This window comes from Cupressus sempervirens, chromosome 4 (assembly GCF_028749045.1).
Source record: "Cupressus sempervirens isolate cs-2001-9-10 chromosome 4, ASM2874904v1, whole genome shotgun sequence".
Lineage (NCBI taxonomy): Eukaryota > Viridiplantae > Streptophyta > Pinopsida > Cupressales > Cupressaceae > Cupressus > Cupressus sempervirens.
In genome coordinates this window covers 855804255-855876343 of record NC_143121.1, presented here as the reverse complement: position 1 = coordinate 855876343, position 72089 = coordinate 855804255, and the positions used below count along the sequence as shown (strand labels likewise).

The following is a 72089-nucleotide window of genomic DNA, read 5'->3' as shown; positions in this document are numbered from 1 at the left end:
ACATCATAGATGTTTACCCAGAGTTATTTTATAATCAATCAAGCATGTGAAAGTATCAAGGCCGACTAATCAAGAGTTTTATTATTTGTAGGGTATAAGTAAAGATCATATCTTGCACAACTAAGATGTGAAGTGATGTAATGTGAAGCAAACAAGTGAATGTGATATGTATGTGATGTGAACTATTATGAAGGATATATATGCAAGCTTTCTATGATTAGAGTAAGTATGAAATACAATAGTGACACAATATTTAATGTATATCTATTCTTGTGAAGAAACTTAATTGTATATTGCATGTTAGGGCAGTCAGATATTCTTGCATTCATTGTAATTGGCCTAACAACTCCTAATAGGGTTGAAGAAACTCCTTGTTGAGCTAATGGGTGTTGTACACATTGCATAATATTGTTATATTGTATTATTTTATTTTATTATGTAACATTGCACCTAGATGGATGTACAACATGTAAAGATTCCCATGGGATATACTTGATGAGTTGTATTGTAACATTGTGATAATATTTCATGTAATTATTTAATATTGGGGAAAAGAATTAAATGTCTAATATTAAATGTGGGGTCAATGGGTTAGGTAGCACATGGTTTATGTAATACCACTTTGTGGTTTTGTGGGACTTACTACTATATAAGTAGCCATAAGGGTAGCTGTTGTATGACAAGATAGAAGGAAAAAAGGGAAAGAGTCAAGCGAGACAAGGCTTGACAAGTTAGCCAAGGGAGCATTTGTGAATATTGGAATCATGACATGGGATGTGTGGATTCATGCTTGTTCACATGGATTGTTTGGTTGTAGTTATGGCTTTGAAGCCTTCCGTGATTGTATTACAATGGTGTTTTTGCTGAATAATACATGGTGATGGATGCTTTTAGAGGCTAGATTTTTTCCTGAATGAGGGTTTCCTAGGGTATATCTCATGTCACAATTTTTGTGGGTATGTTGTCTATTCTCTTGCATGTGGATTTTAGTTGCATAGTTATTTCAGATCTATGGGTTATGTGGAAACAATTTTATTCCTTATTGCAAGTTTCCTTATAAGTGGTATCAGGGTTTTGGTTGTATTATTGTAACCCTAGATTGAATTCATGAGAATACATGAGAGGATAAAAGAAAAGGCAAGATATATGAGTTTTTTATTGTAGATCTGAGGGTTTTGAGTTTAGTGTTATGATGGGATGTTGGTAGATTTTGGGTATGTGAAATTGTTGGATGAAAGGGTTTTTTGGGATGTTTCATTTAAATGAGGGTTTTAGGGGGGAGATTGTAGAAATGACCTCTTGGGTAAAAACATACCTCACCATTGAATATTGGTCAATGTTTCCATAAATTTTGATATATAATATACCCTAGTTTGGCCATGTTTAGAGGAAATAAAAGAGTTTTTTAGTTTCAACTTATGATGGTTGTCAAATTCAATCCCATCATAATTTTTATCACAAAAAAAATTGTAGCCAAAATGGTAAAATGATTGTCTTAGTAAAAGAGCCATAACATTGTAATTTTATGACATTGTATATTTTGGAGATTAGAGTTTGATGTCATTGTATACTCAATTCATATTTCAGATTGGTCTCATGAAGATATGGTTATTAGTGTTTGGTTTGGATATGTATGATGACTTGTTGGGTCTACAAGTTGTGCAATGTTGTAAGTGGTCTATACTTATAGGTTGCATTTATAGCTTGGTTATGGGTTGTCTTTTCCCATTAATCTTTCATTATTGATGCATATTTAGAGTGGTGACTTGTATTTAGGTTGTCTATGCCCTAAGTTACATGATTTATTGATTTTTCTTCATGTAGAAGGGATGAGATATTGTTACTAGGTACAATCATGGTGGAGGATTGTGGTTGACTATTTTATACTGATAGGTTGGACATTTTGAGAGTTAGTTGCTTGGTTTATGGATGTGGTCATGGTGCATAGATTTTGGCATGACATGATTAGATACACAGGTGCATCCTTTATGTTCATTGGTTTGGATTCTTGATTTGGTTATGATGGTATATCTTCTTGCTTGAGAATCATGATTATTTGGTTTCTTTTGAGGAGCTCATGATGTGCACTTTGAATTATTTGATGGTTTAATGCCTTGGTTGATTCTCATGGTTAGAGGATGGTTTTTTTTCACCATGATGGCATGGATAGCTTGGATACATAATTTAGTGGGAGCTTGTGACAGTGGTGAGGTGATAGTGTAGGACTAGTTCCTGGTTTGGTTTGGAGATCTTGGTTTCACTTGGCATTGAAACTTTGGTTGTGTGAGTGTAGACCTGGAGGATCTTCATGTAGGAGATGGATTTTATGATGCCATAGGTGACTTGGTACCTCATTTGAGTGGGAGTTTTCTGGCTTTGTTATTTATTAAGTGTTTGTAGATGTTGGAGATTTGCCTTAGATCATGATGCTACAGAAGCATCTTTAACATTTGCATGGTGCACTTGTTATCTTCATGGTGTGTGAAGATGGTTAGATCTTGAGGACTCATGGGGTTCTTGGTTATCTTAATGTTGTGTGGAGATGGTTGCATCTTGAGGACTAATGGGGTTCTTGGTAAAGGTGTGGTTTATCCTTTCATTTGACATGTTATCTTTGGTGTTAGGATGGTTTCATTTTTATGTCATGGTATACTCTTGATACATGTTTAGAGTTTTGACATGTTATAGTATGTTATAGTATGTTCATATGGAACATGTTATCTCTTTGGTTGAGATGGTTAGATCATGTTGTCATGTTTATGTTCTTGAGGCCATGGTTGAAACTTTGACATTAGTCTTGGTTTAGTTTCTTGGTATTGAGTACATTGATCATAAGCTGGATACTTCATGATATTGCTATGTTGCATTTGGAGTTGGCATGGATTGATTGGTTACAAGTGCTCATGGATACTTAGAGACCACGGTGATCCTGATTTCTCTTAGATTAGAGAAGTATTTGTTGGGACAATTGATGGTTTTAGCAAGAAGTCCGATGAGAATTCACCTGATATGGACTTGAGAGGAGATTGTTCTTATGTGAGTCTTGGTTGGAGACTTGGATATCTTGATGAGCATTCTCATTCCCCACTCTTGGTCTACTCAGCGATTTGCTACTTGAGAGGTATAGCCCATTATTCCTCTCAGGTGCATTATGTTTATGCTTATCTTTCATGGATATGGATCTTGAGCTACGATACATGAGTTAGTTCTAGAGGGTTTATTTGAGAGATAGTTTAGAATTGATCATCTCCATTTGCATATGTTGTTATGCTAGTTAAGTTTGGGAGATGGTTTTATAAGGGCATATTCCTTGGATTATGAATGGTTTATGAGTTTGATCTTCTTGTGAGAGGCTTACATCCATGATTAGTTATATGGTATGGTTTGGTTGTTGTTGAGGCTTCTTGCTTGGGGTTTTATGGAGGAGATCATACTTGCATAGTTTACATCTAAAGGTGTGTGTAGAAGGATATGATTTGCATGGTTTCTCTTTGGTTTTGATTATCTTACTAGATGTTTGGTTTTTCTTACATTGGATTTGAGATTGGTTAGAGATTGTGTTTAGTAGTTTGTGCTAATGTATGTCATGTGAGAGATGTCTAGTTATTTCTTCATCTCTTTCCTCTGTTGGTTGTGGAGATCTTGGGAGACTGTTGGAGATTTTTTATGAGATTTGTTCTTGTAGATTATTGGTTTATGTATTGTGGATGTCCTTGAGACTACATGGATTCACTTTTTTGAGATGTTGTGATTGAATTGGTTATAGATTTGACATTGTCTTTTGCAGTGGAAGCTTCTTGGTAGATATGTGGTAGGTATTTCTCTTGAGGCTTGTTATTGCAGGTTGCAGATTGGATATGTTGATGATGTGAGATTCAAGTGTTTGACACTTTTTGTGGGTGCTATTTCAGCTATAGATATTTTGACAACTATAGATACATGTGATTACCTTTGGATCAAGTTTTTGTGCTTGGCATTTTAGTTGGTACAAGATTTTATGATCTTCTAAGGCAAGAGGTTGGGTGGCTTTCTCTTTAGATGGCTTCTACATATGTTTGGTGGTAGTGGCATAATCGAAAGTGGCTTTATTCATGTTTGAGATGCTGGATATTTTAATTTTGTTGCAGGTATCAAGATGGAGCACTTTGTGTACTTTAATCCATGATGGTGGATGTGCTGGAAGGGATTGTTCCCATGTTCATTTATGTGGCTACAAATTGACCCTATGCAATGTATACAAGTGGGAGATTGTTGAGATAATGGGTGTTGCACACATTGCATGGTACTATTATATTGTACTATTTTATTTTATTATGTAATATTACACCTAGATGGGCATGCAACATGTAAAGATTCCCATGGGATATACTTGATGAATTGTATTGTAACATTGTGATAATATTTCATGTGATTTTTTAATATTAGGGAAAAGAATTAAATTCTAATATTAAATGTGTGGTCAATGGATTAGTTAACAAATGGTTTATGTAATACCACTTGGTGGTTTCGTGGGATTTGCTACTATATAAGAAGCCACAAGGGTAGTTGTTGTATGACAAGACAAAGGAAAAAAGGGAAAGAGCCAAGTGGGACAAGGCTTGACAGGTTAGCCAAGGGAGAATTTGTGAAGATTGCAATCATGGCATGAGATGTGTGGATTCATGCTTGTTCACATGGATTGCTTGGTTGTGGCTATGGCTTTGAAGGCTTCCATGATTGTATTGTAATGGTGTTTTTTTTAATAATACATGGTGATGGATGCTTTTGGAGGCTAGATTTTCCCCTTAATGAGGGTTTCCCAAGGTATATCTTGTGTCACAATTTTTGTGGGTATGTTCTCTATTCTCTTGCATGTAGATTTTAGTTGCATATTTATTTCAGATCTATTATGGGTTATGTGGAAATAGTTATATTATTTATTACAAGTTTCCTTACCCTCCTAACAGGGTTGAAGCAAAAATTTACAAGGTTAAAGAAACTCCTAACAAGGTTGAGGCTTTTAACAAGGCTTGGTCCTCTAACAAGGACTCAACAGACTATATGTAATTCATAGACTCGTAACAGGGTCAATATCCTTAACACGATTCTTTTGTTTAGTAGATCATCTTGTGGGTATCATCCCCATCGGGGTTTTCCCTTGGCTAGGGTTTCCCTAGTTAACAAATAATGGTGTTATGAGTACTCTCTATGTACAGTTATATTTAATGTTCAATATTATTGGTTTACTTTCATATTCTTGAGTTATAAAGTAATTAGCAATATCTAGTTGTGGCAAAAAGTTTGTAGAATGTTGATTCACCCCTACCCCCCTCTTAGTATTATCTATTTATAAAAATTGGTATCAGAGAACTATTACTTAGAAGAGGCTTAACAACTTGAGTAAGATCCCTATAGATATGAAACAGTTGAAGAGAAACCTTGAAGAAGCTCTTGAGCAAATTGATTTTCTTTTTGAAGAAAGAGATAACCTAAAAGATAGATATGACTATACAAAAGTTTAGACTGGAAAACTGAAAGACAAGATTGATGATTTGAGATCTAGAAAGGAATTGAAAGAGCATACTAGTGACAATGATGAAGTAGGAAACCTCAAGAAAGGAAATGAGATTTTGAAGCATGATTTGAAAATTGTTGAACTTAAGTAAAGTCTTAAGAAAGATGATAGAAGAAATGAACCAGATCTAAAATATGAGAATGCAGACCTTATATCCCAGTTAAGCCAAGTAACACCTAAACTAGATTTGATTAAGATAGAACATGCATAATTATAAAAGTACAACATTATTGTGAAAGGGGAATTGACAAAAGATAAATAGGAGTTAGAGAAACTTTATACTAGTAGTGAGAAAATTGATGAACAAATATTTCACTAGAGACCATCTTATGATAAGACAAGCCTTGGATGTCTTATTGGAGAAAAATCAGCCAAGAAAGTTGAAATTAGAAAAGAACAAGATCCAACTGTTGAGTTCGCTAAAGAATCTGATCTGAGTAAGATTGAATCAAGCATATCTATAGAAGTATTTAAAGAAGTTGAACTAGTTGGTTTGTCTACGAAACATGATGAACCAAAGAATGTTGTGATGTGGATCCTAATCAGACTTAGAGATTTATTCGATGTGATTTCCCTCTAGATTATTTCTACAGGGGTTTGGGGGTAGTGCCCCCAAGATAGGATCAAGGGGTAACACCTCAGGTGTGCTCCCTATTGTAGTATAGGGTGGGGTTGAGGGGCAATGCCCCTGCGGGGGTTTTTGGGGGCAACACCCCCAAAGCCAAAAATGCCCTTATATTGTAAAAGGCATCTACTACTATTTTTCTATTACTCTAGCCCTAATTTTGTAAGCGGAAAAAACTTGTATAAAAAGGCTTAAGGTTAGGGATTTCATTATGAATGGTGATATTGTAGCTTCTTGCGGTGATATTGAGTTGTAAGGGATTACAGATTGTAATTAGGTTGTAATCACTAGAGAATAATAATATTGGACTTGTTGTTGGTGGACGCAACCCAAGGATTGGGTGAACCACATTAAATCTTGGTGTCTTGTGTTCTCTTTTATGTGATCTACTATTATTTGGTATTGGTTATATTTGCATGCAACTGTTATTTCTATCTAAGGTTAATCGTAACAAAGAAAACAGAGCAATTTGATGAACATAAGCAAGTTGAATCATCTAAGGAAGCTAGACATGAATTTAGAGGTAGATGTTTAATATGCAATGAAGTTGGTTATATAAAGAGAGATTGCATAGTAAGTCTTTTAAACCTATTACTAATTTCTATTGTTATAATTGTCATGGTTATCGACATAAAGCAATAGATTGTAAGAAACCTAAGTTTGATAACAATAATGCAAATAGTAGAATATTTAGGAATTCTAACCCTGCACGTAATGAGAGAGGAAGATCACAAAGAAGATCTAATGATGGAGAGAAATCTAATGGTGAAAGGAAAAAAGTTGTATGTTACAAATGTAACAATCTTGGACACATTGCAAGGAATTGTAGAGCACCTGAAAGTCAAAATGGAACCAATTAGAGAAGGAATGAACTTGCATGTTAGTTATGCAATAATTTTGGACACACATCAAGATTTTGAAGAATGGATAGAAGGAACTTCATTAGGAATCCTAATTACAAAAGGAACAATAGCAAAAATGATAGAAGAAATGATAATGGGAGCAAGAATAGTCAAAAGGAAGCAATCAAAGAACATGTTGATGAATTCAAGGAAACATTTGTGAAAACTATTAACCTAGAAAGTTCTCATACAGTTTTGGAAGAGTAGTATGTTGATGCACCTAATGGAAGATTGGAATGAATAATTGTTTGTGACTCATCTTATTTAAATTAAGAATTTCAGTAGAGGTAAAGCATTAGTTAATCAGGATTGGTGTTAGAGAGAGAATTAGAAGTTGTATAGTCAACAAAAGGTAGATGACATAGAGAGGAAGCTATGATTGAGTGCGCATGCATTTTTATGGTCACAGTAACTCCTATGAAAGAAAATGAGTTTATTGGTAATCAGTGACAACTTTTGAAGATGAACAAGATGCACATTTAATGCAAAGTTAAATCTGAAATGATTTAAGGATTGTGAGAAAAGTTGTCAATACCATTTGATCATGTGAAGAATCTGGAGCAATTTATGAGCGATTTGACAACAAATTCAAGTGCGAAGTGAAGCATTCGAAGTGAAAAAGTGCATAAGCCCTAATACATGATATTAAAGGTATTTTATGAAGCTTGAATTGAATTTATAGTATAAATAGTTAAGCATTATGGAAAGCCAGTCAATTTGTGATATAAGTGAGAGACCTAGGTACAAATTCAAGAAGAGCTCATTTGTTTTTCTCATTAATGATTTGTTAGGAGCATTTTCTCAAATCCTACCAAATGTACTTGATGTAGAAGATGTTAGAAGCTACATTCATTGTAAATTTGAGAGTGTTGGAGATGAAGCTATTCACAAGGGTTTAGGAGTTATGTGTAATTAAGACCTAACCCTAAAATCTAAGTATGCATACCAGAATGAATTGAACCTGATTAACTATATGTTTTACACAAAATTCGATAATCATGAGCGAAGAAGAATTATTCTGGGTAGAGTCCATGAAGAAATGTTTTGGATAGGTGATGTATCTATTGTAATTGACAATGACCTAATCCTAAGGTCACAGGTTTAAGCAATGAAAGTTGTAGTCTAGTAAATGATATGAATGTAAGGAAGACTATCAATATAAACTTGAAGACTAATTTTGATGGAAGAAACATTAGAGTAGAACTGATTCAGGATATTGGAGTTAGAGAATTGAGCAATATTTTAGGATATAAGCTAAATCATACCTCTAGAGTAAACTCAGTTCCAAAAGGGATTTTACATGCAACCCATGTTATGTCAATTAAAAGGAAGAAAGTAAACACGTGCAAGATTATCAGAGTGCAATTGTTGGACAACATTGCAAAGTGAAAGAAAATTAGGAATGCAATTTTTAGATTCAAATCTCTTTTAACACATTTGTTTTTCCATGCAACAAAGCAATTTCCTGGAATGACAAATTGGAACAGTAATGAATGTTCTATGAAGATGATCACCCAATGTTATAGGGAAAGACTTGAAGATGTCAGAGACAAAGACATTGACAGGATGATAAAAAGCTTCCAATCAGAAATGAAGCAAAGATATAGAATCCCTCCCTCTATGGTGAAGAAATATAAAGATGAAATATGTTTTATGGTAGAAACTGACACTACTTGTATGGAAGTAGTGGAACCTAGAGTAAATTTTTCTTAACCCATGGGATATGAAATGAGTGAAGAACTCATTGAAGGATACATAAAGATTATATTGCAGTCTGAAAGGGACACTAAATTTCCAAGATGGGGTACTTATGAAGAGAAGATAAGGAAAGTTCATTCTGAACTTCATAGTAAAGAGATAAAAAAGAATGTGGAAAAGAAGATAGAATCTATTCTTAAGGAGTCAGGCATGACTAGAGAAGAATTCAATGAAATCAAATGCATAACAATGGAGATGAAGGCCAACAGGAAAACTGAGGTGTTGGTAGCCACACCTATTGCTATTAGAACACCATTTGTGGATGTGATAGTAGCAAGGCCTACTTCACAAATACATACTGCACCTTATGCAATAGTTGCACAAATACAACCAGTTAGGGGACAACTTATTCAACAAAAGAGGAAATCTGATGATGTTGTGGTAACAACAACATCTGGGTAGAGCAAATCAAAGATATTGGTGAAGGTTAAGCAAGAACCAACACCAACCCTCAAGAAAAGGGTCAAACAAACCTCTAGTAGACCCAAAAAGAGAAGGAAGACATTGCAAATTAGTGAATATGAGGAGTCAGATGAAAAGATTGAAGAAAAAGCAGTGTAACAGGTAGTTGGAGAAGGAAGGACACCAATTGATAAGAAAGATTGGAAACCCAAGATTGAAAATATGAATATGCGGATTATAAATAATTATAGTTTTGTTTAGTTGAATAAGTATTATAGCTTATAGGAGACAATTAGATAATGCTATAGTAAGAAACATGATTTTGAGGGAAAAAAGGTTTGACAATATTCAAAACAAGATACCAGAAGATTTGTACAATAGATTAATAAACGAAAAGAAAAGAGTAGTAGAGGAAGATACATAATTGAGAGATAATATGTTTTAGAAACTGTGTGAAGTCAGCAATAAGGAAGACATTAAAAGTATTTTGAAAGGCATTGAGTCTTTATTGAGGAATAAAAGAAGAACAATTCTTCTTATGGGAAGCAACTCTAAAGAAGTAAAGAAGGAGACTCAAGAAGTTATAGTGAAGTACATGACTTACATGCCAAAAACCACCAAATAAAGTGCATAGTCAGAGACAACAAGTCTAGTATATTTTGATCATAGTGGTAATAGAGCGAGAAGATATGAGATATAAATCCACATAATTCAGAAGAGAAGAATCATTCAATCTCTTTTAAAAAAAAACTATGAGCATCAAGAATTACCTTGCACCCCTCCATACCCTAAAGTGCATTGGGTGAACTTTTAATGTGATTAATAAGTAGTGCTACTGTGACCTGCACCTTTAGATTGGGTTTTGCGACCTAACCTCTACCACAAGATACTCAACAAATCTCATAAAAAATTACTAAATAAAAAAGTTTGGAATAAACTTTATAGTATTATTTTATATACTAAAAGAAATATAATTATTCCGCTTAGATACCCATTATAATGATGTCATTCTTTAGTTTGAGTTTGAGCGTGTTTAGTAGGATTATGCAACGAAATTCCTTAGGTACGGCCACACCATGCATTACAAAAATGAGCGAATCAGGTCAACAATCTGGAATCACCATTGTCTAAACAGATACCCATTAGATGTCCGTCTATAAAATTCCCGTCCGCCCTAGTGTTCTACAACAACCACTGCCAAATTTATCAACGAAAAAGATTTCACCCCACAATCTGTCGGGATGGGTTCCATTCATCAAATCAACGGAGACATTCAACTCATCAACGGAGCCAAACCCAAAAGGCCATTTTGTGAGAGGTGCTTCAAACCCGCAGTGGTGTGTATCTGCAATCGCATTCAGAAACAGGTAGAAAATGTAACAGCGATCACCATTCTACAGCACACAGATGAAAGAAAACACCCATGTGGCTCTGCCAGAGTGGCCTCGCTGGGCCTTAGAAACATCGAGATAATCTCCGTCCGAGACCTCGATCTCGAGACCTCCCACAGGGTGAAGCCAGAGGTTCCCGGCTCGAAACGCAGCATTGTTCGCAGGGTGGGTAGAAAGGGTTTAATCGCAATAAGCAATAGAAATTCACAACGTGGACAAAACCCAGCTGATAAGATGTGCAGCAGCGGCCCGGGTTCGAATCTTGATGGCCAGAAACTTTGTATTCCAGATTGGGTTTGCCTTCCATCGGGCTCGGCGCTTCTTTTCCCGAGTGAGAACGCGATAGATCTTCTGCCCGGTTTTGTGGACTTTGAGGTCAAGAATTTGGTGGTTTTGGATGGCACATGGGGTAAGGCGAGGCGGATTTATTATGAAAACCCGTGGTTGAGGTTGTTGCCTCATTTCAGGCTGCCGCTGAAATGGCCGAGCATTTATTCTGAGGTTCGCCGTGAACCTAAGCCTGGGTGCTTGTCCACCATCGAGAGCATTGTCTATGCCCTAAAGATACTTGAACCTGGGACTGAGGGTTTGGATTCTCTTCTTCAAGTTTTTGATTCCATGGTGAAAGATCAGAGGCGTTGCAAGGAGGAGAGGTTGCAGAAATTGGGGGAAGAAGAAGCGTGAAGCTTTTGCCTTCTTAATGCACTTCTAAAGCTCATATTATTGGTATTATTCATTACAATCTATGGACCAATCCAAATATCTTCATAATGGTGCGTCTCCAGCCTTGAATTTTTAGGTTTTTGCCATTGCTGATTGACAGGTTTAAGAAATCAATTTTGGGTTAGGTTATATTTCAAAAATGGCTTTTCAAAATTTTCAATGTCTGGATTGGCATGCATTTATTAAAGTTTCTATAAGGCGTGCCCTTGGCAGATATTGCTGGTGCGTAAGGATTTGGGATTTTAGTAAAAATCAGGGGGTTAGGGTTTATTAGCATAATGGCATTCGTAGCGCTGGGTTTCCTCATTGTTGAGGGTTTAATCGTGAAAAAAGAAGATATTTGTGGAGTAAATGAATGTATCCCATGTACCATATTAATGTTATTATTGCTGTGAAATTTTTGCCCATGGCAGATATTCCCGCCTCAGAGTTTGATGACATCAGATTTCCTCGAGGGGTTGGGGCTTTAATTATATTGGTTTTTGCCGAATGCAGTTTTCTCCCTTTGAATTAGGCGATTCATACGGATGCATTGTTTCTCACGTTTTTGATCGAACATTGTGGCCCATCTGATGTGAAGAACCTGACGGTGAAATGCGATATGGTTTTGGGTGGCTCAAGGGATTGAAGTTTAAGCAGATTGTGCTTGAGCAGTGTTCCAATTATTTTAAGTAATGTTGTACCAGAGATTATTATATAGGCTTTGTCCCTTTAATGAAAGCAGTATTCCTACTTTGGGCCATTGCTGGCAAGAAGCTTAATTTGGGAGAAGAATAGATTTGTGGCATATTTCATTATAATTTATCGATTTAACCAGATTGTTTTGATAGTGACCTAAAAGATGTTAGGATTTAGCCTCTTACTGAACAGGATTTTAACTGGTAATATTGGTTTGGTCCATATCTGTCATGGGCATTTTACCTGAAGATAACAGATTCGTCAAAATATCCATATAGCCTTTGCCGCGACGAGTAAGCTTTACTTCTTGATAATGCTGCTTTATGGTATAACATAGTAGGGTTTTGTCAAACAAAAAGCGAAAAAAACACCGTAGGGTTTTGTCAAATTTGGTGAAATTCTTATAAATTTTCTGTGTATACTTTTTTGAGCGTTACAGTTTTGTGATTGTTATTGATGTAATACTACGGATAAATTTTCTTGGAGAGCTGGTAAGAAGGTTCCCATATGTGTGGATTTATAATGCGAGGAACAAAACCTGTAATGTGGCTGCATTAGTATTATTAGCTGGTTGTACTGGTGCAGTAGAGCAAATCAATTTGGTTTCATTAGAGCCTGAACAAAGCAGATCTTTATCATTTGGGTCCCTAGTGTGAATTTGGATGGTTTAGGGCAAAATATTAAAATTTGTATTATATTCGAATGATTCTGTTTTTTTTTGATGGAGGGTTCAGACTTTTGAGGCAACGTAGCAAGGCACGAGCCTGCGAGCTACCAACCAGCAAAGGCCACCACATAGACTTTTTAGGGACCCGATATGGGCCCACTAGTGCCTGAAATCTCTTCGGCTTAGAGCTAAGGATTGAGGGGCATCCACGCAAATCACCCGGGGCACGATCCTGGCCTCATCCCTCAAGGATTGAGGGACATCCATGGACACTGTCAAAATCACCTGGGGCAAACCCCGGCCTCATCCCATAAGACATCTATTTTACTTCAATATAGATTTGTACACAAGTGAAGAATTTTGTGTCAATTAGGATTGAAACTATAGACTAGTATTTTGATTTGTTGCATTAGTTTTTTATTTAAAATTTTGATTTACACATAAGCTATTAGTAGAGTCTATTACCATATCTAGTATGAATCAACTCTACCAAGCCCTACAAAATTAGAAAGCACATTTATGAAATTTAAGCTTGTTTAGTTGTCTTCAATGCAAGAAATCAAGGGTTTTTTGTTGTGGGCACAAATTCCTCGGTTTCAGATTTTTCTAATTTTTCCTTATCAGAAATCTGGGTGCTGGAACACCACTCAGTAGATGTGTAGTCTATTGGTAACATATAGCCGAAGCTAATATAATACCTTTGAAGCTGATTTTTTTTTTTTTGTTTGTTTGGGTGATCTGAGCTAAAAACTTATCTATATCATTATAGATTGTGCTGATCATTTTGTTTCAAAATGCATTGAAACTAGCCCAATCAAATTCCAATTATTCAAAAGCAGGCTTGGCCAACAGATAGATCAGCAGCCATTGAGCGTTTGTCAATCAAAAGGTTTACTGTTTTAAGTTTTCCTAAGGTCTCTTTTATTTGAGCTAGGCATATTATTAGTTCTTGTCATAGACAAGATACTATAGCATTCATGGCATGTCAAATTTTTTTTTTTCTCTAACCAATCAAATCATACAATATTTACAAATATTGGTATCTTTATAATATTTCTAATTTCTATTTCTTTTGTAAAATTTATGGTTAGTACAATGAACAGTGATGAATCCAACAATTTCTAATAATTATTTGAAATTTTCATTACTATTTTCCAAAGTTATGTTTTAAAACATTCATTATTCTAATTTCATTGTTAATTAATAATAGTCTTCTTGAGAGGACATTTGTTTTTATGCATAAATTAATAAACCATGTTAATATTATTTTTTCCTACTATATTTTTAAAAACAAATTTAATAATGACAGGAACTAGATGCAATGCATATAGGGGTGTTAACAAAATTCAAAATCCAATGAATATAGGTTAATCCAATGAAATGGATGCATACCCTATCAAATCTATTCACAACGGTGGTCACAATTAGTTTTTTCTATAATAATTCTCAGTGTGTTTGTAAAGTTTAAAATCAGTTTATTTTTAAATTAATTTTGAAAGATTAATTTCTAATTTTTGATTGGTCTGTCTGGTGTAAAACTATTGTTTGCACAAAAATTGGTAAAAAATAGATCTTCAAATTCTTCTTTTAAAATTGTAATTTTTTAAAAAAAAAATCTTTTGAAATCTTCTAAACTATTGTTGCATAAAAATTGTTGAAAAATCTATCTCAAAATTCATCTTTTAAAATTGAAAAAATATAAAAAATCTTCTGAAATCTTCTACAACAGGATTTGAGATCAAGACCCCCGCTTGCCTGAATGTCTCCATTGAGGAACCATTGGGGGGTGTTCAAATTAGAATGAGCTCTCTAATTTACGAGTTCAATGTATTTTGTCACCTAATCCTTAGCTTCTTCCTTTTGTTTATTTTTCTCTCACTAATTTGTATTGTTGGGAATGGATTGGTTTATTCAAAAACATATCCAGAACTCATAATATTGATAAACTGTGAAGGACAAACTAAAATCAAAGATCACTTACATATTCCTTAACTTGCCAATGAAGAAATAGTATGCATACCCCTTGTATCCACAGAAAAATTTGTGCAAAAACACCATTAGTTATGCATCCTAAGAACACCACAACCCTTGTCAAAGAGCACTGCGTAACCCTTGTCAAATTTGAGCACCACAATTTGTAGCATCGAAAAGATGACATCACTAAGTCAATTAGGCATCATAATTTACTAATGAAATGACAGAAATTGGAAGAGGTGGTGTGAGAATTCATATGTTATGGTTTTCCAAAAAGTCCTGTCTTGGTCAATTACTCTAGATGATGGATCATGGATGTAAATAGTAATGAATTTCTATGCGGGTAATTACTCCACAAAGAAGTAAAAGTTATAAAACTAGTGCTTGTACTAGAGTGGGGTGTAAGTGTATAGTTGATGGATTGGGGGTTGTATTTATTTTGCATATTGTTTAATGTGATATTAGTTCTGTAAAAGTTCCACATTAGTTCAACAATCGTCACAAAAACTATGCCAAGAAACTCTACTATTCCTGTATTGTTATTTTGTTCTAGAGAGTGACTCGTATATTAAATTCAAAGATGGAATGGATGTAATATTTATTTGGTGATACTAATTTATGTTGGAGCATTTAAGAAACTTTGGAAGCATTACTTAGAAATTCAAAGATGGAATTAGAAGAGAGTGGATGTAATATTTATATGGTGATGTTAAATTATTTAGGAGCATTTGAGAAACTTTAGAAGCATTATGATAGACTCTTGAAATTGCTAAATGCACATGCAAAGCAATGAACATCACATAGATCTGATGAGTGCTATGTGTTCCATGACTGCTAAGTGTTCCATTTATTCTAATGAGAGATGGATTCATATAATCAATACTCGTGAAGCATGGGTCAATGAGTTTGACTGAAAAGCTACATAACTAAATCATGACAACAATAACACAATATCATAATTTGAAGAAAATCTCCAATTATTAAAGTGTGAAAACCCAATATGTACTATTCGTGTATTTTCAAAAGTTGATCAAATATCATTTTTAATATTTTTTCATAATATATTTTTATATATTTTATATCATTATATTATATATATTATAATATAATTATATTAAAACAAAAGTTTAATATAAAATATTTAAATATATAATTATTACTAAAAAAAATTATATTTAACTAAAACTATATTATATTATCAATATGTGATGCGGAGCAAATCACAACACAAAAATACCTATAGGTCTATTATCATTTTTAGCATAATTTCTATAATAAGAGGCAAAAGAACAATACCTCATCTAAATCTTAGACCAATATGATGGGTTTTTATTGAGCTACTTGAGGAATTTAACCACAAATAAAAAACAATTAAATATTGTACTTCATGTTGACACACCAATCACATACACTTGAATTCAAATTTCCCAATAATCCTTTCAATTTTATTCCAACATTAAAACTTGGAATTTCATTCCTTGATCCAATACTCAAAATAATGCAAATCTTTGCAAATAAAAGTTACGTGTCAACCTTAAGAGTCCTACCAATTTGACTTTCTTGTTATTGCTCTTCACACTTTTTCAAGTGACATTTTGTCAAATAGTTTATATACATTCAAACTCCTACAACACTTGGTCAATTTGCATTGCACTTTACAAATAAACTTGCATAATTCCTTTGTTTGTAATCCACTTTTAAATCCAAACAAAATTATCTTTTAAGAACCTCCATTCACCCGATTGCCAACTTATGTTCTAGAGTTAATGTCCAAATTGGGTTTAGCAATGAGAAAATCAATTCTCTGTAATCAATTTCTTCTAAAACATATTATCATTTTCTAATTTCAAAATGGTGTCAAACCACAACCCACACTGAAAATGAAGATCCCGATCCACACAATTGAATCAAAGCTTACTTAAATTGATTTATAGAAGTAATCGATAATATTGCAACCAATGTAATAGCTTTGGTGCTCAATCCAAAACTAATAAGTTCTGATTGCATACAAACCAACACAAGGGACTTTCTACCACATTAAAACTGATTTTCTTTTCCATTAAATTGACGAGTTAGAGGCCAAGTAATGACTAAGACAACACATTATTATGCAACCCATTTCTTGCTATCATAAACATTTTTTTATATGGAAGCTTACAACCATAACCCACCAAATTCACAGAAACATTTTTCAGATTTGAATAGAATAGACTTTGCCACTAAAACAATGGTTATGCTTGGCCAACAAAGGTCCAATTATTCTGGTAATATGCAGCCCATTTGGCACAACAAATAACATAAATAAAAACCAAATCTTAATAGCAAGACACCAATGTTAAATCTACACTCTTAGTCTTTTCCAAACCATTTCTTGCATAAAATGCATGCTTCTCATCCAAATGAAAACAATAAAAATCAGTCAAACCAATCAATTTCCATAAGAATAATTCAGATTTCAGTTTAGAACACACATAAATCAAAGTGCAGACTACTTTTTATTATTTAAATCTCCCTCTCTTTACTTATTATTTTCTTTTACAGAGAGAGCTGAATTCCTCTCTAGCCACCATTGGCTTTCCTCACACACATGAAACTATCACGCCAAAAAAACATTTTAATCAAGAACATAAAACCAGTTCTTGGTAGTTATCCAACTACTAAAACTAATACATGGTCTCTTCATCAGTCTATCAAATTGGGATGTCTTTCTTATTTATTCTTTTTTTCATTTTTCATATTTCCTTAATTACATTTCATATGGCATAGTTATATTATAAACTATATAATGCCCAACTTTGACATTTTCAGCTAATTGACAATGATTTTCTCGCTGTGATCTTCAAATGATTCTTTTAAATTTTTTTAGTGCTTAAGATGCTCTCAAGGACAAAAGAATTCAAGGTCCCCCTTAAATTTTTCACTTCTTCTAAACTTTCCAATTTCATTGCACAAGGCTGAGCACATTTGCAAGAAAAACAAAGACAATCTCAATCTGCTCCATATAGTTTTGAGCAATCACATATAAGACCTACAACCCTGCATAAAGAATGTTAGAAGAAAATATGTCTTCAACATTAATATTGTTTGAGATCTCTTTTTGAATCTGCACTTCCTCAAGAACTTCCTTGTGTGTTTTACATTGATTTGCAGCAACAAAAACTTGGAGAATCATTTCTCTATAAGAAACAACTTTATCTTCCTCTTGTCTATCAATGGGTTTCACTTCATGAATCTCAAAAGATTCAGTAATTGCTTCTTCCATCAAATATTTGTGACCATCTTTATGTTCTACACCAATCTTACTGTTAGGTTCTGTAATCTCCTTCTTGTCACAAACTTTGTCAAGAACAATAATAGTATTGCACTCTTGGTTCACTTATACATTTAACTCAACTTTTCCAAAATCCTCCTTATCCATCTCTATGCTTTCTGCAAGTTCTTTCAATTTAACTTCATTCTCCTAAAGTTTTCTTCTCAAACTTTTTATCTCCTCTCGCATCATGCTTGCCTCTTCTCTTTGTTTTCTTTTGTCCAATTCTCCTTTATTCTTTTCCTCTATCTTCTTTAGCTATGAATCCTTACTTTGTTGGTACCTTCTAAAAAGGTACAACCTCACCATTAAAGCTACATTTGCTTGCTCTATTGTGCCTCACCTAGAATCTTTTCTTTTTGCCTAGTCTCTTGGACTTCTTCTCAGGTTCTTCTCTCAACCTGTTACAACCACACAAACACTCACAACCACCTTTACCCAGACCTTTCGCTGGGCTCTGATACTAATTTGATGCGGAGCAAATTATAGCACAAAAATACCTATAGGTCTGCTATCATTTTTAACATAATTTTTATAATAAGAGGCCAAAGAACAATACCTCATCTAAATCTTAGCCCAATGTGTTGGATTTTTATTGAGCTACTTGAGGAATTTAACCACAAATAAAAAATAATTAAATATTGTACTTCATCTTGATGCACCAATCACATACACTTGAATTCAAATTTCCCAATAATCCTTTCAATTTTATTCCAACATCAAAACTTGGAATTTCATTCCTTGATCCAATACTCAAAATAATGCAAATCTTTGCAAATAAACGTTACGTGTCAACCTTAAGAAGCCTACCAATTTGATTTTCTTGTTATTTCTGTTCACACTTCTTCAAGTGGCATTTTGTCAAATAGTTTACATACATTCAAACTCCTACAACACTTGGTCAATTTGCATTGCACTTTACAAATAAACTTGCATACTTCCTTTGTTTGTAATCCATTTTTAAATCCAAACAAAATTATCTTTTTAGAACCTCCATTCACCCAATTGCCAACTTCTCTTCTAGAGTTAATGTCCAAACTAGGTTTAGCAATGAGAAAATTGATTCTTTGTAATCAATTTCTTCTAAAATATATTATCATTTTCTAATTTCAAAATGGTGTCAAACCACAACCCACACTGAAAATGAAGATTCCAGTCCACACAATTAAATCAAAGTTTACTTAAATCAATTTATAGAAATAACTGATTATATTGCAACCAATGTAATAGCTTTGGTGCTCAACCCAAAACTAATAAGTTCTGATTGCATGCAACCCAATACAAGAGACTTTCTAGCACATTAAAACTTATTTTCTTTTCCATTAAATTGATGAGTTAGAGGCCAAGTAATGGCTAAGACAACACATTATTATGCAACCCATTTCTTGCTATTATAAACATTTTTTTATATGGAAGCATACAACCATAACCCACCGAATTCATAGAAACATTTTTCAGATTTGAATAGAACAAACTTTAGCACTAAAACAATGGTTATGCTGGGTTAACAAAGGTCCAATTATTTTGGTAATATGCAATCCACTTGGCACAACAAATAACATAAATAAAAACCAGATCTTAATAGCAAGACACCAATGTTAAATCTGCACTCTTAGTCTTTTCCAAACCGTTTCTTGCATAAAATGCATGCTTTTCATCCAAATGAAAACAATAAAAATCCGTCCAACCAATCAATTTCCAAATTAATAATTCAGATTTTAGTTTAGAACACACAGAAATCAAAGTGCAGACTACTTTCTATTATTTAAATCCCCCTCTCTTTACATACTATTTTCTAGAGAGAGAGAGAGAGAGAGAGAGAGAGCTGAATTCCTCTCTAGCCATCATTGGTTTTCCTCACACACATGAAACTATCACACCAAAAAAAATATTAATCAAGAACATAAAACTGGTTCTTGGTAGTTATCCAACTACTAAAACTAATACATACTCTCTTCTATCATATTGGGATGTCTTTCTTATTTATTCTTTTTTCATTTTCATATTTTCCCAATTACATTTCAAATGGCATAGTTATATTATAAACTATATAATGTCCAACTTTGACTTTTTAAGCTAATTGACAGTGATTTTCCCATTGTGACCTTCAAATGATTCTTTGTAATTCTTTTAGTGTCTTGAGGTGCTCTACACCAATATGTCATAAAATAATTTAAAAAATAATATTTGAACTAAACTATTTTAAAGATTAAACAAATTTAATTACCAGCTAATTCATAGTAAAAGTTTAATGTAAAGGAAAAATTATCCATTGAGTTGTTGCTAGAATTGGACAGGAATAGAAAAATCTAAATATTCATATTTACAAATCTAACATTTGTTTGCAAAATACAAAATTAAAATTAAAATTCATCTATCCTAATTTGACCCCAAAATGAGCATAGCATAATTCCTTAAAAAGGGTGGAATAAGAATCACTAATTCTCATTCTAATTTTTAATAAACCCAATTTGATGAGTTGTTAGTTTTGTGACTTTACCGCTTGATTGCTTTTTGTCCCTCGAATACATTTTTTAGCTATTTCCATTGATCATAATAAGATATAAACTAGGTAAACATTATTTAAAGTTTAATATGCAATTTTTAAAATAAAACAAAAAATACTAATATAAGATTTTATATCTTTTATAAACTTTCATAAAATTATCTTTACAAGCAAATATTGTGTTTAGTCTTATAATTAAAACTATGTTGCAAGATCATTTAAATATCATATTTATGATCTCAATTTGTTTGTATTTTCTTTAATATATTTAAAAATAAAATGTTTTTAGTTTTGATCTTATACTCAAATTTATTCTTATATTTAATGTTTAGTTTTTAGAAAATGCTATTAAATATTTATAATTTTAAATATAAACTTTTTCAAATTTTAAATAATAAACATAAATATTAAAAAAATTCACTAAAACTTTAAGTACCTAGATATAAACAATATTGAATATGATTTTAAAATAATTTGATTTAATTAAGAATTAAAATTATAATTTACAATATAATGTGTCCTTTGAAATTCAAAGAATTTTAAAGGTTATGGTATACCTTTCACAATGGAAACAAATAATTTGACTTTTATAAACTTAATTAAAAAGTTGATTTTTATAAATAAAAAAGCCAATTTTTATTAAAAAAATCAATCTATTTTATTTAAAATATTACCAAATTAATTTAAAACTTATTCCAATTCCTATTTCAATTATTGCAATCAAACACAAAATATTCATTGTTTTGACTCATCCTCCAGGTCAACGAAACAAGTCCAAATGATATTCTAGAACTTATTTTAAAAATGTGTGAATACTAGAAGAAAGCTTATTCCAACATAGATAAATGTTGCATTTCAGTATTCTCACAACCAAACAGGCTCTAATAGATTTGAAATTACTCCTCAAAATTTAGCATTGGCTCAAAAATTGAAATAATAATAATAATACATGGTTACAAAACAAATGCTATATCAAGTTAATCTTTTTGAGGAAAAATGTTTAATAAAAGTTGTACTCTTGGAAGCTACCAAGCTATCTTCCCACCTTCCCATGCACCACTCACCACCATGCAAGATTCACTCACATGTTTCTCCTGCATGCCTTCCATACAAATAAAGCTACTCATAAGGTGAACCCACAATAGTGGGTTACACTTTTTCGGAGGAAGAAATTCCTCCAAAATCATGCAACAACCAATTTTCATTTTCTTAGTATAATTCTTTAAGTTTCGATATAAAACTTTTTGTGCCATGTAGTTTCGATAGAAACTACCAAGCCTGGATGAGGTTTATTAGCCCTGGTCTCGGGCTTGCTAGTTTTGGTCGAAACTATAAAAAAAATAGAAACTTCAAATATTGTCATTGTGACCCCACATGTCATTTTCGACAGTGGGGCTACAGTTTTGATCAGAAGCATAGAGAGAGGCATCCAAAACTATCAGACTTTGAAAAAGGTATGATTTTTCAAAATTTTTACCCATTTTGAATGATTTTAGTTTCATTTTATATGATTTTAGGTTCATTTTATATGTTTTTAGTTTTTTTTTGTATGTATATGTATATGTATATGTATATGTATATGTATATGTATACATATATGTATATGTATGTCTATATATATATATATATCATGAATATATGCATAAATATACACCATGCATATATGCATATATGTATATGTATATGCACATTTGTATTTGTATAGATATACATAAATATTGTACTGCCTGCCTCTAGTTCGCATTTCTGTTATCATTGCTGAACTCTTTTAGGCTAGTTTTATGCTTATGATTAGTGGCATTATTTTGAGGTTATCAGATATTGTTTCAAATTCAGTTGATTTTATGATGGGATTATTTGATACTTTATATTTGGTGTGTGCATGATGATTATTATAGTGCTTTCAATTATTGATGATGATTAGTTATATGGTTTATTATTATGTGTTTTCTTATGGATACTTACCCCATACTACATGTGTATGGTGTGTGTGTGTGTTTGTTTTTCTTTATGTATGGCGTTTCTGATGTGGTTAAGGAAGGGAGTCGTAGTCACCTGCTAGTCGAGATCTACACGATGCACCACTTCTTGCCATTGCCTGTTTAGCTTAGTTATATTGTGTATGTACATGCGTGGATTTTATGCAGGTTGCAGATACTAGTATCAACTTCCCTGAATTGCTAGGATGAGTGTACCCTATTGCATTATCTCAATGGTAAGAGAGGGGAGATAAATTCTTAAGTCCAAATCCTAAACCCTTAAGGCATTTGTCCTAATTGATAATTAGGACAAGTATCTAAGTCATGTACCCTCTGAATGTGTTGAATGACGTTAATTCGTGATTATAACCCTTTAGTTTGATTTTGTATGTGTTTTGTTATAATGGGTTTTCATGTTTTGTTTTATGAGTCTTTGGTGGATTTTCTATTAATTAAGTTTAATTAAAATATTAAATTAATGATTTAATTTAATAGAAAGTTATTATGATATTTTAATATTTAATTATATTTAATTAATTCAAAAATTAATTAAATAAAAGAATTAAAATTGAAGACAAAAGTTATAATATAAATTTGGGACGTGATAATATTAATTTAATTTAATAATTATATATATTTAGAGTTCATTTTAAAATAAATTCTAAATAATATTTTTATTTAAGTTAATAACTAGTTATCAAATTTAGTGTTCGAAAATAAATTTAGAAGTGGAAAAGAAATTAATTAATTAAAGTTTCACGATTGCATGATACGTGCATGAGATTAAATTTAATAAATTAATATAAAAATAGTCAAGTGAAAATTAAATAAAGTAAATTAATTAATTAATGATTGTGCATGAGAAAGATAAAAGAAAGATAAATAAAAGTTAATAACGAGTTAAGAGTTGTGAGGAAGGAGTTCTCTGGAGTGAACACACAATTAGTGCCCCGATTTAAGGAGAGAACACTTTATCTCAAATTGAGGATTCATTTTCGAGGGGGGACACTTTTTGGATGTCAATTTTGGAAGCAAATTTTGGAAGGGAAATTTTGGGAAAATTGTTAGAGAGAAGTTGTTGGATAGAAGAAAATTCTCTCACAAATCTTCTGGGCATTACGATTTTAGCATCAGAACCAAGTAGGTTCTTGGGTTTTGTTCAGCCAGTTAGAATTATGTTATTTAGATAATTTTGTCTTCTTCGTGACTGTCTATATTTCATTGCAAACGAATCTTTCAATCTTGTAATTTGGAATTTGGGCATGCATGTTGTATTTCATCTGGTTATGGGAGATTAAAAAAAATATCATTGCGATCTTCCCTTAGTAGAATCAAAAACTTGGAAACTAAATCCAGATAGGGTTGAAGAAAAATAAAATTTATTGGGGAGGGTTTGAACAAAATAAAAATTTATATTACAAATTTGTTGACTTTTCAGAAATTGAACACGAAAGGCTTTTGGGTCCCTTGTCAGGGCGTTACAAATGTGTGTGTGTGTGTGTGTGTGTGTGTGTGTGTGTGTGTGTGTGTGTGTGTGTGTGTGTGTGTGTGTGTGTGTGTGTGTGTCTGCGCGTGTGCGCGTGCATATATATATATATAATAAAAAATATTCGATCTTCACATTCTTGGAAAAACACCATTGTCTCACTCAAAGATATTAGATTTTTATATTCTCCACATTCTCTACTGTACTTTAAGATTCAACAACATATAATTAATTATAAATCGAACATTTCCAATCACATTTTAGTATCCATTGTCAATTTATAATTCATATACTAATTTTTAGTTACACTCCATGATTCTACCCTAATTTGCAATTATTCCTTTAAAGAAAAGCTAAAGAGAACTTATATATATTGTTAATATAAGATTATTTTGAAGTGAAGAACTTGTAATGGAACAATCATTATTTTGTCAATGATGTCAAACCTGCTACCTGCTGGTGCGACAATGGCTCTTTTGGTTTGAAAGCTATCATTTAATTGATTCATGAAGAGGATTTGAAAAGAGGAGATAACAATAGCACCTAGAGAAAGGTTGAGTTATTTGGTATTTCAAAGAAGCACTAAGACCAAGTAAGACATTGATAGTATAGTGTATTGCTTATCTACTTAAAGTCTAAAATGAAAGATTACTCAAGTTAAGACTCGAAGAAGATCAAGTATGAAAAGTGTGTGCCAAGTCTTGCCAAGTAGTTAGAGCAAGCCGAGTAGGAAATCAGTAGAAGCCAAATGAAAAACAAGAGGTGCTAAGGAAAGATGAAAAATAGTACAAGCCGAGTGATTGTTAGCATATGCCAAGTAAAGTTTAGTTGCTGCCAAGCATCATTAAACTTTAGTGTTTGCCGAGTAAACTAGTATTGGCCAAGTGAAAGAACAGTATAGTTGCTGAGTGACAAAAAACAATGTTAAATCAAAGCTTTGACAAATCTGAGCTACCTATTTTATTTTCTTGAATTGTGTGAATCATGTGGAAGATGACTATGATGAGCTGGTGGCACAAAATTCAAGGTAAACCATTTCGAGGTGAATTCAAGGAAGATTGTAGAAGTTGTTTCTCGAGGAACCAAATGGAAAGGTGGGTAGATTTATTGTATCCTACCTAACCCTAAAATGGACATTTGTGGTTAAGTGACAAAAGATCTAAATTCTCTATTTATAGAGATAGCTAGTTAGAAGCAAAAGTTGTCATGTGTGAGAGCCTAAGGAAGACAAATATTCTAGTGTATTGCTTGATTTAGTGGCTAGACAGAAGTGACTGCAATTGGCATGCAAATAAAGAAGGCTTAAGAGTATGAATGCTTGAAGGGTGAACATGCTATCAGAGCTAAAGTGTGTGAATGCCAAGCCAAATGGAGGACCGAAACACAGATATTTAATCTGCAAGTGAGTTGTAATTTGTCATTAGATCAAGCCTTACCATTACTTTCTAATCATTGTATTAGTCTAGGGTAAATCATTTGGATTAAGGTCGACCTAACAGTCATTTGTAAACCCTTTAACCAGATGACATTCTAATGGAATAGTCTAAAGTCCTCTAACAAGGCTCACTACTAATACGATGATTGAAATCCTTTAACTAGGTCACATTTAACAGTGTGTATTGTAACATTTAATAGCGTTGGCCTTTCATAGGGAATCACTTTAGAAGAGCGAGAATTAGTAGCATGTTACTTGTGGTTTTTCTCAAATTGGATTTCCACATAAAATTCTTGTGTCAAATTGTGTGAATGTTCTTATGTTGTTTCATGTTTACAGTTTTGCAAAGTTGTTTTGACCTAGGATAGTAACCTAAAAAGTTTATGTATTGTATGATCTAATGGATGCATGCATGATAAGGTTTTATGGATATGGGTCTATTAAGCATTGAAATTTTTTATTTGTACATTTGGACCTTGGATAACTAATTCACCCCCCTCTTAGTTATTCGAAATAATTCCAACAATTGATATCAAAGCTGTAGTGCTTAAGAGGACTAGTTTGAAGGTACTAAAAGTAGAAGATCAATATGTCTAAAAAAAGAGAGGTACCCAAGCTTAACAAGGAGATCTTCCCTAAATGGAAAATTCTAATGAAGGTACATCTAGGAGGTCTTGTAGACCAATCTACCATCACCATTGAGCATGTTGACCCTACTAGACCCCTAACTGGTGAGGATCTAAAAAAGAAGAACAAAATCAGGCAATGTTAGAGAGTGCATCTTCCCTAAGCTACACCAAGTTTGATGACATCAAGGAATGTGATACTACTAAGAAGATGTGGGATGCTATAGAAAAGATCTACAAAGGAGATAAAAATGTACTAAAAGAGAAATCTAAAAGTCTTAGGGGTAAGTTTGATGATATGAGAATGCAAGAATGTGAGAATATAGTTCAATATTATGCCAGAGTAAAAGAATTAGTCAACGCTATTAGAGGAGCAACTGGTAAGATTGAAGATGAGATTGTGATTAGCAAAGTACTAAGAACCCTATTGCCCATCTATGCTATTAGAGTCTCTCCATACAAGAACCAAGGTACACACTTAACAATGATCTGGCCCTTGAAGGATTGATATGTAGACTCATTGCCTTTGAGCTCTCTAACTTTGACAATTTCAAATCTAAGAATGTTGAATATTCTTTCAAAGTTAAATTGTCATTAAAAGAACCTAAAGAGAAGAAGAAAAAGGTCAAATATGTTTCTAGTGATAGTGATATAGATGAGGAAGATGTAGAACAACTTGAAGCATTGTTGGCAAGGAGATTTCATAGAGGCAAAGAAAAATTCAAAGGTAAGTTACCTATAATGTGTTTTAATTGCAATGAGGTTGGTCATATTGCTTCTAGATGTCCAGAGAAGAAGAACAATAGAAGTGGAGACAAATATAAAAGTAAAAGAGATGAGGACAACAAATATTACAGAGATAAAGGCAAGAAGTCTTGCTACATTGGTGAAGAGGAAACCAAAGATGGATCTAATGACCATGATGATGAAGTGGTGTCTGTTGCAATGAAGGATGATTTTTATGAGGATTTGGCAATTGCACTATTGTCTAATGTGAACAAGAGTGATAGATGGATCATTGACAGTGGGTGTTCACATCACATGACTGGAGATAAAAGTAAGTTCATTAATCTTGATTATTATGATGGAAATAGGGTAAGGTTTGATAATAATGCACTCTATCTGATAAAAGGAAAAATGATCTATCAAACTCATAGAAAACATCATGTGTGTGGCAATGCTTATTATGTAGAACTTAACTACAATTTGTTGAGTGTGTCACAATTGAATAGTTTAGGTTGAAAAGTTGAGTTTGAGAATAAGATAGAAAAGATATATGACACTGATGGGAAACTAATTGGGAAAGGTGATTAGACTAGAGGCAATCTATTTTATCTTGATATGAATGATGCTATTTGTCTTGTTGTAGAATTTGATGATGTGTGGTTATGGCACAAGACACTACTACATTTGAACTCATTTTTCTACCAAAATTTTTGACCATCAACTAAAAAAGTTTAAGTTGGTCGGAATGTAGAAGACAAAAATATCTTTTTTTTTTTTACATCTAAGCCCCGTGTTGGTCGAAATTTTGACCAACACATATAGGGTGAAATGTGTTGGTCAAAATTTTAACCAACACGAGGCTTAGATGTAAAAACCAAAAATATTTCTTGTTTTTTATTTTTCGTGCGCACGGGATCATTCACATTTTGTTGGAGTTGGGCACCATCACTAGACAAAAAATTGATGCTCTGCCCTTGCTTGCTCACGTCTTGATAGGGACAATAGCAATTTCTTAGATATATCAAGGGTGAAAGATTACTCTTGTCACTGGATATCTATAGATTAAAAGAGGGTTTATATCAGTGCAGATTGCTAGTTATCATGCAAATGCAAGGAGTTTTAAGCAATTAAAAACTGTCATAGAGTTGAATCAATACTAAGTCATCCAATAAGGTAAAGATGTTTGGAGTACACTAAAGTAGAGAACTTGGTTTGAAGCTAAATCTCTTACAAGTAGCTGGTATTGATGCCAATGTAGTTTCTTAGTTTTGTTGAGATTGATATAATTTTAATTTGTGATCCTTTGTTTTCTTTGTATTCATAGCAAAAACAAGAAAGGCTTCACAAGATAGACGAGAAAAGAATATATTTACAATTATATGATGCCATGGAAGCACTTGTTCACATCTGCAGAGATGGCTGTCACACAATAGGACCCCACGACAAAGACCTAGATGATACTATGGGACCTTGCAATTTCCTAGCATGCAAAGGCCTTGAATCTTTAGTTAGACATTTTGCTGGGTGCAAGACATGAGTCCCTGGTGGATGTGTTCACTGTAAAAGAATGTGGCAACTTCTTGAACTTCATTCAAGAATGTGTTATGAGCCAGATGTCTGCAAGGTTCCTGTGTGCATGTACAGATTGGGCTTTTGTTATTAAATGTACAATTGGTATTATTACACTTTCTAGAAGCATACTTCTTTTTGTTATAGATGATCAGAGTATATCTTCATGCAGGCATTTTAAAGAAAAAGTTAAACAGAAAAGCAAGAAGGATGAAGTGAAATGGAAAGTGCTAGTGAGCAAAGTACAGGCAGCTAAAAGCGCTGTCAATGCCTTTTCATTAGCTGCCACTGTATAAAGATCATCTTTCTTACAACACTGTACTAGTTTCTTGTATTATAATTTTTTTACCAATTTAGGTTTTGGCTTCATATGAGTCTTTTCTGATTTTACAATGTGCCAAATTGAGTTCAATATTGCCTACTGACTCAAAAGATGTAGAGATAGTATCTTGGCTATCTTGGAGTGTCTTGTGTTAATAAAAGCTGGATGGCATTATGAGAGGCTACTTTTATCTAATAGTTCATTTCTTATAGTTTGTAGCAATTGATTATCATATATTCAATCAGAAGAAACCAATCTTTAGAGAACTGTACAATTTTATTTCGGCTGTTCGTGTTTGAATGTCAAGCTCTAAAAGTTTTTGCACTTAACAGGTGGTACTGAAACAAATACCTTGGATGTCCATGGGCACTGTGGATGACAATGGCTTACATTGTTTGTTATGCATTGTAAGAGTCGATGATGATAATATCAGTCCTATAAGTAGTCCTAGCAATAAAACACTAACATGGTTGATACTTATACATTGCACCTAAGCTAAGAATAGGTGGCCAATGTAGTTGCATTAATTTTTAGCTGATTACAACATGGTACTTAAACCATCGTGCTCCAGATCCAGGAGCATTTTCATTGAGCCTTCCTTCTGCTTGGTTCAAACCCACCTTAAGGTCTAAAATTTTATTCTAGCTTATAGAAAGCAATCATTTAGCCTATTTGACTCTCACTTATTATTGACAGGTACATGGGTTGTACATTTTGGGCTTGGATTGCAGCTTATACTTTAGTGTTCAATTGGACTCTTTGTAATAGTGTAATGTTTCCTTAATTGGAGTCACTTTGATGTGGAGATTGTATCTAAGCTGGGCAATAGTTTCTCATTGGGACCATTTGTTGTTGTCTTGGTGAGTTGTGCAACAATCTTTGCATATTTTTCCTCTCATTTTCAAATTTATGCGCAAATAAGAATTATGATATTTCCCATTGAAGGGATAATGAGTTATGTAAAACAATCCTTTTATCATGTAGTGTTCAGCTTTTCAATTGGGTCATTTTACATGGTTCATGCACTATTTTGTCTATGATTACAATGCTTCCTCTTGGAAAACTTTTCTTCTTCCATGTTTTACTCATAAGAAAGGTTGATAATCTTGTCAAAAGTTTGATTTGAAATATTGATATTTTCTATATTCAACTTTTTGGTATTCCTTTTGTTATATGATGAATGTATTTTATGCTTATTTCCTTTGGTTGAAATGCCAATAATAGGGTGTTAGCACATATGATTACATTGTTGCAACGAGGGAGCAAGAGTAGCAAAATATGGGAGGAGCACAAAGCCCACAAATGTCAATGACAAGTTCAGTGTCAGGATTGAGTCATTCAAGTTCTATGAGTGCATTACACCATGGGTCTTGGTGCACTCCACCACGCCTTTTTGTAGAGGACCAGGTCTGAATCTACAATCTTTGAGACAAATGCAATGTGCACATGTTATTCATATTTTATGTCAACAGATCTATATAACTTACTACACCATTTTGGTGATTTGTAGTTCTTTGTGTTGCCAAGAGATAGTGTCATGCCATCCATCAAGGTAGATAATTGAAATATAAAGAGGACACCCAATGAACAAACAGTGAAAAAGAACAAAGGATCTATAAAGATTAGCCCTTGGGCATTGGCTTGAATGAATGCATAAGAGGTTCCAAGGATTGCTACACAAGCAAGGAAAAACTCAAAAGTTCTACATCCTATATCCAAGCAAAAAGGCATGCCAGTGATAGAGACAAATAGTAGTTTGGAAAGTAGCAACAGAGATCTAAGCACAAAGATCTATTCTAATTTTGAAAATCATAGACAAATGAATAAACGTGGCAGATCACAATTAGCTCTCCAAGTGGTAGGCAACAAGCCTCTATTTCCCATTGTGACTAGTAATTCAACTATGCTTTTCAAACCTCTAATTTTGTCATCTAGCACCAACCTTAAGAGCCTTCCAGGTGATCTATGTTGTTTAAATCTCTCTCAAATATTGCTTATTTATTTGTTGCTATTGTCAGTCCCAATTGTAGGGACAAATTTATCAATTCACCCCTTGTACCACAGTTATCCTAGTATAGCCATGATAGTCAAACAGTGAAGGCTGAACTTCTTTTGAGATTCTCATGCATGGCTTTGAATACATTCTTGTCACATTAAATGAATAGACAACTATTGTTGCTAAGAACACATTTTCAGTCTACTAGTCTTTTGTTTGTTTATGATCCATAGTGTTAGTTTATAGTTAATAAATTATAATATTAGCTTATCCACCACCTGTGAGCATCATCTAATTGCAATGAGAGCTAAGTGTTCCATTCATTCTCATGAGAGATGATTCCATGTGAATTATTACTCATGAAACATGGGTCAATGAGTTTGACTTAAAATCTACAAAGTTGAATCTACAGTGAATTCTGCTCAAGGTTTTGGCATTGTGAAGTGTAGCTCAGTTCTTTATGTGCCAATGGCAATACTGAGAATGCTAAGAGATGGCATGGTTACTCTCATTGATGTTATTTCTTTGTTGATAAATATATCTATTGCATTTTCCTTGGTTTGTTAAATGGGAAGTAATCTAAGGGGAGAACATTTCGTTATTTTTCCCAGTAAGTGTTTTTATAAATATAAAATGATAGCATTATTTAGACTTGCACAATACACCAAATTTTGTGCTTTTGATTGACTGTGCTATTTTGTATTGAAATTTGTGTGGAGTTGACTTTCTTTGTAAGGTTTTGTATTCTACAAGTTAAAGAGTGGGCTTTTTATTTTGTTGTTTTTCCAATAATTATTTATAAATTATGGTGCTTTTGGTCCAAGTTAAGGTTTTAGCGTTGTTGTTTTAGGACTCTTGGAGATGTTTTGGATTAAGTTAGGGGTTTTGGGAGGTTGGTTTTGTGGTAGGGTTTATGGTAATTTTTTTTGGGATAGGGTTGTATGCTTTACAAGTTTGGCTGAGTGCCATGCTATCATGTACGCTGTAAATAGGATTTGGTTAGATTTAGAATCAGTTTGGATCAGGTAAAGTAAAATGGGTATAATTTTTTTGGTCTGAATCATGAAAAACCTAGTGTACGTTTCGTGCAATGGATACAATTTTTTAAAAAACTTGCAAAGTTTATTTTTGGGGTAGGGTATAGAGAGATTATCTAATTTTTGTTTGGGTGTTTTGTCATGATTTTTCGTAATGAGTGGTGCAACTATAATTGTTTATTTTAGTGTCATCATATGAGATCACTAGTACATTTCCTTAATTTATTTGGAAATATGACTAAAATCATAGCCCCTTATTAATTGTAGTAATACATATGCAATTTTGTTGAGTGATCTCTAAAGCTAGATTATGTTTGTTGTATGCCCTATGACAACTAATTTTCTTGATGGGGTTAAACTTGTTTGTAATAGCCCCAATCAAATTCATGATCAATAGTGTTGTATCAATTTTAGTTGTCTTTGTAGTTTGCTTATTGACATAGGAATAAATACCTATCTCGACGAGGAAAGAGAAATTTGACTTGTGATCTCTAACTATCATCTTATGAACCTCAATCACTTATGTATGATGTCCAATAGGATCAACTTGTTGCTAGAACACTTGGGCATCTTGTATGTGCTCTACAAAACCCAACCACTCTGACATAAGTGAGTTTTGAATTGGATTTTCCAATTGCCCTAATTTTTAGCTGAAATATTGCCTCCATTCATTCTTAGTTGCACAGATAAAAGCATCAAATAATATCTCTTTTTCCTTTTTGATCAGTTTGTTTCATCTAATTTTTCATTACCCAATTGATCTTTTTTATTTACAATACATCCATCTCATTATACTTTATACAATTGTCTTGTTTATAATGAGGATTTTGAGGTTTCCATAGGTAAACACTTTTCATAGCAAGGTTTTTGTGAATATGATTATATCTTTTTCTTCTATTATAAGAACAAGGTGGTGGTTCTATATTTTTTTTGTCTCGTGATTTTTGTAGGATATAATGCAATGCATATTTAACAAGCTACATGGGCTCAAGTGAGCATGAGGACAAATGCTTAAAATGTTCACCTTGCATTGAAATTTTTTTATGACAATGACATTTACATGTTTCTTGATAACAAGATTCCCAGAAGAATAATGTGTATAATAGTTGCAATGTCATTGAAATCCATGAAACACTAGTTTTAAACTTTAAAAGTGCCTAAAGTGGTGCATAAACAATTTTGAAAAGAATCTTCGCTGTCGCACACCATTTATATAAGCCAGTGGTTTTAATGATCTGAACTTTGCAAGCATATTGCACTCAATGAATTTTTGTAAGTTGAGAAACACACAATGCATGCAGGTGGAGGGTACTTAGTCAACTTGATGATAAAGGCTTATAAGGATTAAACACATCCTTAATAGGATTGAGATGTGTGTGCTAATCTTTTCCATGGATTTTTTACTCAATTTTGAGCTTAGGATATGTGCTCAATATTCCACACAATGTTCCAATTTGCTTTAATTACTAGCATTTTTTCCTTTTCTTATCTCCTATGAATGATAAGTGTCAATTTTAGTAGAATGTATTCCTATTTGTAGAAGCATATCCTTTATGTGCTGAATAATATTGCTAGTTTACTTTGACCTATGGGATTATTCACTTCGCTTATTATTATAACAGTCTGAGGAACTCTTGGCCTTCATGTCCTATAAAGGGTTCTAGTTTGCTATTGTTTTAAAACATAATTGATAAATCACAATAAGATGGAGACAATTTTGAAATTAGGACTTTCTATTTAGGGCTTTTTAGGCTTATCTGTTTGTTGGCTATCATGGTTCTAGAAGCTGTTTGGTCTCATTGACATTATAAAAATATTGATCATTAGTCCATTCAATCATGAAACAAGACTTCATAATTTGAAGGTCGAGGTCACACTACTGGACTCTTCATCAGATAAAAGCATGAAGCCAATCGATGTAATAATTATGTCCAAGATTTATGCTTTTACATAATGATGGGTCTAATAATAAGATTGAAATGTGCTACTCCTAATGGAAATTTTGACAAAGAATGAAAAAAGAAAACAAAGCACCCAATGAAGGAACTAGTCTCAAGCAAAGCAGCTAACCACAACAAATACCTTTTGAAAAGGAGCAAAAATACTGAATTCAAAGACTATAGCTGATGTGGCTTCAATGAATGTTGCTAAATCAGATGAGTTGATCAAGAAATATTCAACTGAGATCCCCATTAGTGAAAATGAATTGTATAGAGATCCAAAGCTAGAACCTGTCACTGAGTTACCAATGAAGATTTTCCAAACAAAGCAGTTGTTTGATAAACAATCAACTAAGGTTCGAACAGGCACAGAAGCAACTCAGTTGGAGAATGGAAAGGTATTGCATGATGAGGTTAAGGATGGTGTGATTAATAACAATTTTCTTTCTGAATCCCAACAATGTTCTAGTTTTGTGACTCGTGAATTTGAACATCTAGGGGACAGATTGATCAAATTAATGGATTGTGATACAAAGTTTGTAGCTGTGAAAAATTGTTTCCTTACTAGCCTAAATAAAATTGGACTTGCAACCAGTGTAACTGGTATTTATCAAAATTCACATACAGGTAGGTTGGGACAGGCTCGACTGTAGATTTTCAACAAACAGGCTGAGATAACAAGAAATTATTGTGGTATAGCAAATGTTGTGGGTGCCCTGTGCATGTCAATATGGGACTACACGACGTGAAAATTAGCCTTTTGGTTGTCATTTGGAGGGGCTTCATTCTACAATGGTTGTATGTCACGAGTGCTATTTTTGGCCAGGGGATGTCTTTAAACTTTTTGCTTCGAAGTTTTTATTTAGAATGCTTTTTTTGGTTTAATGAGAAATGTTTTGGTTATTTTTAGTATAATATCATGTTTATGTATAGGGTGTTTAAAGAAACTATTGTTTGTTGGTGTTTAAAGAAACTATTGTCTAGAATAGCAAAACAAGGTGGTGAATTCAATTACTTAGCGCTTTAACAATATGATTGAATGAATGACTCAAAGGTTGTCAACGTGGCCAAAGCAGCCTATGGGACCTCCTAGGTAATGAAAACACTCTGAAGTAGGTTAGTTGGAACATTAGACCCTTTGTAATTGCTTCTTTAAGTGTGTTCATGGACATTTAATTTTGATTACTAAGTTTTCTGTCATGTCTCACTATTTTTTCAAAAGTACCTGAATTGTGCCTTCTAAAGTCTCCCAAAACATGGAGTGGATGTCATTGTATGTTGGGCACTCCATGATTAATGCCACTCTATCTCTACCACTCCTATGTTGCAAAATATTGTCTCCTTTTATTCTTCCCCAGGTACCTACCTGTTTCACTCCTCAAGTGATGAGAACTTGTCCTGAGCTGCATTATGAGCACTTTAGCTCTCCATTTGGTATTTTCTCCTTAATATATGCTTTCTATTTGTGATCTTCAAGGGTTTGAATTCTTTGATATAATTGTCTTTTTTGTGCCCATTTTTTTTTACCATACAAGACTTCTGAATTTTCCTTCATGGACTTCTTTATTCTATCATTGTTATTGGGATTTTTTTTGCACATCAACTTTCCATTTTTTTTTCTTTTGGCATTTTGATTCATCCACAATCTCTTCCTCCTTTCATGTCTCTCCTTTGGGAAATGTAGGCCAAAAATTGTTTTCACAAATTCATTTTTCTTAACATCATAAACCTCTTTTGGGAGGTGATGATGGATAGGGGTACAAGAGGAGGGCTCAAGATATATGTAACTCTCCCCTATAGATATACAGCTACAACTTGCCTAGATTTTAATATAACTAGATGGATTTGTGGGTTCAATTAGGTAATTAGATGTTGCATAATCTATTGGCCTACCTAGATTTGATTTTTTTGTCAAGATCATCACCTCCAATATGTAGAAGTGCTGAATCTTCAGGTTTTTGTATGACTATTCATGGGGAATACCAATTGATGCTATTGTCTATAGTCAATGAATTAAAGTTATAATTTAGATTATCAAAGCATCACTATCCCATACCCTTTTGCCTAGACTATTATACCATTGGAATGACCCCTTTGTTCTATTTATGTTATACCTTATAGCAATGGGTTGTTCTAAATTGCTGATGTTTGTAAGTGTTCAAACTTGTAATGAATTTTAATGATGTAGTTTGCATTATTTGCAATGAGTGAAATTAGTTGTGATTAAATTAGTAATATATTTAAAATTGAGAGATGTTCGACATGTTTTTTGACGTCTATGTGTAACTGATAGTGCAATTTATGATCTATTTTGCTATTATTGTTAATGTTGACTTCCAGTGGAAGTGTTTGATTTTAATTCATAAAAGTTCATGAAATTCTACTTATGCTAGTAGGCTCACATTGTAGAATGTGTTTGATAGTATCACTTTTTTGGTTTGTTTGCATGAACTTTACTAAATGAGATGAATTGCTAGTTTCTTCCTCTATATGTCTTCATTTGTAATGTTGTACTATGTATTGTGCAAGAGTTTGAAGGAATATTCTTGGGTGGATAATGATTCTTTCCTTAATTCTATATATCTTCATTTGTAATTTTGTACTATGTGTTGTGCAAGAGTTTGAAGGAATATTTTTGGGTGGATAATGATTCTTTCCTTTAGTATATAGGTGGGTGAAATCATTTCAAGGTTTGAGAAAAAGGGATATTATCTAAAAGGTAAGAATCAAACCCTTTTGTGTAATCAAACTTAATAGTAGCATAATATATTATTTTGATGGATCCCTTAGGAAAACTAAGTTATTGTTATCATGTAACAATTCTAATATGCATTGAACTTATTGTTAGGTTTGAAAATGGTCTCTATGGAAAGATCATTTGTTGAGAAACACTACGAGGACCTATCTGTAAAACCATTCTTTGGTGGTTTGGTAGAGTACATTATATCTGGCCCAGTGGTTGCTATGGTTTGGGAGGGTAAAAATGTGGTCACAACTAGTTGAACAATCATAGGAGCAACAAATCCTCTTGCTTCTTCCCCTGGAACAATTAGAGGTGATTATACAATTGAGATAGGAAGGTTAAAAAGGTAACCCTGAATATAAGAGAACATAAATTTCTTGCTCATGTTACAAAATTGCAGCATAGATTTTTTCCTATTTTTTAGCTTATCAATTCTTAATGCACTTTTCTTGTTGTGTGCATAGTGCTTATGGTCTTATCCAGATTATGATGTGCCATTTGTATGCCATTGATTAAATTAAAATATCCAAACCATATCTTCCAATTTTTGACAATGCATCAAGTTTTCATATGATGCTGCTATTTCTATTTTTATAACCTTTGTAAAAGGCCAACTCTTAATCCTCTTGAATTAGGTATATGCTGCTCTTTGGCTAAGTAGTTATGTTAAAAGACGAATATCTATTTTGTGGAATTTACGAGGACTTTTACCCTACCATCATCTTCATCCATATTGAGGGTTTTTTTTACCTCAATTTTTTGTTAGTGCTTGCTATTCATTTTGGTAAATGATTGTGCTGTGAGGGGTGTGAATATGTGGTGAGATTTTCCTAGGGCTTTACTTGTTGCAGTCATCTACACACACTTTGAGGATCTGAACCCACTCTTTTGGAAGTGACTGTGTGTTTGCCCTTGGGTAGGGGATTGTCAGAAGGGACACATCTATGATGTGAAGTTTACCTAGGTCTTTAAGTTTTGAGTTTAAACCTTGCATCATTTGCAACCATAGCTTGAGTTTGAAGCTCAGTCAATGCTAATAAGGTCAAGAAATCACAACTTTACACATTTGAATGTCAATTTTTATCTCCTATTTATGTTTCTTCCGCTGCAAATTTAAGAAGAGTTAATGGTTAGATTTTCCTTCACTAAAGTTTCAATAAAGCACTTACTGTGAAGATGAGCCATAATCCCAATTTTTGTAAATGTGTAATGGATGATAGCTAAATATCAACATCATAGCTTTGTAAATTTGTGGTGGACAACAACTAATTAAGATGATCCCAAACTGTGATACTAAGATTACTATACAATTGAACCTAGAAAATAGAATGCTATAGATATGGAATATGGAAGCCTAATACTGAGGATTGTCATTTTCAAAATTTGTTTCTATTTTTAGTTTTTTCTTTGCCAAATTTTATTTTACAAGTTGAATATGCATTCATAAATGATAAAATGTTAAGGGAACATGCATCAAGCATGTTTGAGGAAATATGGGGAGGAATGCTCTATTAAACAATTTTTTTTTATGGATCTTGTAAGTATAATCATAGATGTCTAGCTAATGTAGGAAATGATTCAGGTTCAATGTTTATGACAATTTGGGAAACTCTTTTTTGGATTGTTTTAAAAAATTGTATCCTATTGTTCTAATAATATGCAATGCTTGCAGGAATGTCATCCATGGTAGTGATGCAGTGGAAAGTGCAAAGAAAGAAATTGCCCTATGGTTTCCAAAGGGTGTGTCTGACTAGCAAAGCAGTTTGCATCCTTGGGTTTATGAGTCTTGAGATTTGTGATCCATTTTAATGTTTATATTTGAGAATTTTTTAGGATGTTATTGAGGTACTTATTTCATCTCATATCCCAAGAGTAAAATGCTCTTAGTATTTTTGTTGGAGTCTACTTATTCTGTTATGGTAATTATGAAGTACATGGTTCTAAATTTTTCAGTTTAGGACTTATCTGTTGATACTTGAATTTGTATGTTCACAAGTATATCATCAATTATAATACATGGTTTTAGCAATAATAGATTAATGAATGGTGGTCTGGCATATGGTGTTGGTATTTATCTTGCTCCTGAAGATTGCTCCTACCTAAGGTATGAAAGATTATGTTCAAAGATGATGTCTTGGTGGGGATTTTTTTAAATGTTTGAATTCTAGAATATTCTTTCCTTTAATATGCATATTCTTTATTTAAGAAGGAATGTTTGACTTACTATTATCGCTTATTCTTTATAGTGTTCCATTTTCAGACCTGGACATTAATGAGGAACAATATGTTGTGTTGTGGCAAGTTATTTTGGGGAAAGTTTGATTCCGACATCACCATTCCAAAGCATTACATTATTTGGAGCGCTCACATGAATACACACATTCTTCTAGAATATGCTGTCAATTTTAAGCCTCCTCACCAGTCTCAAGGGGAATAAAAGCTCCATATTCCTCATTTTCAAGAGGTTCCTTCTCATTTTGAAAGTTAAATACAAAGGAGAAATTCCTTTAATTCTTTTTTCTATTTTTGATCTAGTGAAACTGGTTCAATGCCTCAGAATCAATATAATTTCCTTGTTCTCATCTCCTCACTCTCTTTGTGTTGTTTAATTATTTTTACCTTCACATATGAATGAGTTGATTGCTATTCTAGATATGTATGTTTTCTATAAACTAATTGCAAGAAATTCCTGTGGTTTTCTCTTTCTCTTGGTATTTGTAGATTCTTTACATAATTGGTGTTATCCATGAACATTTCTTGACATTCTACTTGGACATGGATATTGATGGTAGAGACAACTCCTTTGTTCAGGTGAAGATGGTGAAGCATAGGGTGAAGGATGGATCAACTCCAAGGAAATTTTTTTGGACAATAGAGATACACACTGCCAAAACAGAGAAGGATGCTCAAATTAAGCTGAACCTCTATCATCCATCCAAGTTTCATATGATCAATCCATTGAGGAAGACAAAGATAGGAAATCTAGTAGGATACAAAATTGTCCCTGGGGGCACAGCCGCAAGCTTGATCACAATGATCCTCCTCAACTCTGAGGTTCCTTCACTAACAACCAGGTTTGTACTAGACTTTAAATTTCATTTCTCTTTTAAATGTTGGTGAACTTTTTCAGTAATTAGTGATGCTAGCATGGAACCCTTCCCTTACATGAAAGGTTTTTGACCTAAGCTATGAACTAGTGAGGTCACAAAAAAGGGACCTCATCCCTAGTTATCAATACCGATGCTCAAACCTGTGAGCACATTAGAGCATTGAAGGTGACTAGTGATGTTGGCATGACACTCTTCCAATACATGAAACATGAAATGCTTTTGACCTAGATCTATAAATCAGTGAGGTCACAAACAATGAACCTCATTCCCAATTATCAATATTGATGCTCAAACCTACTAGCACATTAGATTGTTAAAGGTAGAAAACTACGATCACAATGAGCCAACAGGAGTTTGACCCTTTATGGTCACAACAATATCACCATCATAAAACCAAAACACTATGGGATGAACCCAATCAGACTTTGAATTTCATCTCTTATATTTATTTTTTGAAATTAATGTTGGTATATGTGGCCAAAACCAAATTGTGCACTGTAGTTGGCCATGCCTATTTTTGTCCATTGTTTTTATTGAAGTTTATTTAGAATCAAAACTAAACATTAAGTCCGAATCTACCTAGCTTGATCGCACTAAAAAATTTTTCATATATTAGATATGGATAACTCCATACAACTATTGTGAGGAGTGGGCTGGTGGGCTGTATTCTTATCAAAGCCAAGGTGATGATACTCTAGCTACGTGGTTTGACAGGTAAGTTTGAATATCATGGAATTCATACATTTATAGCAAGTTTTTCATGGACACAAATAGACTAATTTATTTCTATAGATTGAATTGCTTTGAATTAGTTTCTATAAGTTGAACTTACTCAAATCTCAAATGTAAGAATCACTTTCCCCAAATTTCTATTAAATTTTAATAACCAAACTTATCAGATTCAATTTATAAAAGGGACCCAATCTTTATATGAAGCTCTTTAAGATTTTGTGTTTCAGGGATCACCCAATTCAGAAAAAGGACATTATACTCTGGTACACAATGGGATTCCATCATCTTCCTTGCCAAGAGGACTACCCAATCATGCCAATGGTCTCTTTTTCTTTTGAACTAAAGCCAAAAAACTTCTTTGAAAGAAATCCTATTATGAGGATTGCACCAATGTTTGACAAGGACCTTTCAACATGTTCAATGTGAGCTCCATGAACATTTTCACCTTTTCAACATTATGTTATGGTAGAAGAAAATAGCAAGGACACTCTTGGCATCATCTACAAGGAGCCATGGGGACAGTTCAAAGCAATATTCTTCTCCAAGTAAAAATAAAGAAGCTGGTAAAGGAGATGAAGCTGTTGGAATATTCAAATATGGAAAGAGTACTTATGAGAGGGGGGGGGGGGGGTGAATCATAAGTATCACACTTTAGCCAATAAAACTTTTAACTACGAGTAAATTGCATGCATGTAAATACATCAAACAAATATGAAACTAAACACATGCATCAACAACTCATAACATTGGAATTTGGTAACCCAGAAACCCTCCAGGAATAAGAAGGTAAAACTGGGGTGGGGATGGTACCCACAAAAATTACTACAGCAATATTGTTCAACCACTTCTGATGGTCTGCCCTGTTAAAGGCTTTACATTGTATCAATAGTGACCTGGTTAAAGGCTTTACAAACACTTAACATGAAGTGTCACCCTATTAAAGGATTTTAATCACCTAATTAAAGGATCTACAAAATAGCTGTTAAGCTAACCTATCACCATAGGATTTTCATTCTAATACAATTGCTAGAAATTATTAGGTATAATGAACCTGATAGATTACAATCCTTGATTGCTGAATGCAGGCACCTTTTTCACTTTCTCTGATCTTGATCCTTTTGTGATTTGATAATCCTCGCTTTTGAAAATAGTTTTTCTTGTGCACCCTTGTATGTCCACTCATATATCTTTACAACAAAATTTTGTCTTCCTTATAAAGACTTCAAGGACTTAGGGTTAGATATGGATCTACGATCCACATTGAATCTCAATTTCTCACTCAATACTTGTCTTTTACTGATTGGTTGCATGCCTTTATCATTTTTCTTATTGGCTGCACGTAGATTGAATAGGAAAGATAAAAGATTCGATCTCATCATTAAATCCTTCGAGATTTTCCTTATGTCGGCTGCAAAAATTGTTTGCATCATAGTTTGTGCAATTACAAACTCTTATGTTGATATTTTGAGTTACTTAGCTCCTGAAGCATTGCTGATGCTTGGCACATGTTGTTTCCTGGATAGCTCGACACCTAAACAAAACTGTATCACTCGACACTTGCTGTTACTTGGCACTTGTTAACACTTGACACTTGTTACACTCGGCACCTACTGTTACTCGACACTTGATATAGGTCGGCACTTACTATTACTCGGCACCTACTCTTTGTTCGGCATTGTTTTTTGGAAAGATGGTTAAGTGTATTGACACTCAGTTGTCAAATTTATTCTTTAAGCTAATAATCTCCCCCTTTTGACATGAGTGGAAAAAACACTTAACTAAGATCCTTAAGACTCCTTATTAGTTGATCCTATATGTACACTCAGTGAGTTCTGTCCTATTTCTGCATTCTGACTGATCAAAATTTTCTATCTCAAAATTTGCTCCCAAAATTAGCTATCTCCCTCTTTTATCATACTTATCATTTCATTCCTGTACTTAACTCCCTCATACTTAATCTCTTCTTATCACTCCCCCATACTTATTCTCCCCCTTTTTGACACTTATGTCAAGGGTCTTACAAGGAAATGCCATACTTGGCCAAAAATGTACTATTTACTTCAAGGAGTACCTTCAGAGTTGCATCCCAATTTGCTAGTGCGACATCCAATGTCTTATGCTGGATGGCAATCTCTTCTACTAGGTGTACAAGTACATCAGATGAAGAAAGATTGGGGTCTTTCTTGAGGACTAATCTGCATTTATCTACTCAATGTGAAGTAGTTCCAAATGAGGAGTTATTGATGATTGAATTTGCATCAATTTAGCTTTTGTGGTGGCCTCCTTTGCTGCTAATATAGCTAACTCTATTTGTGTGTGAAGTGATTGGGCAAAATGCTTCTCACTCTGAGATAGATTTGTGGGGAGTTATATGCTAGAAATCTTCAGATTGTTTTCCAAGCTCAGTATTTTCTGGCTAGTGTCCTGTGTGAATGTGAAAAAATCACACAACTTGTTGTACAGGGAAAAGATGTTTCCTAGTACAATTTTAACTGTTTTAATTTTCTTTACCAGTTCTTCTTGTGACAGTGCTATATCACCAGATATTTTACTATTTACCTTGCCTTGGAACTTCCTTTCTGACCATTCGAGCAATTTGGCGTTTATTTCTTGGTCTTCACTAGTCACCTGGTCAACTATATTAGATAGTTGCTCTATAATTGGTCTTGACTCATCTGGAGACTATAAGCAGAAAGCTTTTATGAATATGTCTTTGATTTCATTCAAGGTAAGCTTATGCTTGTGTTCTTTTCTTAGTGCTTCTTGTCTCCTTCTTCTGTCCAATGCACTTTGAATTTCATTGATCTTTTCTTCAGTAAGAGTGCTAGATTCATAATATGGGATCTTTGTTTCTTCATCAAGCTCAAGAATTCCATAGTGAAGTTTCCTGACTGCCTTTGATGAGCTCAAGCCTGGTGTCCTGATTTGTAGCTGTAACCCATCTATGCTTGGCTGCTGAAGAGTTTGTGTTGGAGTACCAAATTTTGGTAATGCAACCAGTGTTTGTATTGTAGTCTCCTCCTTCTTCTTTGTCTCATCTTTTTCTTCAGCTTGAGTATCCCTTTTATGATCGCTAGGTGGGGTTGAACTTGTTGGTTGTTCAGATGTTTCTTTTATTTGCCCTGCTACTGTACTCAGCATTTGAAGTGTATAAGTGACTACACTTGGTGGAGGTGGTGGTGGAAGAAATAGAATACTAGTAGTTTGTATGGTCAAAGGTGGCACTTGTGCTTTTACCTTGACTATCTCTGTTTTAACTTCTGGATTCTGTAATTCATCAACACTGACCAATACAGGATTTGAACTTAATTTTGCTACTAGTGATGATTGGTCAAGGATTTCTAAATCCTTTGCAGTTAATGGATTGATGTTTGGATTTGAAGTGTCTGTAACATCTTTTATTTTTATAATATTGTTATCATTCATTCACCCACCAAAGTTTCTCTTCTGTTAGATTTCATAAGGATCGACGGTCGGCGCGATCTTGTCATCGAAAGTTGCACAGGAGATAGTATCAGCGACATCACGCCTAATTGACGTGTGTTTGGTGGGTTCGACATTCGGCGGGTTAGAAAGTTCCTTGACGTCAGTGGGCACCATGTCGCTATTGCATATCAACCAAAAATTTCTGATGGCGACATAGCGCTCAGCGGAAATACTCTCGGCGGCAGGCAACGGGTTTTCACGGGCCGGAAGTTCCAAAGACCGGCGAGGCGCCATGGTGCCAACGAAAAACCAATGTGTTTTCTAATGGCAACATAGCGCCCAAATGGAAAGTTCATCATGACAAAGAATGACCAGACAGGTGGGTCCCGACGGTACTCCGCATGTATAGTTTGTCAGCCTGGCGTCACGGCAATAAATCAGAAGTAGCCGTGTGTAACCAGGCCGGAGTCTCTGTTAGCACAGCTAACACAGTCAAGGTTTATGATCTCCACCGTCGGATCGGCTTGGATCGACGGTAAGCGCCATCGCGCTATGGTGGAGTTGCGTGAGAGTTATGATAGCGACCTCGCACCCTGGTGACACGTGTTAAGTGGGGCCGTGTCGAAAGGCAATGCCAGGTGTGTCGACATGGAGGATGAAAACACGAGGTATGATGAGTCTTCACGATCATCAGATTTGGTTGCATCGAAGGTCAGCGCCATCTTGCTATGGCGGAGATGCACGGGTTTTAACATGGCGACATAGCGCCCGTGCACCACGTGTCCTGGCGGGGCCGCATTTCATGCCGCCAGATGCAATTAGAGTTGGATGAACGACAAACCAATGAATAGATGCCATGTATTAGTGGGCCCAACAAATCACGAGAGAAGGAGGGCCGCGAAAAGGTCAGGTTTTGGGACCATCAGATTAGAAGGGATCGGCGACAGGCGCCATCTCGCCATGGCAAAGTTGCAGGATTTTTAGTATAACAACATGGTGCCCTTTCGCCACGTGTCAGTAGGGCCAAGTCTTGCCAGGATGCATCACTAAGTGGTGCCAAGTGGAATGGACCCGATCACAGATTGGAAAGTTCGCGGCAGGTTGAAAGTCTCACGGCGGGCAGACTGCGTCGTCGAAAAGGTATACCGATGGCGGTTAGTGTTACGGTGAATAAGGAACAACCACGTGTGCTGGGTCAAAATGCAGACATGAGGTGGCACTAGATCTTCAACGCGGCTAGCGCAGTCAATGCCAGCAGTGTTTCACGGGCCGAGAAAGGTAGCAAGGACGGTAGGTGCTATGGTGCTAACAGAAAACCCGTGGTTTTTCCGTTAGCGACATGGCACCTAAACGGAAAGTGAAGGTCGCAGCAGGATCCTCAGGCAGGGCGGGTCCCAGATGGTTATGCTTCATCACAGTTAGCGCAGCTGGAAAGTTTTTAGTACACCTTGGAGCCACATCTACATCAGACAAGAGAAATTCACAGTGGGCGCTATGGCACTATGGGAGGTTCCCCTCGATTCTCGCATAGCGACATAGCACCTAGGTGCCAATTTAGGTCAGGTTGCCAGGTGGATCATGAGTTCAGAGGTCCCAAGGAAGAATGTGCAGAGTATGGCAAGGTTTTTGATCGTTAGATGAGACTGAATCAATGGTGGGCATTATGTCGCTATCAAGAAGTTGCGCGAAAAATGCCATAACGACATAGCGCCCAGGGGACCCACCACGTTCTTAAGGATAGTGCATCAAACACAGGCCACACAATCAAAGGGAAATCCATGATAGGCGCCATCGCGCTATGAGAAAGTTGCGAGCTGTTTACGATGGCGACATAGTGACTGAAGGACACGTGTCCTCGTGGGCCCAGAGAGGAGGCACAGAAAGTATTAACAGTTCAGGGGATGGCTGGTAGTTTGTGTTGTGGTTAAGGTTGGAGACTTCGCAGTTAAACATGACAGTCTGGGGTTGGCGCGGTTAGTAAATTAAAATCTAACCACTGGGCGCTATGGCGCTAATGGAATTTTAGGGTAAATCCTCCATAGCGACATAGCGCCCAGTCAAGTAAATGATGGTCAAATGCGTTAAGATGATCGTAGGTGGAAAAATAATGGGGAGTGATTGGCCCGCGTGGCCCAGCTGGTTGTTGGAACTTGGTTGACCCATTTGACCTTGCTGTCTCATGACTCAGAATGATAAAAAATTCACGTTTTTTGTTCACAATCTGATTCTGTGATCAATGCCACCCACTCTAGAATGAATGCTAAAGTAACGAAGGGACTTTCCACTCATTGTCGATCCATCTACCTGGTCAGAGAGATTTTCATGGTGCCATTTCTATCTTCTCGAGGTTCTCTTTCAGAGGAATATCAGATTGTCTTATACCTGCACCATGCTCAAGTATGATCTTTGATCATATTTTTAGTATGGGGAATTAATGCCAGTGGTTGAGTAGTAAATGTAGAAGCAAAATCCCAGTTATGCCTAAACTATAAAGGCAATTTGGTAATTCTTTCCTAGGGGGTCGACTCTTCCTGGTTTTCCCTGCTACTGCTTGCAGACTTGCAGTGTAGAATCCCTATGTCTCTGAGCTACATAGTATCCTGTGTCATTCTCTTTAGTGGTCAATGTGCATGTGCTTCTTTAGCCTCTCATTGATGCATTATTGAGATTAGTGGTCCACATATTGTATCTATCTTTGGCCTATTGGATAATATACAAGTGAAATCTCCTTTCCCTGGTGTCATTCAGTTAGTTTTCTGATCTGTATGTGACTATTGATCGATATAAGTCTGGACGTGTATGAATTTTGTATATTACCCTAGTTTTGTAATGCATATATGGGTAGGAATGAGTCTGAACACTCTGTTTTGGTGCATCACTGCCTTAGATTAGACTAGGTAGATTTTCTTTAACGCTCTCTTTCTCCCTTTCCCTTTTGAGAATAGATAGGTGCACCCTGACAGTAAGAGGAAGCCGGCCTTCTCCGGAGACTCAACCTCGTAGTTCAAGTCCCACAGCTTGGAGGTTGTTTCCATGTTTCACTAGGTTGTTCTCGTGCTTAGGCCTTGGACAAGGGTGCAAACCTAAGTGACAACAAATATCTGCAGGTGTGATGGTGGCATGAGGAGGACTAGGAGGAGATACCTATGTGTCTTGCATACTTTGATCTTGTGGCTCAGCTGTATCTTTCTCTTCCTCTTTCTCCTCTATATGTGCCTTTTCTTCCTTTTCTTCTTTACTCTTCTTCTCCACTTGTTCCTTCTCTTTTTCTTTGGTTCCTAACACCTTATTTTCCCTTGTCTTGGCACTTGCCTTTGCCTTATATTCTTCATTATACACATTTTCTATTTTCTTGTAAACTATTTTCCACAATCTTGCTGATTTTGTAACTACCTCTTCAATTTTATTCTGTAATATGCTGAATGCTCTATGCTTGGGAGTGAATCTATTATTATTCCTTTTTACTGCATTTGTTACTTGATCTTTAGTCAAATCAGGAAACAATCTAGCTAATGTTGACTCCCTTATCTCCTTTTCCATTTGTAAACAAAAATGCCATTTATCCTCTACAATTTTATAAAATTCTTTTGGCATAGATTCATCTAATTCTAGAGGTGTGTGCTTATATTCAGCCATCATAGCATACACAAATTCCTCTAATTTTTTTTGCTCTTCTTTGGTGAGCTTAGAAAAATTCAGGTTCTTTAAACCTTTCAAATCATCATTCCTAATTTTTGAACATAATTTGTCAACAATAGTCTGAGGTTTGTGTCTTACCACTTGAAATTGACTGTTGCCCTCTGATTCTGTCTTCTCCTCATCTGTTTCAAGTTGGGGAATCAATTTTCTTTTCTTAGACTCGACAATAGTTTTCTTTGAGTCTTTCTTCTTTCCTTTTGCCTCCTCTTGGGCTTTTTGTGTTGCAGCCCTTGTGGTAGGTCTCTTTGGTGCAAGAGCAACTACTTTCTTCCCTTTGGATTGAGGAGCAGGAGGAGTTGTGGCTTTTCTTTTAACTGGTGCTTCCTCGGGTTCTTCTTCCTCAACACTTTCCTCTTTATCTTCTCCTAACCCTTGAGTCAGACCTTGAGGTTTATCTCCTCCTTCTTCAATGTCTTCTCCTTCCTGTTCTGCTGTTTCTTCCTCTTCAACGCCAAATTTTCTCTTGATTTGTCTCACCATTTTTTCTTTCTTCTTTACTGCAGAAGCAGTCTTCAAATCTGTTATCACCCTTGATTTAACAACATCATAGGTTCCAAAAGTTTTTGCATTTTTATCAGCTTCTTCTGCAAGTAGGGCTGTTATCACTACAGAAGCTTGATCAATATCAAGTTCATAACCTAGTGGCCTAAGCCATCTTACTCTAGGTATAACTACTTGTATATAAGTATAATCTATATCTACAAGAAAACAAATGTCCTTTTCATATTTCTTAGTCAATGAGACTGGAATCCTCATTCTTTGTTTCATGGACTTTTTGAAGTCCTCAAAATAACTAGTCATTTGGGCATCAAAATTTTCACCCATCTGTTCAATGTATCCATTGATTTGTTCAACAATTGTTTTGTCTGGACTCCATATTACCTTACCCATAGAAGGGAATTCTTTCATCAGATAGAAAAATATGCACATCAAAACTGATCCAAATTTGCACTGAGCTCCCTTGCTCTTCCTTATAGCTCCCAAATTTTCATTAATCTGTTGAAACATGAGCTCCGCTAGATCATAAGTGTGATCCTTTATTATTATCTTTTATGCAACATCAACTGCTATACAAGGTACACTATTTAACCTGCTTGATTGATAGAATTTGTGTGAAATGATTCTCATAGCAAAATCTAGTAGGGGATTTGTGATTGCGTTGATAGTCATTCCTCTATTGTTCCATTTAGCACCTATGTTTTTCTCTATTAATTCCCTTTTGTCACTTCATAGGGTCTTTGGCCGATCTAGGGTTGGAATACCAGTAACCCTATGAATAGTTTTCTTGGTGAATTTTACTGACCCTGATTCTAACCAAAAAGCTCCATCATGTATTGTGCTCAAAACTATCCATACCCATTCAGTTTTGAAAACAATAAAAAATTCTAAGGTTTTGGTTTATCCTTTTCTTTCTATTATTGAGAACTCATCTTTCAGTATTTTGTTCTCACATAGTTTGTCACATGCATTATAGATTTCTAAATCTCCTATGGCTCCAATTTTGTAGTTATAACATCTGCGAACATCTTGGACCATAATGACTTTATCCGGAATAACTGATAATGCACCCGCAGGATCATTCTTGTATGCTACTTCTGGAATGGGCTTAAATTCAGGTTGTTTAACTTCATTGCTGACTAGCTATATCTCATGACTCTCTCTACCCTTAGTGGTTCTTGACCCAGATGCCATTGTTTGCCAAACTAGGGTTTACAATTTGAACAAGTTTATAAATTCTATGTAGCTTGGCACTTAAGTAAAATACCTCAAATCGATGAAACTTATCCTGAATCGCTATTGAAATCTTCACAAATGGCTTCTGAGCTGATCTTGATCTTCTCCACTCTTCTTGGCTTTGCTTCTCGTTTGAATGGTGAGAAAATGATTGAAAATCAAATTTATGTACCCTTCAAAATAGAGTAATTAATGCTTAGTGCGTTGCCAACTATTTACTCAACACCTAAAGGGTTTCAACATGACTCGACACCCATTGTGTTTCACTTTGCTCGGCTCCTATTGATATTTCACAGCTCGGCATCAACTATCAACTTGATCACTATTAACAACTCGGCACCTGAAGACAACTTTGACAGATCTTGCAAAGTTCTCAATTTTGACTTAGCATCTTTGCTTATGCTGATTTCTTCTTTGCAGTTCTTCTATGTCTTGGGACTGATTTATGATGTAACTTGGTTTATTAATCCCACACACTTATTCTTGCTTAATTTGATGAAGTGTGATCACTTGACCTATTAGGTGAACTGATCTCTGCACTTGATGTGCTATACTCATCTTTCTTCTTCCATGTCTTATTCATTTCACTTCTGATATGTCCAACATCTATCTTTGCCTTTCCATTGCTGAACTTAGAACTTGATGCCTTTGACCTTGTTGGGCAATTCTTGCTGACATGACTAGTTTTTAAGAAATTAAAACATGTAGTTTGATTCAACCATCTTTTGTAGTTCCCTCTAAAATGTGTTCTTATGCAGTTCTATGGTATATGTCCATATTCTTGACAATAGTGACAACTGTACCTGGTGTTGTAATCCCAAAATTCATGGTTTGATGTTTTTGCTGGTTGATTTAATGTCCACATAGGCTTTGATCTACATTCAAAAGCTCTATGACCATACTTTTTGCAATTATAACAATGTCCATCAAATCTTGATGTCTTAGTAGTTTTAGTTTTGCATTCATATGCTTGATGACCTTTCTTCTTGCATCTATGACAATGGTTTATACTTTTAGGTTTATCATGCTGATGGGCATTCTTGCTTCTACACACGTTAGATGCATGTCCTTTCTTTCCATAGAAATGACATGTAGGTTTAAAATATTTTCCTTTATCACTTCTTTGTTCTGCACTCTTTGATGATTCTCCAACTTCAGTGCTGTTGTATCCAAGTCCTGATGTATCATGGGTTGATCTTGGGGATTTCAGTAATTGCTCAAAATACTTGATGGCTTCACTTGACTTGTTGAGATTCTCTGCCACCTCTCTTTCTCTGTTCAATTCATTCTACATTTGTTCATTTTTCATCTTCAAAGTAGAGATCTCAATATCTTTCACATTGAGTTCATGATGAAGGTTCATCATTTGGGCAAGTGTATCCATCTGCATGTTTGAGATTCTTGTCAATTCAGTACATTTTTCTTCAAGTCTGTTTGCAAGATTTATTTTGTCATTTTCCATCATGACCTTATCATCAACTTCTCTTTTCTTTTGTTCAGTAATTTCACATGTCACTATGGCCTATGATTCATGTTCCATCTTGAGAGATCTTATCTCCTCTGTTTGAGCTTTATTTTTCTCCATCAGTTCTGCTATTGCTGCATCAAACTCTTTAGTGTCTCCGTTGGAAAATATGTTGGTGGTATCAATCTCTTTGTAATTTATCTCATTTTTGGCTATGGCTAGATCCTTCCTTTTTTTCAATGAATTTCTCAACTTGTTTCTAAATTCCTCCAAGCTATGCAGAGCAAGTTGCACATCTATCACCTAATTTTCAATGATCTTTCCAAGTTTGAAAGCTTCCATCTTTAGATCTTTTCCTCCAAGCTGTTAGGCTTTTCCTTGTGAGAACCTGGATTAGCTCTGATACCAATTGTTGGAATATTCAAATATGGAAAGAGTACTTATGAGAGGCGGGGGGGGGGGGGGGGGGGGGGCTGAATCATAAGTATCACACTTTAGCCAATAAAACTTTTAACTGCAAGTAAATTGCATGCATGTAAATACATCAAACAAATATGAAACTAAACACATGCATCAACAACTCATAGCACTGGAATTTGGTAACCTAGAAACCCTCCAGGAATAAGAAGATAAAATTGGGGTGGGGATGGTACCCACAAAAATTACTGGAGCAATATTGTTCAACCACTTCTGATGGTCTGCCCTGTTAAAGGCCTACCCTATTAAAGGATTTACACTGTATCAATAATGACCTGGTTAAAGGCTTTACAAACACTTAACATGAAGTGTCACCCTATTAAAGGATTATAATCACCTAATTAAAGGATCTACAAAATAGCTATTAAGCTAACCTATCACCATAGGATTTTCATTCTAATACAATTGCTAGAAAGTATTAGGTACAATGAACCTAATAGATTACAATCCTTGATTGCTGAATGTAGGCACCTTTTTCGCTTTCTCTGATCTTGATCCTTTTGTGATCTGATAATCCTTGCTTCTAAAAATAGTTTTTCTTGTGCACCCTTGTATGTCCACTCATATATCTTTACAATGAAATTTCATCTTCCTTATAAAGACTTCAAGGACTTAGGGTTAGATATGGATCTACGATCCACATTGAATCTCAATTTCCTGCTCAATACTTGTCTTTTACTGATTGGTTGCATGCCTTTATCATTTTTCTTATTGGCTGCATGTAGATTGCATAGGAAAGATAAAAGATTTGATCTCATCATTAAATCCTTCGAGATTTTCCTTATGTTGGCTACAAAAACTATTTGCATCATAGTTTGTGCAATTACAAACTCTTATGCTGATATTCTGAGTTACTCAGCTCCTGAAGCATTGCTGATGCTCGGCACATGTTGTTTCCTGGATAGCTTGGCACCTAAACAAAACTGTATCACTTGGCACTTGCTATTACTTGACACTTGTTAACAATCGGCACTTGTTAACACTCGACACTTGTTACACTTGGCACCTACTATTACTCGGCACTTGATATAGCTCGGTACTTACTATTACTCGGCACCTACTCTTTGTTCGGCATTGTTTAGTGGAAAGATGGTTAAGTGTATTGACGCTCAGTTGTCAAATTTATTCTTTAAGCTAATAGAAGCTTCCTTACAAGGGGCCAAAACACCTTCCACTCCATGTGAATCACACAACTTCTCAACATCAAGGTCTTCCACATACCAATCAAATGAAACTGATCTCTCTGACCTTGTTGATATGGACTATGGTAAAGTGTATGATATGTAATTGTATGATGGAATAGAGAAAATCTAGAGCACCACTATAACTTATAATATAGAGGGATGGTGATAGTAGTTAGTTGGAGGTCGGTTCTGACATTCCATCCATCCCTTTTTGGGTACATGATGATAATTTTATTTGGTGGTTGTTTTTGAGCAACATAATAGTTCTATTCACATTATATATCAAGTAAATAAATGGCTTGACATTACTTCAAATTTTCATGCTATCCATTTCTTTATATAATCAAAAGGCTTGAAATGTGGAAAAATGTTCACCATTAAATGGGGACAATCCCTATGGAAATTAACTGAACTTAGTTGAATTGTGCAATAATAAGTCATGTTATGTGTACCCAATATGTTAAAAACATGAAAATAATTCTTTTTATCATATGTTTTATCTTTTGGTGGGCCCTATCAGCCATGGATTGCCTTCATACAATGTACATGATTTGTCTCAATCATATAACTAACTATATATTCTTCATATTAGTTACTCTTAGTGTTTTTTAGGCATTCTATAAAATAGTTCACATGCCTTGCATATGATATGACATTTTTCATGCATCCTGCACTCTCTCTCATCCAGTTGATGATGGATTACGCAGAGTGATCTGAAACCATGATGCTAAAAAATACACAATCAAATCCAAAATGAACTTGCACCACAAATGGATTATGGAAATCTGATATTGGTAAAATTGCATGCATGTCTACCAGGACAATCACAACTTAAACATATATTTGTCCTAGTAGACATGCATGCAAAATTAACAATATCAGATTCCCACAATCCATTTGTAGTGCAAGTTCATTTTGGATTTGATTGTGTGTATTTTTTAGAATCATGGTTTTAGATCACTCTACATAATCCATCACCAGTCAAATGAGAGAGTGTAGGATGCATGCAAAATGTCATATCATAGGCAAGGCATGTGAACTATTTTATAGAATGCCTGAAAAAAAATTACACCTAGCTGTTGGTGGAAATTTCCACCTTCATTGGTCGAAATTTCCACCAATGCCTAAATTTTTTTCTACCTTTGTTGGTGGAAGTTTCCACCTTCATTGGTCAAAATTTCCACCAACGCCTAAATTTTTTCTACCTTTATTGCTCGAAATTTCCACCAATGCCCAAATTTTTTTTCTACCTTTGTTGGTCGAAATTTCCACCAATGCCTAAATTTTTTCTACCTTTGTTGGTCAAAATTTCCACCAATGACCAAATTTTTTTCTACCTTTGTTGGTCAAAATTTTGACCTTCATTGGTCAAAATTTTGACCAATTCCTAATTGAACTTATGCAATGGCTTTGGAAGGTTTTCGACTAATAGGTTGGTTGAAATTTTGACCAACTAGTGAGTTGGTCAAAATTTTGACTATAAAAATATCGACCAATGGGTTGGTCAAATTTGGTCAAAATTTGGTTGAAAACTAGGTCAAAAATTTGACCAATAAAGGTCAAAAAATGAACCCAAATGTACTAGTGAGAGGTTATGTCATGTTAACTTTGATAACTTGGTAAGTATCAATAACATGAAAATAATTAGAGGTTTGCCTAAACTTAAGAAACATGACAATAAGAAATGCAAACAACATCAATTAGGCAAAATGAAAAAATCTAGTTCTAAAAGTAAGACTCACATCTCTAAAGAAATTTTGGAGATTGTTCATACTAACTTGTGTGGACCAATTGATGTGCAAAGCTACAAATGAGACAAGTAAATTATCCTATTTGTTGATGATTATTCTAGGATGATGAAAAATATTTTTCTAAAATAGAAATATGATGCTTTCTAAATGTTTAAGTGGTACTTAGCTAGAGTTGAGAAGGAGATAGGCACAAGCTTCAAATGTCTGAGATTTGACAAAGGTCAAGAATTTACATCAAATGAGTTTGAGATGTTCTGTGATGATAAAGGAATCAAAAGACAAACTTTTGCACCTAGGACCCCTCCACAAAATGGAATTTCTAAAAGGAGGAACATATCTGTAATGGACTGTGCTAGGAAACTCATGATGGAGAAGAATGTTGCTTTGAAATACTAGAGGCTATAAGTACAATTGTCTATACCTTGAACCATGTGCAAGTCAAGAAAGGTATTCATTCAACACCTTTTGAATTATGGTATGGATACTCACCCAATGTAAAATATTCTAAGATATTTGGAAGCAAGTGCTACATTCTTAAAGATTTTAGGAATGAAAAATTAGATGGTAAAAGTGAAGAAGGTATATTCCTTCGCTATATCACAAGAAGTAAATCTTATAAGTGTTTAAATACAAACATTAACAAAGTTGTGGAAAGAGAAAATGTGAAGTTTGATGAATATACAAAGGTACATGAAGCTGAACCTATGAAGGAACTTGAAGAGTACAAATCATTTGTATACTTTTATGAAGGTATGCCTACTGGTAAAGATGATGTAAACCAAGTTGGAAATTAACAAGTTTCAATGACTGGTGAGTTATATATAATGAATGCCAAGTTGCATTCAAGAACCGAGCTACAATTAGGAGTTGAGTTAAAAACATAAGATGAGGCACATTCTAATTCTAAAATAAGTATACATGAAAGAGATGCTAAATTACATGATATATAAGTACATAGTAATTCTGAAGTTGATAGACTTATTGAAGAAATAAGAGTAGAACCAAGATTATCAAATTATGTCAAAAGACATCACCTTGCTAAAAAAATTATTGGAGAGAAAGATGCTAGACCAATGACTAGAAATAGGCTGAGAAGTGATACATGTTTGTTGAGCATGCATGAGCCTAAGACAGTGAAAGATGTTTTAGGAAATGAGGATTGGAGTAAAGCCATGAAAGAAGAGATTGAGTAGATTGAGAAGAACAAGACATGGACTCTAGTTCCTAGACTAGAGGACAAGAATGTGATTGGAACCAAGTGGGTGTAGAGAAACAAGTTAGATGAAAATGGTGAAGTCACAAGGAATAAGGAAAAACTAGTTTGCAAAGGGTATGTACAAGAAGAAGAAATAGACTATGGAGAAACATTTTCCCCTATTGCAAGATTGGAAGGAGTAAGGACTTTTCTTGCTTACTCTACATACAAATGTTTCAAAGTTTATCAAATGGATATGAAGTCAACATTTCTGAAAGGTATATTAGAAGAAGAGGTTTACATATAACAAATAGAAGGATTTTTTGATGCTAACAAAAAGAACATGGTATGTAGACTACACAAAGCTCTATATGGTTTAAAACAAGCCCCAAGAGTATGGTATGAAAGGCTTCACAATTATCTTGTGAAGATTAGTTTTGAGAAGACTAATGATAAAAGAAATCTATACTTGAAGATAGACGGAGGTAAAGCTATTATACTAGCTAAAATTTTTGTGAATGATATCATACTTGGAGGTCAAGATAAATTATGTAAGGCATTTGCAAATGAAATGATGAAAGAATTTGAGATGTCTATGTTTGGAAAGATCAAGTTCTTTGTTGGTTTGCAAATATATTAGATGAAATATGGTATATAAATCACTTAGTCTAAGTATGTAAAGGAAATATTGAATGTTTTTGGATTGGAATATTCCAAACTAATTAGCACACCTATGGTGATAGGACACAAGTTGTTAAAGAATGATGATTCAACTAATGTGAATCAAACATTGTATAGGTTTGTGATTGGAAAATTGCAATATGTAGTACATAACAAACTTGAAATTGCATTATATGATGGGATTGTTGCAATATTCTCTACAAATCCTAAGGAGAATCATTTGATGGTTGTTAAAGAATAACGAGATATCTAAAATGAACAAAAGACTATGGTCTACACTACAAGAAAAATAAAAATTTGAGTTGAGAGCCTGCACTGATGTTGACTAGGTTGGAAACATTGATGGTAGAAAGATCACAAGTGGTGGAGCATTTTTCTTAGGAAAGATGTTGGTCACTTGGACCAACAAGAAATAAAATTACATATCTCAATCTATTGTTGAAGTTGAATATGTGGCTACTACAGTAAATTATACAAATATTGTATGGATCAAACAACTACTCAAAGGTATGAAGGGAGATATCACTAAACTTATGATAATTTATTGTGATAATACAAGTGCTATAAATATAAAAAAGGATCCTATGATGAACACAAAGAATAATCACATTACAATCATCACTACTTGAGAGAGTTAGTTCAAGACAAAGAAGTGAGGATGGAATATGTAAATAAAAAACAATAGATAAATGATATCTTCACAAAAGCTTTACCTAAGGATGTTCATATGTATCTAAGGGGTAAACTAGGGGTGATACCCCTATCCAAAGCTACCTAAGAAGCATAAGTAGCACCCTACATCAACTGAGCTAAATGTTGTATTTTACAACTTGATGCAATGTATATTACTTTAGGAGCACCTAAAGTAATGGAGTTGAATTACAAGATTTATAGTCACATGAAAGGTGACAAAGGGAGAATCTGGAATTGATTATATCTACATACAGATATGACAAGTCTTTGGCACTATTTTCAAAGAGGGGGAAATAACTAGACAAAGGGAGCAATACATATACAAATACCTAGTAAGAGGAAGAAAGCATTGAGAGAGATATAAGAACAAAGAACAAAGAGATAAATACTTTAAAATTAGAAAGAAGAAGATATGCTCTAAAGAGGGAGATATAAGAAAGAGGGACCCATAAAGGAACTTGACAAAGCTTACATTACCCTACATAGAGGAAGGACATATACTACACTGATAGAGGGAGAAATTTCAAAGATATATTTTCCTTTTGGTATAATTATTGGTATTTGTTTGCCATCAATGCCTAAGAGGGAGATTGTTGATATAAGATTGTTTTGAAGTGAAGAACTTGTAATGAAATACTCATTATTTTGTTAATGATGTCAAATCTGCTACTTGCTGGTGAGACAATTTCTTTTTTGGTCTGAAAACTATCATTTAATTGATTGATGAAGATGATTTGAAAAGATGAGATAACAATAGCACCTAGAGAAAGGTTGAGTTATTTGGTATGTATAAGAAACACTAAGACCAAGTAAGACATTGATACTATAGTGTATTGCTTATCTACTTAAAGTCTAGAATGAAAGATTACTCAAGTTAAGACTGGAAGAAGATCAAGTATGAAAAGTGTCTGCCAAGCCTTACCAAGTGGTTAGTGCAAGCCAAGAAGAAATCAATAGAAGCTAAGTGATTGTTAGTATATGCTGAGTAAAGTTTAGTTGGTTTCAAGCATCAATAAACTTTAGTGTTTTCCACGTAAACTAGTGTCAGAGTGACAAAAAATAATATTAAATCAAAGCTTTGATGAGTTTGAGTCAACTATTTTATTTTCTTGAATTGTGTGAAGCATGTAGAAGATGACTATGATGAGCTAGTGGCACAAAATTCAAGGTAAACCATTTTGAGGGAATTCGAGGAAGATTGTAGAAGAAGTTTCTAAAGGAACCAAATGGAAAAGTGGGTAGATTCATTATATGGACTACCTAACCCTAAAATAGATGATTGTGGCTAAGCAAAAAAAATCTAAATTCTCTATTTATAGAGATAGCTAGTTAGAGGAAAAGGTTGTCATGTGTGAGAACCAAAGGAAGAAAAGGAGTCTAGGGTATTGCTTCATTCAGTGGTCAAACAAAAGTGTCTGCAATTAGCATGCAAAGCAAGAAGGCTTAAGTATACTAATGCTTGAAGTGTGAAAAAGATATCAGAGATGAGTGTCTGAATACTGAAAAAGATCTATAATCAGCAAGTGAGTTGTAATTTGTTATTAGATCAAACCTTACTATTACTTCTAGTCATTGTATCAGTCTAGGGTAAATCCTTTGGATTAACATTGACCTAATAGTCATTTGTAAATCCTTTAACTGGGTGACATTATAATGGAATGGTCTAAAGTCCTCTAACAAGACTCACTCCTAATAGGGTGAGAATTAGTAGCATGCTACTAGTAGTTTTTCCCAAATTGGAATTCCAAGCAAAATCCTTGTGCCAAATTGTGTGAATGTTCTTACGTTGTTTCATGTTTACATTTTTACAAAGTTGTTTTGACCTAAGAGAGTAACCTACAAAGTTTATATATTGTATGATCTAATGGATGCATGCATGATAAGGTTTTATGGATATGCATCTACTAAGCATTGAAATTTTCTATTTGTACATTTGGACCTTGGATAACTGATTCATCCCCCTCTTGGTCATTCTAAAGAATTCCAAAATGTATATATGCATATGTATGCATACATATATATACATATATATGCATATGTATATATACATATATTATATATATATACACATTTGCATATATAAATATATGTATATATGCATATATATATATGTATGTATACATACATACATATGTATGTATGTATATATATATGTATGTATATATATATGTATACATATATATTGTAGATATACATATACATTTGCATATATATGTGTATATATGCATATATATATACATTGCATATATATATATATATGTGTATATATATATGTATACATATATATTGTAGATATACATATACATTTGCATATATATATATATACACACATATATATTGTAGATATATATATACATTTGCATATATATGTGTATATATGCATATATATATGTATGTATATATATATATATATGTATTTATGTATATATATATATGTATGTATATATATATGTATATATATATATATTGTAGATATACATATACATTAAATTTTTTAAAGTACACGTGAACTTGTAATATATTAAAATTTAAGTTCATATGTGTGTGTGTGTGTTGTTGATCTTAGATTAGTTTTGACAATTAAGTGTCAACACACTTAAGAAATCTACTAAGTTCATGCCAAGTTAATAATATATGCCGAGTATAATAGATGCTGAGTTGCAATGAGTGCCGAGTCACTCATGTGTCGAGCAAATAGTAAGTACTGAGCATTTCAAATGCTGAGTGAATAGATGATGCCAAGTAAGTTCAAGTGCCAAGCTAGATAAAATTATAGTATGTGCCGAGCATTAGTATCAACAAGTGCCAAGTAACATAGAATTGACCTAGTTGTTTGTGATGGCACAAACAACTATGTAAACCATTTTTGAGCTGACATATGGATAGATCTCAAAGCTTTGAAGATAAGATCAAATCTATTTGGATTCCCTATGTGGTCAACATGCAACCAGTCAGAAAAATGGAAGGAATTGAGCATGAAAGTTGGATAAATCTCAATTTTAGATTTATACCTAACCCTAAGCCAATAAAGTCTTTTTAAAAAGAGATGAAGCCCCATAATTCAGTGTGAGAGAAAGCATTAGAGAATGCATGTGAGAAGGTAATGATAGCAGTGAAAGGGGTGAATTGATCAACATACATTCAAGGTGACTTAGAAGAAGGATAAAATTGTAGAATCAATTTTTAGAATAGGGGATCAAGGATACAACAATTCCATATTAGATTAGAAAGGATTAAGAAGGACATCTTGAGATCTAAAATCAACAATATCATATTATAAGTGTATCAGATCAAACATTCTACTATACTTTCTAACAATTGTATCAGCAAGATAAAATCCTTTGTATTAAGGTTGGCTTAACAGTCATTATGAAATCCTTTAATGGGGTGACATTCCAAGTGAGTTTTCTAAAGTCCTTTAGCTAAGCAAACTTTTAATAGGGTGTTAAAATCCTTTAATAGGGTAGGATCTAACAATCCTTTGTAAGCTTTTAATGGGACAGGCCTTTCATAGGGTAGATCATGAGAATGGTCAAATCATGTAACCTTAACAGGTGAACTTTATTACTATAGTAGTGAAGAATTGTGGGTGTCATCCCCATCCTAGTTTTACCTTCTCATTCGAGGGTTTCTGGGTAATCATTTTTGGTGTTAAGTTTTTATGTGGATGCATTTACTTTACATGTTACTTTAATATGTTTACACATGTATTGTTTTAAAGTTAAAAGTTTTATTGGTTAGAGATTAGAACTTCTGATTCACCCCCCCTCTCATAAGTATATATTTCCCAATTTTATTTCCAGCAATTAGTATTAGAGCCAAGTTCTCATTAGGAGAAGCATTAAAACTTGGAGAAAATATCTTGAGATGAAAGTTTACAAGTTGGGAAAGACTATTAAGAATTAGTAGATTGAGATACATCTCTTACTACAACAACTAGATGAAGCCATAAACACCTTGAGAAGTTTTCTAAAGAGAAGGAAAGAGATTGCTATAGCTAAAAATGACACTCAATACAAAGATATTGACACTACAAAATTATTTGTAGATGTTAACTCTTGTGAATTTGATACAACAATTGCAGATCTCATGGACAAGAACATAACACAAGCTGAGGAGATTAGAAATCTCAAGTTGGACCAAGAATCACAAGCAATATTGTTATGTGAGGTGACTAAAAAAAAGAAGAAAGCTATAGAAGACAAGGCCATGATTGAAGAAGACAAAAGAATTTTGGCAAACAGATTGGAAGAAAAATCTGTAGAGTTGTCTAGGATCTCAAACATGCAATTGGATACCCTAAACCAAATGATGAATGCCCATCATGAGTTGAATGTCAAGGAAATTGAGATAACCACATTAAAGTTATAGAATGAGCAATTGTAGAATGAACCAAAAATAGAGAATGAGTTTGTTGAAAGTTTCAACAAGCTAAATGAAATCATCAAGTACTTTGAGCAATTATTGAAATCCCCTAGATCCATTAAAGACACATTAGGATTGGGCTACACAAGCACTAAAGAAGGATAATCATCCAAAGCTGCTAAGGATAGAAACAATAAAGGTAAGAAATCTAAACCTACTTTTCATTATTGTGGAAAGAAAGGACACACAACAAATGTTTGCAGGACCAATAATGGTAGTCAGAAGGCTAAACCAAAAAACATGACACATTGCTACAAGTGCAACAAAAAAGGTAATCAGGCACATGAATGTAGAACAAGGACCATGCATGAACCAAAATTTAAAGGACACCGCTACAATTGTTAGAAGTTTGGACACAAAGCCTTTGAATGAAAACCCAAGTCCACATGGTCATCAAACAAGGGAAGAAGTCATGAAAATTTCTATTATTGGGATTACAATACAAGACATAGCTATCATTATTGTCAAGAGTATGGACACATCCCTGAGAATTGCATAAGAACACATTTCAGAGGTAGCTACAACAGATGGTTGAGTCAAACTACATGCTTTAGTTGTTTGAAGACTGGTCATATGAGTAAGAACTACCCAACAAAGACAAAAGCACCTAACTTAGAGTTCAACAAGAGAAAAGGAAAGGTATATTTTTAGCACATCAGAGGAGAGATGAACAAGACATGGAAGAAGAAAGATGGATGCATCAGATCAAATGAAGGGATCACTTCACCTAAAAGGTCAAGTGGTCACACTTCATTAAACTAAGCAAAAGGAGGTATGTGGGACTGGTATTTAGATGCCTCATCATAAATTAGTTCCAAGATAAAGTTAGTACTAAAAAGGAAAAATTAGAATGAATAAAGATACAAGTCAATAAGGAAAAATCAAGGTAAAGCTTTAAGTTTTCATCTTACCACTGAGTGTGAAAAGTTCTCTTCAATTGCCAAGTAAATTTTAGTGTGTACCAAGTTGACAACCAAAGCTAGTTGAAGCTGAGCCAGTAGTATCTTTCAAGTGAAGGTAATTCCTTGAGTAAGGGTAATTCTCATAGCTACCAAGTGATGGAAAACCAATGGATGCCAAGTGAAACAAAAATTTGTATAGAAGCTAAGTTTACAGCTATACATGCACCATTCATTAAATGCTACATTTTGAAAGGGTATAAGGTATATTTTTACCCATTTTTCATCATTACAAACATAGAGAAAGAGCAAGTAGAGAATAGAAGCAATTGATGAGAAGAGATTGAAGCATTTGCATGAATTCCAGCCAAGATCAAGCATCATTTCATCAACTCAAAGGTATTCTTCATGTGCCAAGTTACACAATATAATATCTATTGAAACCCTAGCTTTCAAAATGGCCTCTAGCTCTAGAAATCCTAAGAAACCTTTCAAAGTTCAGTTGGTTAGCAGTGAGGTTAAGCAACTAGACTTTAGGGCCATTCTTGAAGTTGCATACAAGAACGACCCAACAGGCACATTATCAATCATTCCACCTAAGGTCATAATGGTTCAAGATGTAAGAAAATTTTATAATTGCAAGGTTGGAGGGATAGGAGATATGGAAATTTGATAGGCATATGACAAACTATGTGAGAATGGAGTGTTGAAAGAAGAATTCGAAATCGTTGAAAGGAAGGGCTTAACCCATGCCCTAGATTTCCCCACTGTCTTTAAGACTGAATGGATAAGAGTTTTTTTGAGTAGAATCCATGATGGATGCCTATGGTTGGAATGATGACCCATCAAATTGTCAAAAAGGATTGTGTACAAGGTTACAGGGTATCCAATCCTAGAATGGCCCAAAATCCTAAGGAGCAATTCTAAAGAAGCAACTAAGAAGAACATAGGGGCAAAATGTAATAAGAGGAGAATGACTATTGATACTATCAAGGATCCACTTCTTGAATTTGCAGTGAGAGTCATATCTCACAAATTCTATTAGCCAGGCTGATTGAATAGTGTGCCATGCATAGCAGTTGATGTAGGTACAAGATTGTGAAGAAAAATCATACTTATGATCTTGCAGAGCTATAGTTGTAGGAAATCATGGAAAATTTAGAGCAATAAGAAGATCCAAAAGTGTTCAATGCAAATTTGGTTCAATTTTGATATGTATATTTTTCTATGTTCAAAATGAGTTCCCTCTTTTGGTAAGGTAGGATGGAAGAAAAATAGGTCTGTAGCTATACAAATAAATGAATACATAGAACAAATGTGAGACAATTTTGTGTCTGTAATGACTAGCTACTTTGAGGATTTCAAGCAATCCATGAAATAGAGATTGAGAATCCCAATTTTCTTGGTTGAAAAGTACTTCAATGACATTTTCTTCTTGGTAGATATTGACTACACTTTTATCTAGGCTACAGTACCCAGAGTAAGATGGCTAAGGCCTTTGAGGTATGAAATCAATATAGATGAAGCATCAACAACCACCACTACATTACTTGTAGAGGATGTTGACAAATGAGCAAAAATCTTTGGAAATTATGATGTTGTCAAATCCAAAGTTGAAATGGAGTTGAAAACCACCTCAACTCTCAAAAAGAAGGATAAAATTGTTAAGAAGCTAAAAGAAAAATTTGGTAAAGGAGCTAAAGGTTGTAATGAAGACGATATGAAAAAGAAGAAGAAGAACAAGAATAGGGTCAAGAACCTCTTGCCCTAAAACAAGGTATGGATGAAGATGAAGAAGAAGGTGCCAAGGAGGAACAAGCTAAGGAAGTACAAGCAAAACAAGAGTCAAAGAAGAGAAAGGCTAAGACACAACCTGTAGCTCAGCCCAAGGGTAAAAAAATTGCAAAAACAAACCTTGCCAAGCCTACTACTCCAGCCACAAGAGAAACCACAACGGCCACCACTCAGAAGGCTAAAGAGAAAACAAAAGAGAAGAAGAAGGCTATGAAGAAACTAGGTCTAGTGTAAAATAATATAAGGAGGAAATATGTTGCACAACTAGAATTTGATGAAGAGAGGACCAAGTTAGAAGACACAAGCCAATTCAGAGTGGTAAGTCATGCTCCCAAGTCTAATATTGAAAACATTTGTGATAATATTAGGGATAGTGTAGAATTAACTGGTTTGAAAACTATTGAACTCAATAAGTTAAATGGAGGGGATCAAAATAAGGTGGAAGAATTAGTGTATGCCATGATCAAAAAATTCAAGAATATCCCACTTGAATTTGACACTACCATGCCCAAGGATTTATATTCAATTATTGAGAATGAATGACATTATTGCCTAAACATGGAAAAGGAAATAAGAGAGTTTACATTGGAACAAGTGATGGCAGATTTATCAAAAGGGAAAATAAAAAAAGCAAATAAAAAGCATGGTAGCAAATTTGCACCCAAGTATAGGTCATTCAACATTCTTCAAAACAAGGTTGAAGATGTTGTAAAGAAGTTCACTCAAATGTGGAAGCTAATATATGGGCTAACTACTATTAAGGAAGGAGAGGATGATCCCTTTGAGGGAAGGAACAATGAAGAAGAGTAAGAAAATGAAAAAGAAGGTGAAATAGAGAAAGATAGGGCAGATAATATAGTGTAGGAGGCACAACAAAAGAGAGATGAAATGGTAACTATTGAGGAGCAACAATTAGATCAAAGTGTGCAAGACACAAAATTGCCACAATTAAGCCCTCCACATGACACAAACACACCTATAGAGACAATAAAAGTAAAAGATGTTCCTAACATCTCAACTTAGAACATCAATCCACTAACTGCAAAGGATCTAAAGAAGATCCTTGACCAATAAAGTTTACAAGAAAAATTGTGTGACAATCTAGTATTGGTTAGTGTAGATGAGTTGCAAAAAGTAGTAGCTGACCTAACTAGGGATAAGGTGAATACACAAGAACCACCTTCTACTATCCCTACAACTAGAAGTGGACAACCTCAAGAGCAAGCATCAAAAGATACATTAGCTAAGGTTGATACCATAGTGGAAGTTGTCATGACTAAACAACGAACTCAAATTGCAAAGGAGCCCACAAAGGAACAAACATGACAGATAGAGGTATGTATACCTAATGCACAAACACAAGATACATGACAAATAATTGTGATTGATCAAGGAAGAACAAAGGAAGAGAAGGAAATTCCAAAGGAAAAAGAGCAAGAAGCAATTCAAATGTTGGTTAACTTACCAATTGCTGACACTCCTACAAAAGTTCTTCAGAAGCCAAGCATTGATGCAATGTCACTCAAAATTTTAGCACTAGGCTCAAGCTCATCAAAGTTTGCAAGCATACTTCATTATAGAGACCCAACATTAGATGAAGAAATTGTTATACCAAAGTATGATTATGCAACCATGAGCCTTGAATAGACCACTGAAATGCAGGAGGCATTGGAAAGGAAGAAGAACCAAGAAATACTCAAAAAAGAGTATAAGCAAAGGCAAGCATTATATGAAATCAAATAAATCTTTCTAGATGCATTCAACTTGCAAACACCTGATGAAACCAAGCCAATACTGGAATAATTGTCAGGAATTGTTGACTAGGTAACAAATGAAGACCAGGAAACCAATGCAAAAATCATGGAATGGTATGAAAAGAAGTTTCAAGGAAAGGTAAATGAGAAGATACCTAGTGGAATAGCACTATCACAAGTGGAATTGGCTACAAAGATAGAAAAAGTGAAGAAGGTACTTGAGAATATATTCTCATTGTACACCAAATTGTGTGACCCTATACTCTTCACACAAGAAATGAGCCAAAGGATTTTGAGTTTGGAAAGAAACTTGAAAATATCTAGTATGTAGTTACCACAAAACCCAACTCAAAGTGAGAAGCACTTCCATTCCATGCTTAACACACCAAAGGAACTAGCTATATTAACAATAGAAGAGGCTAATACAATAGCCAAGTTATTTCAAATTCAGGCCTCTTGCCACACATGGAAATCCTACAAAAAGAACTAGCCTATGCTGAGATAGTACTTAAGAAAGATCCTAATCTTTCAATACTGGACAACTTACTTCACCTTGCAGCAGAGACAACCATCCAAATCAAATCACTAGATGTTGCAATAGACAACTGGGATGCTACTCTCAGAATTGTAATGGAAGTAAATAATAACTTCCTAGATAAATACACACTTAATGTATAGACCCTTTGACATCAGTGTCAAAAAGGGGGAGAAATATTAAAGGAGAAGATATATGCAAGGGGGAGACATGTGAAAGGGGGAGTTACAAAATAAATAGAGAGAAGAAAGGGGGGGTAAACAATAGGAAACAAGGCATATCAGAACATATCAAATAGAGAGTATCAGAAAGATTGAAGTCAAGAGGAACAATAGAGGCAAATCAATCTACTCAGAGAGACTTTGGATATAGCAAAGACACATTAACTCAGAGGGACTTATAAAATTTTGAGGTATATAGTTCTTTACACAATTTTGAACACATTTTGAAGTTTTGTATATATGCTAAATTGGATGTACATTATACTCAAGGAGATTAGATTCATCATGTATAGTTAAGTGTTTTTGCCACTCATGTTAAAGGGGGAGATTGTTGATCTCAGATTGGTTTTGACAATTGAGTGTCAATACACTTAAGAAATTTACTAAGTTCATGTTGAGCTAGTAATATATGCCGAGTATAATAGATGTCGAGTTGTAATGAGTACTGAGTCACTCATGTGTCAAGAAAATAGTAACTTTCGAGCAGTTCAAATGCTAAGTGAACAAACGATGCCGAGCAAGTCCAAGTGCTGAGTCAGATAGAATTATAGAATGTACTGAGCATTAATATCAACAAGTGTCTTGTAACACAGAATTGACCTAGTTGTTTGTGATGGCATAAACAACTATGTAAATCATTTTTTAGTTGACATATGGATAGATCTCAAATCTTTGAAGATAAGATCAAATCTATTTGGATTCCCTATGTGACCAACATGCAACCAATCAAAAAAATGGAAGGAATTGAGCAGGAAAGTTGGATGAATCTCAATCATAGATTCATACCTAACCCTAATCCACCAAGGTCTTTTTAAAGAGAGACGAAGTTCCATAATTTAGTGTGAGAGAAAGCATTAGAGAATGTATGTGAGAAGGTAATGATAGTAGTGAAAGGGGTGAATTGATCAGCATAAATTCAAGGTGACTGAGAAGGAAAAAATTGCAAAATTAGTTTTTAGAATAGAGGATTGAGGATACAAAAATTCCATATCAGATCTGAAAGGATTAAGAAGGACTAAATTGAGATCTGAAATCAGCAATATTATATTATAAGTGTATCGGATCAAACATTCTACTGTACTTTCTAACAACTATATCAGCAGGATAAAATCCTTTGTATTAAGGTTGACTTAACAGTCATTGTGAAATCCTTTAATAGGGTGACATTCCAAGTGAGTGTTCTAAAGTCCTTTAGCCAGACACACTTTTAATAGGGTGTTAAAATCCTTTAACAGGGTAGGATCTAATGATCCTTTGTAAGCTTTTAATAGGACATGCCTTTTATACGACAGATCATGGGAATGGTCAAATCATATAACCTTAACAAGTGAACTTTATTACTATAGTAGTAAAGAATTGTGGGTGTCATCTCCACCCTAGTTTTACCTTCTTATTGGAGGGTTTTTGGGTAATCATATCTAATGTTAAGTTTTTATGTGGATGCATTTACTTTACATGTTACTTCAATATGTTTATGCATGTATTGTTTTAAAGTTAAAAGTTTTATTGGTTAGAGATTAGAACTTCTGATTCACCCCCCCTCTCATAAGTATATATTTCCCATTTGTATTTCCAACAATTGGTATCAATGCCAGGTTCTCATCAGGAGAAGCTTTACAACGGGTTGTCATGTAACACACTGCTAACCCTTATATACAATTAATCCTAATCTTAACTCTAAACATTATATAAACCCTATAATTGACCTTGATTCTAACCATAACCATAAAATCTAAATTGTAACCCTAATCCTAAGTTTAATCTTAGTCATGTAGGCTATACCATAACCATAATTATAACTATTTCTCTAACTTGAGTATGACCCTTAACCTAACTATATCATTAACCCAAAATTTATCCCTAAACCTAACCATGACGTGAAGACTAACTATAAATTTTTACAGTGATCCTCACTTCTTAACCCTAAAAAACCCTAATATGAATCCTAACTAAAATCTATTTACACTAACCCTAAACATAATCCTAATTGTATCCCTAAACAATATATTAACCCTAACATTGATCATGATCCTAAAAATATAGCTCTCAATCCTAACCACAATCCTAACTCTAAGCCTAATGATAACTATAACCATACCATAAACCTTAATCCTAATACTAAACCCTAACCCTAATTATATTAACTTACTCAACATTTAACTCTAAATCCTAAACCTAATCATAATTCTACTCATAATGCTAACATGAGTCTCACACTGATATTAAACACTAATGATGACTATCAACACAATTATAACACCAACCCTAACTCTAATCATAATAGCTTACTCAACATAGAGCACTATATCTGAAAATATGCACTCCAAACCCTAGCCCTAAATATTTTCCTAACCCTAAATGAAAATACCATGATTAAAACTGAATAATGACCCTAAACTCAATCTTAATACTAAACCCTAACCCTAAAATTAACCCTAACCATAATATAAACCATGATCATGATATAACATTAACCTTGAATACCAACCCTAGTCAAATTAATTTATGCTATGAGACACGTGCAACAAGGAAAATATGTGCTACTATTTATAACTCTATACCTAACTATAACCCTAATAATAAGTCTTAACCTAACCCTAATGATTTAACTTTAAGCCTAACCCTAAAATTAACTCTAAACCTAACTCTAACTCTAACTCTAACTCTAACTCTAACTCTAACTCTAACCATAGGCCTGCTTATTTCCCTAACCTTAGCCATAATCATGAAAATATACCTATTATTATATAGTGAATCTAGTTCTATATTTAACCTAGTTATGTGTCAGGCAGTCCACCCATGTGATCTAGACTCTATAGACTTACTGAAACAATTTTATGAAGTTGTTACACACACATGATATAAATTGATGAAGAATTAAAATATTGGTTAGGGTTCTAGAGTGAGTGTTTAGGTTGCCTGATTAGAATTATATTTGGACTAAAATTATCTTCTAAGGTTATGGTTTTGATTACAATTTTCATGGAGTTCAGATTAGGATTTTACTAGGGTTCATATTAGGGTTTTATTGGGTAAATATTAGGGTAAAAATTTATATGCACATGTACAACATTCAAATTTAAAACTTTTAGGAAGTAAAACACACATGTACACATGTATTTTATGTTCATTTCATGTTTACAAAATTCTATGTACATGTACATAACATATGTTCATTTCATGTTTACACGTATTATTTAATTTCATGTTTATGAAATTCTAGTTTCTTAAATGCCACTGTATAATAAATTTAAAGTTTATTAAATGTCATTTTTTTATTTAGGATCTAAAAAATGCATGTATTATATATGTTGTGTTAGTTTCATGTTTACACATATTATATGTTTAATTTCATGTTTACAAAATTCTAGTTTCTTAAATGTTATTGTACAATAAATTTCAAGTTTATTGAATGTCATATTTTAACTTAAATTTTTTGGTTTACATATTATATACACATGCATACTACATACATTGACCTCCATATGGCATATCAACAACCTCTTATCTCCCCTGAGCAACAACCTCCTATCCCCCCCGAGAAGAAACCTCCTATCAACCCCCAAGAAATGACCTCCTATCACCCTCTGAGCAGTAGCCTCTTATCCTCCCTAAGAAACAACAACTTGTCCCCCCAAGTAGCAACCTATTCCCTTAGATCAGTAGCCTATCCCACTTGACATGATTTATGATTGCACTAACCAAGAGATTCAGAGACTTCATGAATCCTTGGCTAGTGGGACATGCTCTAGTGTATACAATAGTACATGTTAGAGCATCTTACGTGGTCTCACATAGATTAGAGATGTGATTCATGGCGTTGCTCCATATTCTAGTACTATATAGATTTTCCTTGACAGGAAGATATGAGAGGTCTCTTCAGGTCTTTCACTACAATAGGTACATGTCTTAGTGCCCAAACAAACAATGAAGAGGGACTATTTTCCACATTGTGTTCCATAAAAGTATGTAAAGAGGTACTCTCCCCTTAAGTGTATAGATCCATAGATGGTTGAAATTATATACCCACACTTCCTTGCTGCTCATGGTCCTTATCCAAATAATGACCAAATTCCACTATATTTTGCATGATAGCTTTATGCTTAGGTTATCTTAGGAAAGGTGGTGAACTACAGTGATTTACCATTGTATTTAGGATAGGGGCATGGTAGACTAGTTGATAGGTAGCTGGGTCATCCACCTCGGACACATAGGTCAATTGTTGGAGAGAGGGCACCTATTTTTTCCCCTATATTATGTCTATCAGCTAATGAGGCCATGTGTAACACCTAGTTATGGGTGGGGGGGAGGTGGGTGATTTAGGGAGTTAGAGAGATTGCCACAATTGTTAGATCTATTTTGAGTGATAAGGTTGGCCAATATTTGATATCTCTTCGGTGTTCCAAATTATTTTTTGGTGCTTCATCTTCAAGAGACTTATATAGTGCAACAAGTATCCCTTCATTTACTAGCTTAGAGGGTCTCACTAGAGTGTTGGTACAAGATACTATGACTATTCTTTCTGAGGAGCCATTATATTCATATAAGAAAATCTTAGCATACCCATATCAAATGTTTGACATTGTGTCCATGGTAGTATTGGGACACATCCTCAACCACATTCCTCTCATTGATCAAGTAGTGGTCATGGTGGTAGCACACATCATGATCTACCTATTGACCACTCTTTTACTACAGAGGGACATATACATACTAGTACAAAACCTTCAGCTAGTGTGGGGCACAATAAGAGTTTAGATGTGGGACTGGATGATGTCGATTTCATGTCCCCCTTTTCAAATAATTAAAAAAGAAAATCTTTGCTAAGGCAGGCAGGCCCAAGAAAGTGAAGTTTCAGAAAAAGGGGGTTAATCTTTGGAAACCGTTGGACTAATAAATGAAAATTATTATTATAATAAGTTTCATTAACCTCTCTTGGACGTGAGTTACAGTTATGCCCTCTTTTAAGGGGTTTGGAGGCATTTTGGGCTCATTCCAGAACTTGATTTTTGCTCATTCTTTGTTATTCTTCAGAGGCTGCCAAACCTGTGGAGAAGGAGACCCAAGAACGGGAGTTTGTAGGTTTCCAGGGAGACCCAAGAATGGGAGTTTGCAGGTTTCTAGGAAGGCTAAGGATGGGAGTTTGAAGCCATTCCATGTGCATGCTCATACAGAGTTTGCCTTTGTGCTGAACAGTGCAGATTTGTGAGTTTTCGGGTGTATTTTTGTAAGAGTTTGGTGTTTCCGGTTGAGTATTTCATATCATTTTTGGTTGCTGCTGTATTTTATACTTTAAGCTGTTAAAATAGATCTAAATATATATATTGGGACATGATTAAACTTCTGAGATAGATTATTAGTGTTCTTGTGGTGTTTCCGGGCATATTTTGTGCTATTTTAGGAGCCCGATGAGCATAGTTTTGGTCCTACATTTTCGAGCTGTTGTGTAAAGGCTATACGGATCTGGGAATGTCAATTTGTAGGCTGTTATGCTGCTGAAAGTTCTGTAAAAATTTCCATTTTCAGATTCATTAATAATTTCTGAAGTTGTGAAGCTTTTAGCACTATTTTCAACATACCCGATTTGGGGTTTCTTGAGGAATTTGGTGGATCTTTGGGATATTAGCTGTTTGATTTTAAAGATCTGATTAGAGGTTGGAAATATCATGAAAAATCAGAAAAGGGACATTTCAGAGGTATCAGAGCCATGATCTTGCCAGCCTGAGGGTTTGTAGAAGTTGCAGGTCAGTTTTGACAACTACCCAGATCTTGCATGTCAGTTTTGACAACTACCCAGATTTTGCATGTCATAATTTATGGTTGCACGTTTCTTCTAATCAGATGCATGTTAAAATTTATGGTTACTTTCTACTTCTAATCATTTTCATGTTAGTTCTTGGTGAATTTGGTGGTTGTAGAAGTTTGCATTTCAGTTTTGACAAGTACCCAGATCTTGCATGTCAGT

The 72089-nt window shown here is 34.3% G+C and overlaps 3 pseudogenes across 1 annotated transcript; all 3 read left to right on the top strand.

Moving 5' to 3' along the window:
* The first annotated feature begins 10372 nt into the window (after positions 1-10372).
* On the top strand, positions 10373-12097 carry LOC149564084 (uncharacterized; annotated as a pseudogene). The gene is made up of 2 exons (XR_016364158.1): positions 10373-11405; positions 11769-12097. The product of XR_016364158.1 is annotated as an uncharacterized LOC149564084 (transcript).
* Positions 12098-33803: 21706 nt separating this feature from the next.
* LOC149564083 (nucleoside diphosphate kinase-like) lies at positions 33804-38103 on the top strand (annotated as a pseudogene).
* Positions 38104-38388: 285 nt separating this feature from the next.
* LOC149564082 (amine oxidase [copper-containing] gamma 1-like) lies at positions 38389-40617 on the top strand (annotated as a pseudogene).
* Positions 40618-72089: the final 31472 nt, after the last annotated feature.